Below are 63828 nucleotides of genomic sequence, written 5' to 3'. Positions count from 1 at the left end.
ATACATGTTTTTTAAAACTGAAAATTATTCTAATTACATAGAATTTGTAAGATTTATAACATTTATTTATTCTAACACTTAAGCCATTTAATTGCTAAAGTTTGAAATATTATAATTTAGAGTGTAGTTGCTGGTAGAGTACAAGCCTGACGTGATGTTTAATATCTAATAAAAATAAAAAAGTTAAACAACATATAAGTGAAAATAAAACTCATAAACTTGAGTCTTAAGGTTTTGAATTAAGATATGATGTTAAGTAACACTTATATGATTGTTCATGGTTCATTAGTGTAAATTTCTATGATATTTATCACCTTAGTCACACAAGAGTGATCTTTCTCTTCATTTATAATCAATTAAGAAAGAATTATTTCATGCCAACCGTGTCTTCATGATAATAGTTATAAACAAGAAACCAAAAATACGATTACATATTATAAAAAAAAAATTATACCCCCTGAATCTTAAACATTTACAAAAGCAAATAAATAAGAGAAAGTTATGCTACAGCCTTCCCTTCACGGTATTCAAATTTAGACTCGTGGTAATTAACAGATCATTTCCCCAAGTTTTCCCTGTGCAGCTTCAGAAGAACTCTTTACTCTGCAGTTTAATTGCTTGACAGTTTGTCCCCCAGCTTCAGAGGCTATTGATTATTTAATGCATTTGGTTTGTGCTTATATCATACGTTGTAATTCTAATCCTAACTAACCCAGCCTAAGATATTTCCCAACTGTTAAAATTGGAGATTGATCACATTAGTAATCTATTGCATTATTTGAAAAGAGATCAAGATTCAAGACCTTGTGCATCAAAACTAAATAAAGAAACAAAAACTATGACAGGAACACCTTGATTCAGAAAGAAGTGCAGGATATTCTGAACAACACACAAAGAAGTAAACGATGCTGCAAGGAAGAGAAAAAATTGAGGAATATAAACAACTAGAAATATTCATTGGGAATAACATAACATAAATATCCAATGAGTGTAGCTCAATTAGCAACCCACACTGAGTTTGCAGGGAAGGACCTGCACTTCCTGTAAAATACATTCTTGGAAAGGAGTGAGGAACTTTAAGTGTGACTAAGTCTTGGATCAATAATTAGTTCCATAGTTAGTTCAAAGAACCAAAGTTTGTAAAAATACTTTAAGGTTCCACCGGAGAGCCAAATGTCTTAATTACGGTGGTTGAAAAAAAGCATATATACAATGATAAAGTCACAAAGACATGACAGCCAACAATTGGCCTTAACAAAGAAGCCGCAGGATATTCTAAACAAAACTCAAATAAGTAAAAGATACTACAAAGATATGAGAAATTTCAGAAATATAAACATCTAGAAATATTCATGTGAAATTGTGACTCCTTCTGAAGAGCGTATGGAGCGTGGGTACATGCCAGTCAAACAATTGGGGCACATGTTGATGAGAGTACGTTCTGCACCCTTCAATGATTCTTCAAATGATATCTTGAAACTTAAACACAGTTCATACAAGTAGTATTACTATACCTGAATAGTTTGTTCAGCTTCAGCGCAAGCATCGAAATCATACATGTGTCATCGATTCAAACTCGGCGCAATTCAAATTTATCAGTAATCATTACCTGTCAAGATGTTTGGTGGTATTCTAGAGGTGAAAACTCAAAGAAAATAGAATAAGAGGAAGATTATTTGGGACTGAATAATTCTCTGATTTTATTTCAACTTTGGTTTGGCTTGGCTTAATAATGCAACTAGTGACTCCACATATTTATAGAGGACAATGGAACTTCCAAGAGAGCATTAATTTACTAGTGCATGAACTCTCATTACCTAGGTACATATTTTCTAAATACATGTAATTCTCTAGGTACATGAACATAATTTCCAAGACTAACATTAATACTACTGCACATTATTCAACACAAGAACATCTCAACATATTTGCTCAAATTCAGTCCTTGAGAGGGTTGTATGAATACGAATAGTGTGTGATAGATTGGCCAAATGACAAAATACACATCCGATGTAAAAAAGTACACAACCGATGTGAAAGAGTATGATAACAATTTAGTTGATACCAACACAGGCCCAATTACCTTAAAGGAGTTTGTCTGAAGGTTGTTGCAGCAGATGGCTTGATTCAACATAGCAACTTCTAAAATCTGTTCCTTTGCTTGTTATCATTTTGCACGTTTTATTTTCATTACCTGAGTAGTGGCAATATTCTAAAGTTTGTTATAACAAGCTTTAGATATTTTGTAAGAGCAATCTATAAATAAGGAACAGAGTGAATAATAAAGGTATCAGAAAACTTATCTTGCATTTTCTTAGCTTCCTTAGTTTCCTTAGCAGTAGCAGTAGAATGGAATACTGTTTCGTATCAGAGGATGACAATCAAAACAGAGTGACGCCTCATGCATCCTATGTGGCAAAAATAACCCATGTTAGGTAAATTGTTTCACAAATCACCATTTATAATTTTACACGTAAACATGTATTACATGGACAATCTAATGATATTTAAGTGGTAATGTCTCTTAAGAAGTTTTCAAACACTTTACTTGCTACTTTCCACTGTGTTTGTCACACCAAGTACTATGAGAAGGCAATAGGACCAATTCTTGTTGATCCTATAACTAATAATTAACATCCTATAACTTCGTGCATTTCACGTTGAGATGCAGTTGCTAATTGGTATCAATCTGTTGGGGTTGGCAATTGTCACCGCTCTCACCTACAAATACCATCATTCCATTCTCATGCAAATATCTTCTATCTATTTATATTGTTACTCTACTAAATCTCTCTTAAATGCTCAAGTTTTTGTAGGTGCAACCACTTGTTTTGGCCATGTTCTGTTGTGTTTCACCACTACGAACTATTAATAAGATTGAATTTACCAAGTTTTCGATTGAACTTGTTTTTGTGTGTGTGTGAGAGACAGATTATTTTTTACCATAACATTTACAACAAACAGTAGTCAAAACTAAGTATTTCAAACTATTTAATCTTGGAAGAAATCCTGTTTTTTTGCTGTCCATTGTGGACCAACACGAACATGGTATTTTTATATGGTTTGTGTTTTTATTGGTGCATACGATTAATCTAATATTCCGCTATAATTTAGAATCTTGATCCACTGAATCAAATCAAATTTAATATAAATCAGAAATAGTTGTTTGAACAGAATAAAAAATGGAGATTAAGAACAAAATGGTGAGCTCGCTACTAAAGAAGAAAAGCTCCTTCATTTCATACAAAAACATGAAAAAAATATTAGACAACTCGTCCTTTTAAAGTTTAGTCTATACATTAACTTCGACAATGGTTAGTAGCTATGCACTACGAGTATAAAAATTATCCGTCAACCATGCTACATCATGTTGGGATTGATGGAGATAATTATATATATCATTGAGCCATCCTTGTATGTGTATATTTGTAAGTATATTTTCAACCGTTAATCCCATAGGTCATAGTGAACAACAAATTGATGTCTAAACGAATATTTGCCATATTTTTGCAGATATTCTACAGAAGTCCTAACACAATCTAATCTTTTGTTTTCCTTTTCTTTTTGTTACCAAATCACAGATCGCATCGCCAAAGAAAAAAAAAAGAAGGAAAAGAAAAAGGTCCTTCCAGCTTTGATGGTTGACTATTTCCCAAAACTAACATGAATGAATGGTTCCAAACTGGAATTTGATTAATGGGGTGCAATATTTCAGAGTGAAATACTATTAAAAATATTTTTGTCTAGAAATATTAAAATATATTGTTATCTTAAACAAATCGAATCCATATCTGTGACATTCATGGACAAATCTACCACGTTATGGTTTGTCGTTAATTAGCCAACTAAGCAAAGTGTGTAAAGACCAAGTCAAACTAAGGAGCAAATATTTTGCTAATCATAAGGTACCACGTTTCAAGATTATACAACGGACGGGAACTCTTGGTAGGCGTGGAATTAGTCATAGACCTGATTTATTTTAAAAAAAAATAATAAATAAAATTAATCGGTATCCCGCAGAGATTAGTTAGATAAGTTTTGTTCTTCTTCTCAATTTTGGCTTCAACATCTAAACTCTTGACGTTACATTGTGAGTGAAATTTACCATCTATAATTTACTTTCACCAATTGAGTACATATACCTAAACTTTTGACATAACAATATGACTAGGCCAATTAACTTTTTATTTTGCCTAACCTTTTGACATAACAATATGATTACGCCAATTAAATTTTTATTTTCATGCAAAATTCCTATTGTTTATATCATTATGATTTTTCTATCATATATATCAAGTTTATAGATTAAAGAGAGCAAATAATAAAAAGTTTCTCATGTAATAATTTTTTTGTAATTTTGATGTAATAATTAGTTTAATGACAACAGTTTTCTATTTTTCACTTGGTAACTTATGCATCAGGAGGTTTTTTTTTTTTTTTTTTTTTTTGCCTTTTAATCACCGGTATTATCATACCAAGGGATTAGAAAAGTGGTCGACTTGCAATGCCTAAAAAAGATGGAAACTTATTAGCCATGGGTTGTTATGTTTTTACTTTAACTTGTCTTTGCTAATGTGTTTATTATTATTGCTAAAAATACATGGGAAATTGTTTGTCTTCTTTTGCATTTGTTTCTTTCAGCATTTGGAATGCCAAATTTATCAAGCGTCCTTTTCCCAGGTTAAATTTAGGCATGAAATGAAAGTACACCTTACATGCGACAATTCAGCTCAAACCGGAGAACAAACTTTCACATGGTGCAAGGAATAAATTAAAGCACCTGTTATTATAAACTCAGTTTTAAATTTTAATTGTAGACGGACACAAGCATATCTCTATTTGTACGTTCACAATGGATGACTCATAGTGAGTGTGCTGTAAGATAATTAAGCCTGTGCTTATGCTTTTATATTTCTTGCAAATCAGGCAGGAAATCAAGGATTCGTTCTTTTGATTTTCAGAGTCAATTTTAAAAAAACTTTTTAACTAGCACTACTAAGAGAACAAGTTAAAAAACTTGTACACCTTATTTTAGAACTTTCTTGTTTAACTCTTTATTTTACTTTGATAAAGTTTTAAAATTTTTATTATGATCCTTTATTTTTTGAAATATATCATTTTGATCATTTTTTAAATTTTTTATTAAAAATATTAATGTTTTATTCATTTTTAAATTTTAAAAAAGAACCAAAATGATACATTTAAAAAACATAAAGAAACATAATAAAAATTTTAAAACTTAATGTAACAAAATGAAACAACTACAAAATATAATAAGTCAAAAATAATTTTAAATCTTTTAAAATAATTAACTTTATACAAAGGTAAAAAATACAGTACTGCACATATCGAACAACATCAACACATAATTTCATTGGAACTACCAAAAATTCCTTTACTCCTCATCGAAAAATCAAAACCTTTCATATAGCTATGTTGTTGGAAATAAAAGCAGGGGAGATTGAAATAAGAGTTGTCTTCGACGAAAAATAAAAACATGACCAAAACTTATCAATTAACCTAGATCTGAATGAGAAAGTCATAATGTGACTCTTTGTGAGGTCTGCGAGCAAAGACCTCCATTGTTGAGCATGGTTGGGTTGGGCAAGTAAAGTATTTCACATCCGTCATCTACAATCGAACTGGGTGAAGACGAACAGTACAAAGAGGGGCTAAATGGTGTGTTTCATTGGAAGATGATTCCAATTGACCTTATCAGTCAAATCTCATCCACAACTGGGCGTTGTCAGTCTTATTCTTCGCCTTCATCAATGCGTTGTTGTTGACGACGACGATGAGACAATTGTTTTTTTAGGTGAGACTGCAATTCCAACTGCATAGTGTGGTTGTAGCAGTGACGGAAATAAGGGCAAGGCAACGGTCTTTTTGAGGCGAGAAGTGGAGAGATGGAAGGAGAATGAACTCTTATCCATTGTGATTGAGAATAATGGGTGAATGTAATTATTATTGTTATTAAATGATGATGATGATGGTTTCAAATCCATATTTTCTTCATTTACTTAGTGATTTATATTTTTTTAAATAAAAACAGTGGTGATTTTTAGGTATTATTATTTTAATTTAACTATTTTAAAATTTAAAACATTGACAAACACGTCTCTAAAGAAATTAAAAAAATAACCAAAATGATACATTTCGAAAATATAAAGGATAAGAATAAAACTTTTAAAACATAATGTTACAAATGCGAAACATAATGGATCCAAAGTGATACTAAATTATTTTAAAATTTAAAAGTTAACCGAATAACATTTCTAATGAAAAATTAAAAAAGAGACCAAAATGATATATTTTAAAAACATAAATAATTAAAATAAAACTTTTAAAATCTAATACATCAAAACAAAATAATTGTGAAATATAATAGATAAAAAATGACATTAAGTCTAACTTAGCAAACTATTCATAAATTCAATAAAAGTTTTTTTTAGAAAAAAAATCAATAATTGAAAAAAGTCTCAACGTTAAAAATTTAGATTTATAATTGAAAATCTTAATAATTCAAAAGCTAATCCATTCTATACGAATACGAATATATCAAAAGAGAGGTGAATAAATGTGTTTCACTCACATGCTGTAAACTAAAATGGAAGGAACATGAGTATGTGTGAACTTTGAAAGGTGAGAAAAGGAAGGAAAAGTTAAAAAAGTGTTAGTTTTTTTAATTTTAAATTTATTGTATCACTTTGAATGTGTGAACATTGAAACATTATAATTACTGTTTTCATCCATTGTAAACTTCAAGAAACATGAAATAAGAAAAAAAATCTCCTTTTTCTATCATTAAATTCTTGATTCAAATAACACTGAACACATGAATTAATTAAAGCGAGATTAATTTTTATGTATTTTATATAACTGTATCACATAGTTTGATTGAAAGCTTTATTTTTATATTATTATTTTTTTGGTAAATTTGACAGTATTATTATTGTGCTCAAACAAGATTGATTATTTTCAGTGGAAAGTATATAAAAAAAAATTCTTGAATTCAAATACTATGAAAATTAAGAAAGTTTTGTAAATTAGACGCTAAATTTATTGATATTTATAATATTTTTGAAAATAAAATTTAAAATAATTTCAATTTAATTAATAATATAAAAGAATTATACCGAAAATATATATCAAAATTAATCTCATACAAATTAAATTCTACAAGATTGATGATTCAGATTTCAGAGAGAAAAATAACCTGGAACAAAAAATAGTAAAGAAAAGAGTGTGATTGTTATTGCTATCCCTGGGAGCATAGTTAGTTATAAAAAAGTGGTGGGCCCAAATAGATGTTATGACGCCTGAATTTGCTGGCTGGCTGGCTTCCAGAGCAGCAAAACAAAACAAAACAAAAACATCTCGGGAAAAAGAATACCCCAACGGCTACTCTGCGTTGGATCCACTTATGTGACCGTTGGTGGGCCCCACCAACCCCTTTTCCTTTTCTCACATTTCAAATTTTATATATTACCCTCACTACTCATTACTCTTACAAACTCAAACTCACACCTGTTTTTAGTAGTTTCTTCCCTATTTTTGGTTCATAACTCAGGTTTGTTTCTGTGTAATGTGTTCTTCTTAATAATTGCTCTCTTTTCATTCATAGTAAATCCTTTTTTAAGGTTCTGGTTTGTCTCAACTCAAGTTTTCATTTTATTTTATTTTTCAGTTTGTAACTATGACTGCTGAGGTTATGGCTCAAGAGGAGACACAAGCAGCTGAGGTTGTTGTTGTTGCTGTTGCTGAGCCCCAGAAAGAGAAGGATGCTGAAGAAAATGTGGAACCAAGAGAGCCATCATCAGTGGATGAAACCAAACCCAAAACGGTGGAGAAAAGCTCTTCTTACAAGGAAGAAAGCAACTACCTTTCTGATCTCAAGGAGTTTGAAAGAAAGGCCTTGAGTGAACTCAAGTCAAAGCTTGAAGAAGCTATCTTGGGGAACACCCTTTTTGATCCAAAGAAGGAAGCTTTACCAGAGAATGAAGAGAAGAAGAATGAAGGTGAAGAGAAAGAGGAAGAGGAGGAGAAAAAGGTTGAAGTAGAGGAGAATGATGTGTCTATTTGGGGAGTGACCCTTTTGCCAAGCAAAGGTGCAGAAGGTGTTGATGTGGTTCTGTTGAAGTTTTTGAGGGCTAGGGAGTTTAAAGTCAATGATGCATTTGAGATGCTGAAGAAGACCCTTAAGTGGAGGAAGGAATCAAAGATTGATTCTGTGGTGGATGAGGATTTTGGCTCTGACTTGGCCTCTGCAGCTTACATGAATGGTGTTGATCATGAGGGGCACCCTGTGTGCTACAACATCTTTGGTGCATTTGAAAGTGAGGAGTCTTATCAGAAGACTTTTGGGACTGAGGAGAAGCGCAGTGAGTTCTTGAGATGGAGGTGCCAGTTGATGGAGAAGGGTATTCAGAGGCTTAATTTGAAGCCAGGTGGTGTGTCTTCATTGCTTCAAATCAATGACCTTAAGAACTCCCCTGGTCCTTCAAAGCTTAGGGTTGCCACAAAACAAACTCTTGCAATGTTTCAGGACAATTATCCAGAAATGGTGGCAAAAAATGTAAGTTCTTTGCCTTTCTTTTCCTTTTTGAATTGTTTATATAATGTGATATTATTTTGATGTTCTAATTTTGATATTTGTGTTTCATTGTAGATTTTCATCAATGTTCCTTTCTGGTATTATGCTCTCAATGCACTTTTATCCCCCTTCTTAACCCAAAGAACAAAAAGCAAATTTGTGGTTGCTCGTCCTAACAAGGTCACTGAAACATTGACCAAGTATGCTCTCCCATCCTATCCATTAAATTAAAAAATTTGTTCATTGGAAATTTTCAATAGCATTCAATTAATTATCTTAATTTCTTTGCATTAAAAAGGTACATTCCAATTGAGGAGATCCCAGTTCACTATGGTGGTTTCAAGAGGGAAAATGATTCTGAGTTCTCTTCCCAAGATGTTGCTGTTTCAGAACTCATTCTCAAGGCTGGATCAACTGCAACCATTGAGATTCCTGCATTGGAGGTACCAACTAATTCCTTAGATGTCTTTTGGTGTTGTTCTCTGACCAAAATTGGAGTTTTACATTGAAAGTAGTTTATACTAACATTTAATGCAAACCTTTATTATGTGGATTATCAAAATTAAAACTTTAATTTTGATTTGAAAGCAATAACAAAAATAGGAGTGTTGGACTAAAAAGGTTGTACTTGTTTGCATCATCATTATAGGTTGGATACTCTTTGTGCTGGGATTTGACTGTTCTGGGTTGGGAGTTGAGTTACAAGGAGGAATTTGTTCCAACTGATGAGGGTTCTTACACAGTTATTGTTCAAAAAGGGAAGAAAATGGGTTCCCAAGAAGGGCCTGTTAGGAACACTTTCAGGAACAATGAACCAGGGAAGGTTGTCCTCACAATAGAGAACACTTCAAACAAGAAGAAGAAGGTATTGTACCGTTACAAGAGCATCAAGAGCTCCTTCTGAGAACACAATTCAGAAGTTCTATTTTTGTTAAATTGTGTTTTTAGTTGTGTGAAGACTGAAAAACAAGAGCTATTCTTTCATTGTTAGTGATTGGTTTATATACCATTTTTTTTTGCCTGAAATGAAATTGATTGAAAGTTCATTCATTTTATCTGTGCCAATAATGTATCTAATCTCCTTATTCTTCTGATGTAAATGATTTTCTGCTGGGTTTCCTTGAAGGATTGTTAGAGTGTGTGTCTGTCTGCTTCAATTTAGCTTGTGCACTATTTATTTAATTTACACAATTTTCCGTAAGTTCCAAGTCATTTCACCCTTGCCAGCTTTGATTTTGCTACACACGGTCACCTTTTATATATATATATATATATATATATATATATATATATATATATATATACTAATTTTTCATATCTAAAAAATAAATGGTTAATTTCTTTAATATTTATTTTTTTCAATCAATACTTAAAAATATTTTATGTTTCATTTTATTATCTATGGTTAATTTTTTTTTATTAAGTGATGACATGAAATGTCACATCATCATTGTCTTATTATGATCTACGGTTAAATTAATTTTTTTAAGAGTTGATTAAATTAATTTTTTTAATAAGAAAATGTTATTATTAAATATAATTATTTTATTATATTATTTAATTTACTTAAGACATTTTTAGGTGAATATTTTTTAAAAAAATTGAATTTTGTCTAATAATATATTTATTTTAGTAAAAACAAATTAAAACTTTTAATATTATTATTTTAGTAATTATAATTTGTTTGTTTATGTCATTAAATTTATTTAAAAATGATAATATTTTTTGTTTAATAATTTATTTATAGAAAAACTATATTACATTGTCAATAAAATACTTAAACAATTACATTTGACTAAGGAAAAATTTAAAATGGAGATATGTTACGATAATTGTTTCTGTTATGGTTATGTTGCTAGCAAATTTTACATTTTTTTACTTTCCCATACATAATGAATAGCAACGACACATAGTTCATGTGATCAACATTGACATATTCACATATCGTTGTCATGACGTGAGAACATGATAAATGTTTAGATTGATATTCACTAGAATCATTTTTATTTTTTTAATTAACGAACATAAAAAAACATCTACGACACACAAGTTTAACTAAAAAATTACATACAAGATAACTAAAAAATTATACTATAATTTTATCCAATTTTTTTATTTTCCTTTATCTATATATATCTCTTAAAAAAATTAATTTAATAAAAATTATTTTTAAAACCAATTAAAAATATATTTATATAATATAATATTTATCTTATTTTAATAATTTAAATTTAAAAAAAACATCAAGCACACTAGTGTACTTTAGGAAATAGTTTTCCAATAGGTATATTTTGAGAAAATTGAAGAAAGAGAATGTACACTTTGTTAAAAAAAACCTTTTTTGTTTTCTATTTATACAACACAATCAACTACAATATTTTTTTTTTCATATGATAATACCTACTACTCCCGTTTTTAGGAGTCAATGATACTATGATACTATGGTATTTTGACTTGAAAAATTACTTCCAGGTAGGCCTTCTTAGGTCACCTATTTGTATTGGACCCCAATTAGTTGTCTAGAAAATTGTTAAACCATTCTTTAAATCTTTCTTTTATATCATTAAATTCTATGATCAAAATGTCTCTCGTTCATTCATTAGCCATCAATCGTTGGCTAATACTTGTAAAATTTTAGTTCTTGACATATTGATCATTAATCATCATCTATCAATTAAGCGTTAGTTTAATTTTTAAATATCTTTTTGTAAATGTTTTTTCCCCTTAATCTTTGTAACTATTTTCTTTTTTATTCTTTGAAAATCTTAATTTTTTATTTTATTTTTTTCTTAGTCTATGAACATATAACACATTTTATTTTAGTTTTTGATGATGTAATCATTTAATGATATAGTATGATGATGATCTCATAATCCTTAATTATGTCAACACTTAATGAAATTTATTAAAAACAAAGATTATTAAGAAATTTTTTTTTTGCATGAATTAACTTAAAAATTAAAGGATTAAAATAAGAAATTTTTTATTTTATATAGGGACTAAAAGATTATTTAAGTTTATAAATTTTATTCTAGATTTATAATTACAAAATTAATGATAAAAGATTGTTTTTAATTAATGACTTTTTTAAAAAAATCAAAATTAATTTCAGAGATAGAAAAAAAAAGATTAAAAGGGATAGATAATTAAGAAAATTAAACATACTTATAAAGACAAAAAAATAGTTTCAGATGGTTAAATAAAAATATTTTAGTAGCTGTATAAATAGTATGTAAAATGCACACTAAAAAATATATAAAAAAGTAACTAATTGAGAAAGAAACGAAAATATTACCCTCTAAATTATCAATATCAATTTTTATATATATATATATATATATATATATATATATATATATATATATATATATATATTATAAAAAAGGTTATATACCAATATTATAAAAAGTTTTACACGTTGATTATACACTAACATTATAAAAAGTTTTTTTTTCTACATTTCTGAAATTGATTTGGAATTCCAAAGGTAATATGAAAAATGCTGGAAGTAATTTGGAAAATACATGAAGCAATTGCCTAGATCGACGTCGACAGAGGGCAACTGGGTCAATCTGCAGGCTGTGTTGGCTTAACTGAGTTAAAACACTACCTAAATATCTTAAATTAAAATATCAATTAAGCCAATTGAATGCCATTTTCTTTATTATCACGTTACACATGCAAAGTAAGTATCTACACCACCAAGTCCCAATATATGCTTTTTCAAGCTTAATTAGTGATCTTTAAGTATGAGACAATCTCATTTGATTTAAAAAAAGATTGTCTTATACCAAAAAAATATACTATCTATTGTTAACATGTTTGGATTGTCATTGTGAAAGCTCCTCATTATTTATGTGCCAAAAGTTGCTTGGGAGTACTTTGTCCTGCTATAAAATGATTGGAGAAATACATTGTGTTGATAATTAATTTCTTCTAAAAAAACATGAATGATTATATAGACTTTTTTTTCTTAATTATATTTTTTTATTCATAAAACTTAAAATTTAAATTTTAAATTTTATTTAAGGAATCTAATCCAATTTTACCAATATCAAAGAATTGCTGGCAAACCAATTATTGAGTGTGATGACAATGATAGGAGATACGATTTGTAAGGTTTGTTTTTAAATATTTATTATTTATTCAACATGAAATATTTTTAAGACATAGTTTAGCTCTTTTAAGAATTAGATTTGATTTAAAATCTGATTTCTAATACATAACCTCAAAGATATTTAGTGATGCTGATATGTCATTAAGTTCTACGTGGCAATTGTTGAGACATAGTTTCTGTTAGTCACATGACTCACATGAACAGTTTGTTAATGTGGTGAGTGTTTTAGGAATTAAAAATGTATTTTTTAATAATTTAAAAGACTAAAATAGTATTTTAAATTTTTGGGAGTAAAATTGGATTTATCCTAAATATCAGGGATTAAAAATTTAGATTTTAAATTTAGTTTTTGTTAGTCACATGACTCACATGAGCAGTTTGTTAATGTGGTGAGTATTTTAGGAATTAAAAATGTATTTTTTAATAATTTAAAAGATTAAAATAGTATTTTAAATTTTTGGGAGTAAACTTGGATTTATCCTAAATCTCAGGGATTACAAATTTAGATTTCTTTTAGTCATAAGAATTAAACTTAAATATTATGAAGTTTACAATAATTCATATATAATGTTTAATCAATTGAATTAAATCTGTTTAATAAAATGGCGTTTGTTGGATTGGAGACAAGTAACTGTTTTTTTGACGAATTTTTAATTTTAATTAATAAGTATTTTTTAAACTATGTTGCTGTTTTTTTAAAAGAAAATATTTATGAAATTTGGCATTAGGTAATCTTAAATTTACTTGATAAACACTTAATTTTTTTTTAAAATTGTTTTCATACTGAGAGGTATCTATTTATTTTTATTTGACACTTAATTAATTTTTCTTTTAACATATTTTTTCATTCACAAAGTTTAAATATGAGATTTGAGTCTAATATTATTTTAACCAATGACAGATTGATATTTAAGAATTGTTATGTATTTATTTATGAGAAAAAAGGTTTTATTAATGATATAAAATAAATTTGTTAACTTTAAGTAACTATCCTAAAAGTTATATCAATAATAGTTTGATATTAAATAATATTGCAAAACTATTTTACACGTTAAACTCTCGTACATGACCATTAAAATCTTTATTTAAAATACTTATGAATTTTATTTTATTTTAAATAGAAATATCATATAAAAAGATAAAATAAATGAAATATTATATTTTCACACAATAATTTTTAATTTTGAAATAAATAAAGTCAAATATGGAACACTTTACGTGATACTTTCTTAATGATTTTTTATTTATTTAAAAATTTATATTAATTACTAGATTATTCAATATACAGTGAAATACTAATTAACATTATAAATAATTTATTTTTAAATTTTTAATTATTTGAAATTAGGGAAAATAAATTAAGTTTGAATGATGTATCGCTAAGTATTTGAAATTTTACTTTCTTATTATGTATTTATTTATTATATTTATGATTTATAAGTTTTAGAATAATTTAAAATATCACATGTAAAATGTAAATAAAAACATTTTGTTTTCACTGTTTTTTTAATTTTGAAAATAATTAAAGTTGAAATAAAAAGTATTTTTATAGTTACAAGTGTTTAAATTCGTTATTCATTTATTATTTTTATTTTTAAATAAAAATTTCATATTAAATAGTAGAGAAATATTTTAGTTTTATAGTTTTTAAAATTTAAAAATTAATTAAAGTTAACATAAAATAATATTTTTATCATTAAATGTAAAAAACTCGCCAACTTTAGACATTTTCTTCTTTATTATTGTATTACTCTTTTATTTAATAACTTTTATTAATCGTCAACATTTTTTTTATAAATAGAATTTTTGTTGTTGTACCATTATTAAGTCAAGTCAAGTCATTTTAATAGATAATGAGTTTTTAATGCTCATTTATAAAATATATTTCTCTTTAATATTAAGTAATGGGGGAAGTATAATGGAAATTATTTTTTTTTGAATATTTGTTTATTTGAATTCAAGAATTTATTTCTTTTTTATTATGCATTTATTTTTAAATATTTTGAATTTTTTTTGAAATAATGGTATAATATGAAAAATAAATTAAGTGGAATAATTTATTTTCATTTTTTTTAAGTTTAAAAATAATTAAACTCAAAATAAAACAATTTTTATAACTAAAATGTTTGAATACATACATTTATTTATTATATTTATTATTTTTTTAAAATAATAACATCAAATGTAGAAAATAAAAAAATATTTTCAAAATCATTTAAAATGTTTTTTGAAGACATTTTCCTAATTCAAATGTTGTTGTCTAATGAGTCATCGGAAAGTATTTTTTTATTGCAATTAATGTGCTTTATTTTCAACAATTATTTAATATATTTTTCAAGTTGGAGGCCTTATTATAATTTACTATTTACAGTTACTGTTTAATGAGTTATCGAAAATTCTTCTTTATTGTAATTAATATATTGTATTTTCAACATTAATTTTTTCAATGCTAATAAATTTTAATTATTAAAAAGTCTTCTGAACAGATTTAGGGACACCTTCCTTTCAAATTTTGTAATTTTTTAATAGTATTTATGATTATTTGTGTAACATATTTAACGTATACACAATATAAATTCCTATTTATTAATTATATTTGTTTCTTTATTGATACAACACATTTCTGCATTGAGTAAAAGTAAAACGGGCATTGATTAAACTTATATATTTTACAGATAACCGAAATAATTAATGTAAAAGTAAATAGTGTCATTGAGTAAACTTATTCTGCTTGGATGTGATCCACAAGAAATCCATGTTCCAAAATTGTGAAATAATAGAATAATATATGCGAAAATTGTGACGTAGTCTTGGATGATCTTGCTTAAGGGATATTTTCAGAAATAAAATAAAGCACAATCATATTTTGCAAGGTCAAAGAATGGATTGAGTTACGTCATCTATTTCCTATCGGGAAATTTTTTGGTCAATTAAGGAGGAAACCTAAACCATCTTCTCATGCAGTTATCATTGATAATTTCTGCATCAAATGGAATCCTTATAAATTCCAACACAGATCAAACAAAATAGACTCACTAAAAATCCTCTTTTCTTTGTTGTTGTACTAATAGCATCATCATTAGGTTAAACCAAAATGGGAGTCCTTTCCCCTCATAGAATACAACTATCATTATTTCCCATTGTTGTTGTGTTGCTTTCTCTCACATTGTCAGCTTCAGCTGCAAATTCAGGTCACAACACTTTTCTTCATTGCCTTGTGAACCATTCTGAGCCCTTTCACCCCATAACTCCAGCAATTTTCACACCAAACAACACCTCATTCTCTTCAGTCTTGGAAGCCTACATCAGAAACCTTCGTTTCAACACCTCCACAACCCGAAAGCCATTCCTCATAATATCTGCACTGCATGTATCCCACATACAAGCATCCATTATTTGTGCACAAAACCACAACTTGCAAATGAAAATCCGAAGTGGTGGCCATGACTATGAGGGTGTGTCTTACGTTTCTGAAGTCCCATTCTTCATCCTTGACATGTTCAATCTAAGATCCATTAAGGTTGAGATAGACACTGAAACCGCTTGGGTTCAAGCTGGTGCAACACTTGGTGAAGTTTATTATAGAATTGCTGAGAAGAGTAAAACACATGCTTTTCCAGCAGGGGTTTGTCACACTGTTGGCGTAGGAGGACACATAAGTGGTGGTGGCTATGGCAACATGATGAGAAAATATGGTCTCTCAGTGGACAATGTTATTGATGCACAAATGGTTGATGCTCAAGGTAGGTTGCTTGATAGAAAATCAATGGGTGAAGATCTCTTTTGGGCCATTACAGGTGGTGGTGGAGCTAGCTTTGGTGTGATTCTTGCCTACAAAATAAAGCTAGTTCGAGTTCCTGAAACTGTCACTGTTTTCAAAGTTGGGAGAACCTTGGAGCAAAATGCCACTGACATAGTTTATAATTGGCAACATGTTGCACCAACTATCGACAGCGACCTTTTCATTAGGGTTATCTTGAACGTTGTGAATGGTACACAAAATGGAACCAAGACTGTAAGAGCTAGGTTCATAGCTCTATTCCTTGGTGACTCCAAAAGCCTTGTTTCTCTCTTGAGTGACAAGTTTCCTCAATTGGGTTTGAAGCAATCTGATTGCATCGAAACAAGCTGGCTTCGATCTGTGCTATTTTGGGACAACATAGACATTGCATCCTCACTTGACATTTTGCTTGAGAGACAACCACGATCACTCAGCTACATGAAAAGGAAATCTGACTATGTGAAGAAGCCGATTTCCAAAGAGGGTTTTGAAATGATTTGGAAGAAGATGATTGAGTTGGAGGATACACTATTTCTATTCAATCCTTATGGTGGAAGAATGGCTGAAATTCCTTCAACAGCATCTCCTTTCCCTCATCGAGCTGGGAACCTATGGAAGATCCAATACCAAGCGAATTGGAATAAGCCAGGGGTAGCAGATCACTACATAAACTTGACAAGAAATCTTCACAAGTTCATGACTCCTTTTGTCTCCAAGAACCCAAGAGAGGCTTTCTACAATTATAAGGACCTTGACTTGGGGATTAACCACAATGGTAAGAACAGCTACGCTGAAGGGAGAGTTTATGGATTGGAGTATTTCAAGGATAACTTCGACAGGCTGGTTCAAATAAAGACCAAGGTTGATCCTCATAATTTCTTTAGGAACGAACAAAGCATCCCTACGCTGCCATATAGGATGGGTTAAAATATTGAGTTCTTTTTGCATTCAAAGATTATTATTTTATGTAGTTTGTTGGTTACTTTGTAATAAATTGGATTATGGAAATAAATAACTAGTTAAAGCTTGTTAGATGTAAGTTCAACTAGATACTCACAAGATGGACGTGTAAATAAGTAAATTACTTAAATTATGGATGCACGATTTGTGTGTGCACTATTTGGTTTAGAGTAAACAACTCAAGTATTTTAAACACCTAATTAACATCATTTTGTTTCTATCTCTCTTTTCTTATCAAATTAAATATCTGTTATATCTATTTTTTTATATTATTTCTTTCTATGTAAAGTAGCATATTGAATTTTTAAGAAAGATTTTTCATGAAAGATAATATTTCAATATCTCGCTATTTTAAACATTCTATCAATATTTATTATTCTCTTCATCTCTCTTTTTGTTATATTATATTACCTATCATATATTTTTGTCTTTTTTTTTCTCTCATTAAGTGTAAGATAGCATTTGAGTATCCAATAATATTTATTCCGTTTCTTTTATCTTGGTTTCAACGCATCTTGCGCTTCAAGTCAAACTTTTATCATTATTAATGATTTTTTTTTATATAGTACAAACTCAAAAGTTATAGCTAAAAACAACCGGTTTTACTGACTAAATTCGGAGATAGATCCCAAATAAGTATCATCAACATATTTCCAATCTCCGTTACTTTTTCCATTAAATCACTTAGTCGTCCCGCTCCACAATTAAAAAAAAACAGAAGCAGAAAAAGGATCACACGATCTTTAGACCTTTTGTGTTTTGACATGACAACGATATTTCATTAGATGAGTTGCATGCCTTTAACCATGATAGAAACTAAAGCAGCCAACCCCTCCATTTTGACAAAAACCAAGCTTAGTCATCATACAATTTAAGAATTCTCAACTCACAAATTGTAAGATTTTTTAAAGTTGACCTTTAAAGTCAAACAATATTTAACACCTTCATTAATTACCAAAATAAAAATTTGCTTATTAGAAAGTAAGACAAATTGCCAGCAGGAAGAGATTATTGAGGCCAACACTTTATTAATGACTTAGCTAGTTAAGTTATCTGTTTTGTTTCTCCGACTGTAACAAGAGCCACCTTCTCATTTATGATTTATCTTTGACATTTCTCTGTGATCCTTATAAAATCCAATACAGATTAAGGCCAATAGACTCACTAAATATCCTCTTTGTTATACTAACAACACCATCATTAAGATAAGCAAAAATGGGAGTCCTTTCTCCTCATAAAATGCAACTATCATTAATTATTTCCCATTGTCTTGTTGCTTTCTATTCCTTGGTCAGCTTCAACTGCAAATTCAGCCCCCAACACTTTTGTTCACTGCCTTCCCTCTCACCGCATAATTCATCAATTTTTACACCAAACAAACACCTCATTCTCTTCAGTGTTGCAAGCCTACATCAGAAACCTTCGTTTCAACACCTCGACAACACGAAAGCCGTTCCTCATAGTGACCCCATTTCATGTTTACCACGTGCAAGCAGCCATTGTTTGTGCCAAAAAGCACAACTTGCTGACGAAAATTCGAAGTGGCGGCCACGACTACGAAGGGTTGTCTTATGTGGCGTCACAGCCATTCTTCATCCTTGACATGTTCAAACTCCGGTCCATTGAGATTGACATGGAAACCGAGACCGCGTGGGTAGAAGCCGGTGCAACGCTTGGTGAAGTTTATTACAGAATTGATGAGAAGTGTAAAACTCATGCTTTCCCAGCAGGGGTTTGTCCCACTGTTGGGGTAGGAGGACACATATGTGGTGGTGGCTATGGCAACATGATGAGAAAATATGGTCTCTCAGTGGATAATGTTATTGATGCACAAATGTTTGATGAGCAAGGTAGATTGCTTGATAGAAAATCAATGGGTGAAGATCTCTTTTGGGCTATTAATGGTGGTGGTGGAGCTAGCTTCGGTGTGGTAATTGCCTACAAAGTAAAGCTAGTTCGAGTTCCCGAAACAGTCACTGTTTTCCGGGTTCGGAAAACGCTGGAGCAAAATGCCACAGACATAGTTTATAATTGACAGCATGTTGCACCAACTATTAACAAGAACCTTTTCCTTAGACTTGTCTTGAACGTTGTGAACAGTACACAAAATGGAACAAAGACTATAAGAGCAACCTTCGTAGCTCTCTTCCTTGGTGACTCCAAAAGCCTTGTTTCTCTCTTGATTGACAAGTTTCCTCAATTGGGTTTGAAGCAATCTGATTGCATTGAAACAAGCTGGCTTGGTTCAGTGCTGTTTTGGACAAACATCAACATCACAGCACCGGTTGAGGTTTTGCTTAATAGACAACCACAATCAGTGAACTATTTGAAAAGGAAATCTGATTATGTAAAGAAACCAATTTCCAAAGAGGGTTTTGAAGGGATTTGGAGGATATACAATTTCAATTCAATTCTTATGGTGGAAGAATGGCTAAGATTCCATTAACAGAAACTCCTTTCCCTCATCGAGCCGCAAACCTATGGAAGATCCAATATCTAGCGAATTGGAATAAGCCAGGGAAAGAGGTAGCAGATCACTACATAAACTTGACTAGAACTTCACAAGTACATGACTCCTTTTGTCTCCAAGAACCCCAGAGGGGCTTTCTTCAATTATAGGGACCTTGATTTGGGAATTAAAAACTGCAATGGTAAAAACAGCTATGCTAAAGGGAGAGTTTATGGAGTGAAGTATTTCAAGGATAACTTCAACAGGTTGGTTCAAATAAAGACCAAGGTTGATCCTCATAATTTCTTTAGGAATGAACAAAGCATCCCGGCGCCAACATATCAGAAATTATTAGAATAATAATTGGTACTCTCTACTCTAAACACTTTATTAACACTTATATTAGTTCTTGCTCACTGCTAGAAATGTATGAAGTGTTAATGAAAGTTACCTGCAAGAATTAAAATTTAGAAAAGATATAGATTGAGAAATTAAGAACTTGAGGTGCTACATGCTTCCGGCTTCAGTTTCTTTTCGTTTAATTATTTTCTGTCTATGGTAATATTAAGAAAGTATAATAAAATAGTTATATTTAATTAGTGCATCTTTGGACACTTCCTAATTCATGAATTTCTGAATTTTTTACGTAAAATATTAAAAAGAAACATGCAGAAGCTATTTCAAGAAAGTAACTCTTGAAAGGAATTAGACGTGTTCTGCATTGATGAAACGCACTTTTGTTTTTGCTAATGATTTAAGGTAATCTAAATCATTACTGTGGTGTTGAAATGTATTCTTTAAGTATGATGCAAAGGAACGAAAAAGCTCTTGGCTAGAACCCAATAGGCATGGATGTTCTTGTACACAAACTTCTTTCAATCAGGTTGAGCCAGATCCAAAGATTGAAAGCCATAATTGTTTGTTAGTGCATTCAGCATTTTTCATTTGCTTCCTATTTTCTAATCTTTTATGTGTGGCTTGTAACTTGGTTGCATACCTTTAGTTTGGATGGTTTGGTTACCCAAATTCTATATATGGTTTTGATTATTCTATGATATGGCTGAAGTATTCCAAGGTTTAATTAACAAAACTAAGCTAGGTGATATTTCCTTTAGTTATGGTGGCAAACTATTGAAAAATTATCAGTATATCTTTTATAAGGATTAAAGGAGAACTTATCATTGTAGAATCCCTTACACTCTCTACTGATCAGAGTTAAGTATTTGTCAGTAATTTTTTCTTGCGTTTCATTGTGCATCTTGGTCCCTACGTAATCTGCTGTGTTCCTGATGACACTAATTTATGTAAAAGTAAAAATGGAGGATACCAAAGGGAAATCACTTAATGAAATTGAAGATGGCCCTTTTAAGATATGTGGATCGAACAATATAAGGAAAACCCAAATCATACCAACTTAATTAGTTTGAATTGACTTAGATTATCCACTTTTAAGTAAAAAAATAGAGTTTAATATCTATGTACAAATCATTATTTGAATTACTTTAAAATAATTATTTTAAAAGTAAATAAATTTATCTTGCTATTGGGTATCTTGCTATGCAAAATTAATGTTTAGAGTGACAAAAAAAAAAAATACATGAATCAATGTTAAATCAATGATTTTCATAAGTTGCAAAGATAACATAAATTGAATTGCTTGTCCATAATAGGGAGCACAAAATGGGAAACCACTATGTTGCCATGAAGCAAAGTGGTGTGAGGACTGTGAGGGTTGTGTTGTTGCAAAGTGCGAAGTTGTTAGGTTTTCAGACAAATCAATATTCTTTATTGATTTTGAGTAATTAACAAACAAAATGTAAGTTTTCGTAAGTAAAAACAATCATACCTACAATCTTAAAGATGAAAGACGATGGCACATCATCTTATTTTCTGACAATACCATTTTCCCTTAACTATTATTTATTATTTTAATCTCATCGTTGCTTCTTTAGTCTGAATGCTTATTAGGATGCTGGATATTAATGCACTAATGATTCTTGGAGTTTATTTGAGGAATTTCAAACAAGAGATAAAAAAAAGTGTACCAAATCCCTAATAAGGGTGCCAAATCAAGTGGAAAAAGAATGTTAGTGTCTGTAGAAGAAAACACACTGTAACACAGGAGATCCTATCCGAAAAAATAGAGATAGACTATATGCTTTATCATATCAATGTGATTAGTTTGTGAAAAACATTTAACCCCCAACCAAACGATCATTTACTCTCTCAGAAGAGTTTAGACTAAACAATATTAATACAAGAAGGCACAAGAGACAATTGACGTACGACTCTTCCAATGATAATCCACAAATACGCCAGAAGTTTATGTAGCACAATTAGAAATTTTATTGAACTATCTCCTTGTTTATGCTATCAAAAAACGCTTTCTTGTAACCTTAGTGTGTTAGAAAAATCTTGAGCTAAGTTTGTATATCTATCTGATGAAACGATTAGAATGATGACCATAACCTTAACCAAATATTTGTGATTGGTTGAAACCTGAAGAGGCTTTGAGTCAAAAAAATACTTGAGGAGATTGTTTGGAGAAATAATTGTAAAAACTACGTGAGTTTAGAAGGCAGAACTGACATTAAAAATAATACTTGTATCTTGAGAAGAGATAATGAAACTTAGTGATTTGTTAAAAATTATACATAATCTCACGAATAAAGACGAACAGTATAAAAATCTCCTTGTCTTCTTTTACAACTTTCGTTTGTTTGTTTACTAACCTTGTGTTTTAAAAGGGGTTGATTTGTCCTTTATAAAAGGCTTTGTTTTCAAACATACGAAGTTATGTAGTCAGTCTTTACACTAGCGTTAAAGCATCGTTTATTTGATGAGACGAAGCTTTACTTTCCAGAAAAAATTGCAAAAAAGTTTTTAAAACACAATTCAACTCTATTATTGTGTTCTCCTGTGTTTTACAGGAGGTACTATATGGGATGTTCCAGTTAAGGGGAAAATACTCATACATTGCACAGACTACTAATTAGTTTAAACAAAAGTTCCATATAACTTTTTTTTTTTCTTTTTACAAATAAGTGAAGGATAGAAAGGGAAAGAAAGCAACATTTAGAACAATGTTCTCAATATTTCTGATTCTGATGGATGAGGTGTATCTTAGTCCTTACCACACATCACAAGATTGCATTATCATTAGTTTTTGTACGGTGAACTGATGATGGGTATTGCATAATGACGATAACCTTTTTACTTTTTTTCTGGGGTCCAGATATGGAAACAAACAACCAAACTAGGACCACAGTTCGTTGTACGCTTTACGATAATGCTCCAGAAACCCAACTAAAGGACGAATCAATTCATCGATCTTATAAAGGAATATTCTCCTTTTTATACTCCCCCTCCCCTTTTTAAAATTTTCACATCATCTATTACATATTATTTACATAGGTATAAATAAAAAGTTTTATTATGTTATTCAGAAAATAGACAAGATGATTGAAAAATTAGCATATAATAAGTTTATTTATGTCAATAATTTTTTTTAAAAAAATTATTAGAGGGAATGAAATAAAATAGATTCTAATAAGTTTACTTTATTTTATTTTAAATCTTCCAAAAGCTTTTAAATCATTTTAGTTCTTATGCTTTCTTGCAGAAAATTTCATTGATAAAACTAACCTTGATGACGCCATCTTTTGGTGTGTTTGATTTATTTTATTACAAAACTAATATTGAAAGTATTTATTTTGGGAGAATTTATGTTGGAAAATTAATTTATTTTAAAATTATTATAAAATTTATCCTATTTAAATAATAAAATAAAATAATTTTAAAAATATTACATATTTTTAAAATTTTATGAATTTTAATTCTAAAATCCATTTTATTCTAAGTAAGAATTAAAAAAAAATACTTATTTTAACATTTACTTATTAGTTTCTGACCCAATTAATCAAGAGAGATTCATTATTTTCTGACCCAAAATAAAAAAAATTAATTTTGAAAGTGCAAGTTTTATATTATGGACATTTCTCACTATGCAAATCACGTTTCAGATTTACAGCCACAAACGTAGTTTTCGGTCTGATGAAACAAAAAAGTTGTTTATCAGAAGATTCATAAAATATACCGATTTCATATACGTTGTTTTAATTTTTCTGGAGATAAGTAGACCGAATTATTTTATAAGAAAGTTTCGTTGGTTCCAATTCTTATAGAAGCATGCTAGATAAGTGGAACTAGTTGGTAGGTAATATCAGCGCGTGAAAACCTTTTTAGCAAACGAGTGGTTGCAACATATTCCAGGTATCCAAATTTGGACCTCTCCATCACCTAAGATCTGTAACTTTACGGTAAGTTAAGGAATTACATTGATGTTTATAATAACATAGTTGGTTGGTTAGTACTTAGTTCTAATTCTAAGTTCTAACTTTCCATTTTCTTGTGTTCTGCCTCCATCGAGTACCAAGAAAACAGAACAAACTAAAAATGGGACTCTTTTCTTCTACAAAACTGCTTCCAATTGTTGTGCTGTTTTCTCTTCTTTTCACATCTTATGCCACAAATTCAGCTGAAAACAACTTTGTTCACTGCCTTGTGAACCATTCTGAGCCCTCTCACCCCATATCCGCAGCAATTTTCACACAAAACAGTTCCTCATTCTCTTCAGTGCTGCAAGCCTACATCAGAAACCTTCGTTTCAACACCTCCACAACCCGAAAACCATTCCTCATAGTGACCCCATTTCATGTTTCCCATGTGCAAGCATCCATTGTTTGTGCCAAAAAGCACAACTTGCTGATGAAAATCCGAAGTGGGGGACATGACTACGAAGGGGTGTCTTATGTGGCCTCACAGCCATTCTTCATCCTTGACATGTTCAATCTCCGATCCATCGAGATCGACATGGAATCCGAGACCGCGTGGGTCGAAGCCGGCGCAATGCTTGGTGAAGTTTATTATAGAATTGCTGAGAAGAGTAAGACTCATGGTTTTCCAGCAGGGGTTTGTCCCACTGTTGGTGTGGGAGGTCACATTAGTGGTGGTGGATATGGCAATCTCATGAGAAAATATGGCACTTCAGTGGACAATGTTGTTGATGCACAAATAGTGGATGCTCGGGGAAGGTTGCTGAATAGAAGAACCATGGGTGAAGATCTCTTTTGGGCTGTTAGAGGTGGTGGTGGAGGTAGCTTTGGTGTTGTTCTTGCCTACAAAATAAGGCTAGTTCGAGTTCCCGAAAAAGTCACTGTTTTCCAAGTTGGTGTAACCTTGGAGCAAAATGCCACTGACATAGTTTACAATTGGCAGCATGTTGCACCCACCATTGACAATGACCTTTTCATTAGGCTCATCTTGGAGGTGGTGAATGGTACACAAACTGCAACAAAGACTGTGAGGGCTACCTTCATAGCACTCTTCCTTGGTGATTCCAAAAGCCTTGTTTCTCTCATGAATGACAAGTTTCCTCAATTGGGTTTGAAGCAATCCGATTGCATCGAAACAACATGGCTTAAATCTGTGCTGTTTTGGGACAACATAGACATTGCAACCCCAGTTGAGATTTTGCTTGAAAGACAACCTCAGTCTTTTAAGTACTTGAAAAGAAAATCTGACTATGTGAAGAAGCCAATTTCCAAGGAGGGTTGGGAGGGGATTTGGAACAAGATGATTGAATTGGAGAAGGCAATAATGTATTTCAATCCTTATGGTGGAAGAATGGCTGAGATTCCATCAACAGAAACCGCTTTCCCTCACCGTGCCGGGAACCTATGGAAGATTCAGTACCAAGCAAATTGGTTTGAGGCAGGGGAAGAGGTAGCAGAATACCACATAAACTTGGTAAGAGAACTTCACAAATACATGACACCCTTTGTGTCTCAGAATCCAAGACAAGCTTTTATATGTTACAAGGACTTAGAATTGGGCATCAACCACCACGGTTTCTATGGCTACTTTGAAGGGAGTGCATATGGAGTCCAATATTTCGATGATAACTTCAAAAGGTTGGTTCAAATAAAGACCAAGGTTGATCCTAGCAATTTCTTCAGGACTGAACAAAGCATCCCGCTACATAGCCATGTGGAATTTGTTAGAATGGTTACTGAAAAATCGTTGGTTTCTGTTTTGTTTGGTTTTTTCGCATTAAATTGGATTCGGAGAACTTCAAGTAACATGAACTATTAGATTTCTCCTGTAATTATGTAGTTTCTGTATCTTTTTTTGTCTTATGACAATGTGGTCGTGTTAGTGAGTAACTTGGGATGGATTCGAATCTTATTCTTATTTAGTAATAAATTTGGTTTTGGAATGAAGACTTGATATTTAGAGCCAGTTGGCTTGTTTTAACTTTAGTAACTAAGCCTTTGTGTGCAATTTATGGGATTAAACAGATGTTTAAGCCTAAAGAGAATCAACAACCCATAATTTGAGTTATTAGTATCAGGCAGCACACTAGACTGAAAGGATAATACTTAATCACTCATATACTATTTTAGTTGTTTTCATACGTTGTTATTTTTAGAATTAGAATGATAAAATTAGAAGGCAGAAACTCTGTTATTTTGAAATTATTGGGTTTAAATAATTAAGGTTATATTGTACAAGTTATTTTAATAAGTTTTTAATTTTTTTTAGTAATTAAAAAATTTATTTGATTATTTGGTAAATAATTTTTTTAAATAATTTCTAAAACACTAGTTGTAATAGTATTTTTTTTTAAATTTTACCTTTTGGCTTCTATTTTTTTATAATTTTATTATTTTTTATTTTTAAAATATTCATTCAATTTTTTATTATCCTTTTAAAATATCATTTTATATTTTTCAAATATTTCAATGATTAATTTTATCAAATATTTTATAATTTAATAAATTAGCTTTAAAACTTCTACCTACCAATTTTTAACTTTGAATTTGACAATTAATTTTTTAACTTCCAATTTTCAATTAACCTTTCAATCAACTTTACTAAACAAATTGTAAGAGTAGGATTGGTGTGGCTATAGCACAAATCACACGCAAATTTGTTAAATATTAACAACCGACGCTCAACAGATATTAGGTAAGATATGTGTGATTAATTAACTTCAATACCTGTATTTGCAGTGAACACGTGGCTGTCGTTTATTTTTGTGTTAAAACTTTCAATATCAGACCCACACCAGGTCATCATGTATAACTAGTTTATAAATCCATGCTTTCCACGGGTTAAATTTATATCTTTATATTATTGTAATTTTTTAATAATTTTTAAGTTTACAAAATTATTTTTTAGTTTATACATATACATACCAACAAAGTTTATTTTTTGTTTATATATATTCCTTGTAAATTTACATTTAATTAATTTTGATATATGTAAATTTTGTTATTTACTTTTAGTCTTTATAAGTTTATATAATTCTAATTTTAATTTCTAAAATGAAAACTTGTAGTCACCGTGACTAAAAATAAAAAGTTTAAAAGTTTAAAATTTTAAAAGGATTAAAAATGAATAATTTAAAAAGTTTAGGTTTTGCCACGTTTATTTGCAAGTGAGTTGAATTATGACTAAAATACATAGTCCTTTATATTTTAGTTTGATCTTTTAAGATTTAGAAGTTTCATAATATTATTTTAATAATTTTAAATTAGTCATTGTCGTTAATACCAAATATGACGTAAGGAAAATTGCAATATGACAGAAAAAAAATCCACAATGATTTTAAAATGATTCAAAATAATCACAGTCATTTTTTTTTTAATGTTCAATATAATTGTCACTTAACTGTCATTTCAATGTCTCAGTCTATCTCTATTAACTAAAGGATCAGGTTGATTAGGTTTATAAAGGTTATGATTTAAAACGATTAAATTGAACAAAAATAAAAATATAAAAGACTAAATATGTAATTTTTGCTTGAAGTTTTTTAAGAAGGTCGGAACAAAAGAGATGAGCGACTAGCAGATACCATGGACCACCAAGAATCATGTATGGCAAAAACTAGAGATACGTGCCCTTTGGAACAATTGGCATCAAGCAACGAAAAGGTGAAACACAAAAATACAGGAAAAATTATTAAGGCTCTTGTATTATATAGTTCTTAATTAATTACTTAAATAACATGCAATTAAGTATTATTATTTTTATAAAAAAAAATTAAATATATATTTTATAAATATTAGTTAAAAATTTAAAATCTTCGTACTATCTAATAATTTTTCCTATATCATTATGATGATGTCATTGAAATTTGAAAGGTTTCCCGATCGACATAAACTATGAATCTAGAGTGACAAGAGGGGAGCAACGTTGCAAACCTGCAACGACTCATGTGCATGGTAAGAAACGGAAACATAGAAGAATGGGATAAGATGATAATTATAGTAACTAAGAAAATTAATCATAACAAAAAGATTATAATCAGAAGTAATAATAATTGCTATAAAGAAAAAAAGTAATAATAAGGGAAATTATTCTGTTTATTTATTTTTTTTGGTGAAAGGAGAAGTTCTTTTAATTGAATAGAAATTAATTTTACGTTCAGGATCTCATGCTAACATGCATGTTATTTACTTCAAGTAACATAATTAGTGTTTTTTCTTAGAAAAATAACACGCACCATTAATATCTAGTAAATAAACTTAATGAGATTCTATTTCTTATGTCATCACTATATTAAAACAAAAAAAATTAAATAAATAAATGACTAAAAACAAATTTCAAATAATAAATTAAAAATAACCTAATATATAAAAACATATTTAAACTAAATATATATCATTATTAAAAAAACTATACATGTATCATTACCAACATACACATTTATGCGATTAGATGGAACATCAAGAGTGTCATTCGGCGTTTACCGAATTCCAGAAATTAAAGAGATTGAATTTCCTTTACAATCTGTTTGGATGAAAAAATTTAATAAGGTAATTCAATTTTTTAAAGGATTTTAATTATTTTTCAGTTAAATAAGGTGTTTGGATGAAGAGTATGTTTGGATGAGAGAATTTAAAATTTTAAGAAATTTAAAATTTTAAGAATTTCAAATACTTCAATTGAAATTCTTTTATTTTCAAAATTTTGTATTTAGATAAAAAAAATTAAAATTATGAGGGTGAAAAAAAGAATGAGTACAAAGAGAAGAGAAGATATGATTGATGTGCTAGTTATACGTGTTTCTCTATGTCCACACCCGATCAATGTTCCACGAGCTCAGACGTTGTTTCTTGAAGAAGAGCATCATCGGCGTGAGGGACTCATCCCGAGTTTGAAAATGAGATTTCGAAAACTTTCGGGTAGAAAAAATGATAAAGGTTATTAAAAAAATACGCGAACATTTTAGAAGATTCTTCTATAAGAAGAGAATTTCAATTTCTCACCTTTGAGAAAGAAATTGAAATTTCATATTTTTAGTTGTTTAAAATTCTGTTTTGAAATTCCAAAAATTTAAATTCTTCTTAAAGAAACATTCAAACAATGAATTCTAGATTATAGAAATTTAAATTCTCTGATAAATTACTTTACTAAGTTAAAATTCTTTATCCAAACGCACTCGAAAAGAAATTGAAATTTTAGTATTTTGTTCAGGTATTTTAATTAACTTTAATATTAGAATTTCAAATTCTTTCAAAAATGAAAGAATTTCAAATTCTTTTGTGAACTTAGGATACGACATAAAAGAAGGTGATTGTGTTAGGATACGACAGGTTCTTCTCTCTCGCTCCTTCATTCTTGCAACAGTTTCTTACTCTTCTTTCTCTTGCAACAGTTTCTCCCTCCACACTATTTTGAGAATCTCCGCACTTGTTTAGCTACCGACAACGATTTCTGGTGACTGCGTCGAAATTGAAGAAGAAAAAGAAGGTGACTGTGGTTTCTGAACCTATTGGTTTCTATAAGAGCCGCCTCACATTGGAACTCGCAAAGCGCCTCAACGATGAAATCGTCCGTGCTGACTCCGTCCAGGTAATATGCACATTCAAACAAACATTTTATTCAGCTTCTTCTTGTGCTTTTGCATTGCATATGAGGTGACAGTAGTACTCGTAGGGTTTTAGGATTTTAATTTTAGGTTCCATTGTTCTGACATTAAACTAAAATTGTTGTTTAGCCAAATTGTGGATAATTAAGTTTGTTTAGCTGCTGATAAATTATTATTGCTGATAAATTATTGTTGTTGTTGCTGCTGATAAATTTTTATGCAACTTTTATTAATTAATGATGTGAGCAAAGGTAAATTCACACAATAATAATAATATTTATTGTAAAGTATATTAAAATAAAACAATGTTTCTGGTGAATTAATGATGTGCACATCACAGTGTTTTGAAAGTTGTCAAAATTCATAATTTCTCAACATTTTAAAAGAGCATCCCCGTTTAGATGATAATTCTTAAATTTTAAAAGAACATTTGATTATTTTATCAAAATAAGAAATTTTGAAAATGAAGAAATTCAATTTCTTTATCCAAACACAAAATTTTAAAAATAAAAGTTAAATTTTTTTATTTAAATACAGAATTTTAAAAATAAAAGAATTTAAATTAAAACATTTAAAATTCTCAAAATTTAAAATTCTTTTAAAATTTTAAATTATCTTACCCAAACACACTATTAGGAAATATATATGCATCAAGTGGTTGCTCTAGATTGTAGCACAGGTGACACCAGAACCCCTTTACCTAATAGAAACTGTGAGCTTATTTCATATGTTGTGACATCCTCCGGAAAAGAAAAGAAAAGGGGTCGTCCAATGGATGTCCCTTTTACACGTATCAAAATATGTACAAATATTCATAAAACATAGCAAATAAATAATTATAATTTTATAAAACTAAATTAAGAATATATTTGTAGTTAGATATTATTTAACAAAATAAAAGTTATAAATCATCATCTATTGTTACAAATAGAAAATGGTATATGTCAATTTTTCTCTCTCTCTCTCTTTTAAATTAATCAAGAGACAACACTTATATGTTTTTATATTAAACAATATGCTTCCTTGTCTCTATGTAACTACATTGGATTTTCACAAAGAATTTAAATGTTTGGATACTTTACCGATTTGTATCAGTAAAGTATCTAGAAATATATATCACATACTAAATTGAAATATCGGTGCTGTCATAGAATCATATTCAGTGTGAATGGACAATATAGTCAATAATTTTGATCAATTGGTTGTTGATCGACGTTGTTTGTTAATTACCTGGCAGTGAGGGAGAGGTTTTAAGTTCAATGTCTGGTTGCAGTGAGGGAGAGGTTTTAAGTTCAATGTCTGGTTGCAGTGAGGGAGAGGTTTTAAGTTCAATGTCTGGTTCATAGATTGAGGAGGAATGTTGAAAAAAATTTAAATCTCACATCAATTAAAAATAAAATAAAATTAGAATGTGAGAATTCTTTAGCTAATTTTTGGGGTTAAATTAAATTTAAATTCACATTTGTAAAATTAAAATAAATTTCAAATAATAAATTAAAAATAACCTAATATATAAAAACATATTTAAACCAAATATATATCATTATTAAAAAAACTATACATGTATCATTACCAACATACACATTTGTGCGATTAGATGGAACATCACGAGTGACATTCTTGCCCGATTCGGCGTTTACCGAATTTCAGAAATTAAAGAGATTAAATTTCCTTTACAATCTCTTTGGATGGAAAAATTTAATAAGGAAATTCAATTTTTTAAAGGATTTTAATTATTTTTCAATTAAATAAGGTGTTTGAATAAAAATTTGAAGAGTGTGTTTGAATGAGGGAATTTAAAATTTTAAGAATTTTAAATAATTCAATTGAAATTTTTTTATTTTTAAAATTTTGTGTTTGGATAAAAAAAAATTAAAATTGTGAGGGTGAAAAAAAAATGAGTGTAAAGAGAAGAGAAGATATGATTGGTGCACTAGTTATACGTGTTCCTCTATGTCCACCCTAGATCGATGTTTCACGAGCTCAGACGTTATTTCTTAAGAAGAGCATCATCCGCGTGAGGGACTCATCTCGAGTTCGAGAACGAGATTTTGAAAACTTTCAGGTAGAAGAGAGGATGAAAGTTATTAAGAAAATATGCGAACATTTTAGAAAACTCTTCTATAAGAAAAAAATTTCAATTTCTCACATTTTAGAAGGAAATTGAAATTTCACATTTTTAGTTGTTTAAAATTTTATTTTAAAATTCCAAAAATTTAAATTCTTCATAAAGAAACATCCAAACAATGAATTCTAGATAACAGAAATTTAAATTCTCTGATAAATTATTTTCCTCAGTTAACATTTTATATCCAAATGCACTCGAAAAGAAATTGAAATTTTAATATTTTGTTCAGGTATTTTAATTAACTTTAATATTAAAATTTCAAATTCTTTCAAAAATGAAAGAATTTCAAATTCTTTTGTGAACTTAGGATATGACAGAAAAGAAGGTGGTTGTGTTAGGATACAACAGGTTCTTCTCTCTCGCTCCTTCATTCTTGCAATAGTTTCTTACTCTTTTCTCTCTTGCAACAGTTTCACTCCCTCCGCACCATTCTGAGAACCTCCGCACTTGTTCAGTTACCGACGATGATTCCTGATGACTACGTCGGAAATGAAGAAGAAAAAGAAGGTGACTGTGGTTTCTAAACCTATTGGTTTCGGCAAGAGCCGCCTCGCATTGGAATTCGTAAAGCGCCTCAACAGCAAAATCGTCAGTGTCGACTCCGTCCAAGTAATATGCACATTCAAACAAACATTTTATTCAGCTTCTTCTTGTACTTTTGCATTACATATGAAGTGGTAGTGGTACTCGTAGGGTCTTAGAATTTTAATTCTAGGTTCCATTGTCTTGACATTAGACTAAAATTGTTGTTTAGTCAAATTGTGGATAATTAAGTTTGCTTAGCTGGTAAATTATTATTGCTGATAAATTATTGTTGTTGTTGCTGCTGATAAATTTTTATGCAACTTTTATTAATTAATGATGTGAGCAAAGGTAAATTCACACAATAATAATAATAATGTTTATTGAAAAGTATATTAAAATAAAACAATGTTTCTGGTGAATTAATGGTGTGCACATTACACTGTTTTGAAAGTTGTCAAAATTCATAATTTCTCAACATTTTAAAAGAGCATCCCCGTTTAGATGATAATTCTTAAATTTTAAATTTTAAAAGAGCATTTGATTGTTTTTATCAAAATAAGAAATTTTGAAAATGAAGAAATTCAATTTCTTTATTCAAACACAAAATTTTGAAAATGAAAAAATTTAATTTTTTATCCAAATACAAAATTTAAAAATAAAAGAGTTTAAATTAAAACATTTAAAATTCTCAAAATTTAAAATTGTTTTAAAATTTTAAATTATTTCATTCAGACACACTATTAGATAAATATATATGCATCAAGTGGTTGCTCTACATTGCAGCACAGGTGACACCAGAACCCCTTTACCTAATAGAAACTGTGAGCTTATTTCATATGTTGTGACATCCTCCGGAAAAGAAAAGAAAAGGGGTCGTCCAATGGGTGTCCCTTTTACACGTATCAAAATATGTACAAATATTCATAAAACATAACAAATAAATAATTATAATTTTATAAAACTAAATTAAGAATATATTTCTAGTTAGATATTATTTAACAAAATAAAAGTTATAAATCATCATCTATTGTTACAAATAGAAAATGGTATATGTCAATCTTTCTCTCTCTTTTAAATTAATCAAGAGACAACACTTACATGTTTTTATATTAAACAATATGCTTCCTTGTCTCTATGTAACTACATTGGATTTTCACAAAGAATTTAAATGTTTGGATACTTTACTGATTTGTATCAGTAAAGTATCTAGAAATATATATCACATACTAAATTGAAATATCGGTGCTGTCATAGAATCATATTGTATGTGTGAATGGACAATATAGTCAATGGTTGTTGATCGACGTTGTTTGTTAATTACCTGGCAGTGAGGGAGAGGTTTTAAGTTCAATGTCTGGTCCATACACTCGGGAAGAATGTTGGAAAAAATTTAATTCTGATATTGACTAAAAATAAAACAAAATTAGAATATATAAATAGAAATAATTCTCACATCTTTGATTAATTTTTGGGATTTAATTAGATCTAAATTCACATTTATAAAATTCTAAGATGATATAAGAGTATATTCAATATTAATCCAAAAGTCAATCCACTAAATTAAGATGGAAAATTTCAGAACAAGTCATTCCAAGAAGCTCCTCTTCCCAATATTACCCTTTTTTAATAGGAAATGATTTTAATAATTTTTATTTAATAACAGTGAAAGAAAATGTGACATTTTTATTCACGTAAATTTATTTAAATAAAATTGATTTAATAAAATTTCATATTTTTATATGTTTTTTTTAATTATATTTATGTTGGGATAGAGGATATTACGATCCCTAATACATCAAAATCCACTTGGATTCCCATTTCCTACCAAGTGCACAAATAAGACTCTCTGGTCTCTGCACATAAGCACGTCATTAGTGTCAAATGACAAAATCAGGTATATAATTCTTGAGAATCAAACATTAAACTAAACACACTCGACACCAAGCATGTCGCCGTGTGGAGTGATAGAATCGAAGTGCGGGTGCTAAACAAATACTCCAATAGGAAAAAAATAAAAGATTATAGTATAATGTTTGTCATCTTAGATTTTTTTAAACAAAAAAAACTAATCAATAGATGAAAAAAATATAATAATTTGATAAAATTAATTTTATTATTATTAATTTTTTTATAAATTTTGTTATCCATCATTAACATTATAAATTAATAAGTGATAAAAAATAATCAATGTTACATTAAAATATTAAAAAATAACTATTTTAATTTTTTTTTAAATCACAATAATTATTATGGATGATAATCTATAGACTCTTCACTAGTGAAGACTAATAATAGTTCCAACATGATTAAATATGAATATTTTAATCTAGAAAAACACCAATTAATATTTTGTTAATGGGTGTATACTCTATAGTTTTGAAATGGAGAGAGTAATTTTCAACAAAACACTGAATTACATTTTCAACAAACATTTACACGCGGGGTAAAAACTTCATGGTTGGTAGAAAGAAGTAAAGCTCATGTAAGACTTGAGACTTGAGACTTGAGAGTCAAGTCAAGTCAACTGGCCTTCCTTCCATGGATGATCATCCTTGGTTTCGTTGCCTCCAAGAAGAATATACATAAATAAACCCGCTATCGTTTTCTATTCACACCCACATCAACACATGGATACAACCACCACAATCGCTCCTCTACTCTTCTGTACCTGTGCTTGTCTCATCTTCTTCTCCGCTTCATTGTCAGAAGCAACAGTAGTTGGTTATGGCTACACCATCTCAACTGTCAACAATTATCCCATAAAGAATTCTTTGACTGCAAACCTTAACCTCATCAAATCCTCCTCTGTTTCCGGACCCGACATTCCACACCTCTCCCTCACTGCCAGGTAATAATAACACCAACATCCAATTAATTAACTTTGTTGAATGTTGTCCATTCACACATATATACAGAATTCATCCCATTAAGTTGTCTCTTATAATAAATTTTGACACACACTAACATCTACTAACATATATCTATGTTGTTGGTTGAGCGAGGATGCGTGAATTATTGCAAACTGTCTTATGTTGTCTTTGATTTTCACAAATTATAAAAATAAATGATTGGTTGTTCTGAATTGCAGTTTTGAGAACAAGGATAGGTTGAGAGTAAGAATCACTGACTCCAATCACCAAAGATGGGAAATTCCACAAGAAGTGATTCCAAGAGACTCATCTTCCCAACATTACCCTCTTGGCTTCCTCAATACCAAACAAGGTTCCCATCAGCCAAAAGACTCTCTGAGCCTCACACATTCAGACTCAGACCTTGTTTTCAGTCTCCACAACACCACTCCATTTGGCTTCACAGTCTCTCGCAAATCTTCCAATGATGTCCTCTTCCACGCCGCACCAGACCCTTCCAACCCGGAAACTTTTCTTGTCTTCAAAGACCAGTACCTGCAGCTCTCTTCCTCCCTTCCATCGCAAAGAGCCTCTCTTTACGGCTTCGGGGAACACACCAAGAGCTCCTTCAAGCTGCGACCGAACCAGACCCTTACACTTTGGAATGCAGACATTGCAAGTGCCAACCTAGACTTGAACCTTTATGGCTCTCACCCTTTTTATTTGGACGTCAGATCACACTCCTCTGATGGAAAAGTGAAGGCTGGCACCACACACGGGGTGTTGCTGCTCAACAGCAATGGAATGGACATTGTGTATGGTGGTGATCGAATTACTTATAAAGTCATTGGTGGGGTTTTTGATCTCTACTTTTTCGCTGGATCCTCTCCTGAATTGGTGTTGGAGCAGTACACTCAACTCATTGGAAGGCCTGCTCCCATGCCTTATTGGTCCTTTGGTAAGTAAGTCACACACACCGTTGTACAACTCTTTAGCTTGCTTCTATAGTCTTATAGTTTCCATATTGTACCACGTGATTGGTGTTACAGTTTTTGGGATAGCTGGTAAATGGCACAAGTGCACGACACCAAAGCAGTTAGCTATGCCATTGATAGAGTTGTGTTCTGTTGCTACACAAGTTTTTGGGTGAATATTGGTTTTCATATTATAGTTTATAGATACATACACGCACTGCAGATTCTTCAAGGCAGAGGATCAGTAAGCTACAAAAGGGACATGGCATTCATCAAAAAGGAATTTAATTATTATGCGTTTTCTCAAATACCTGAGGCTAGTAAATATAGCAAGATTTCCTTTTAGTATCTGAGAAGTAGAAAAAGCTAAATGGCTTTGTTTTCTTTTCCATGTAGAAAGCTTTTAGCCCTCATTAGGATGAATTTGATAAGTTATCACAACTTTTGTTTTGATAGTTACAAATCTTGCTACTCTGTTGGTGTACCTTGTGTACCTCATGAATTTTCGTATGGATTACGTCATAGGGAAAAAAATCTAACTTAAGAATTGTAATTTTCTGTCTATTCATGGTAATTCATTATATCTACTTCCTTGTTGTTGCACATGATTGTGAAGGTTTTCATCAGTGTCGATGGGGCTACAAGAATGTTAGTGATCTCGAGGATGTGGTTGCCAACTATGCAAAAGCAGGTATACCCCTTGAAGTTATGTGGACAGATATTGATTACATGGATGCATTTAAAGATTTCACATTAGACCCCATTAACTTTCCGCTGGATAAGATGAGAAGTTTTGTTGATACTCTTCACAAGAATGGTCAGAAATACGTGCTTATATTGGATCCAGGTACCTAATTTTGACACCATAAAAATTCTTTCAAACAAATCAAAATCATATTCTGCTCTAAATGTTTGAGGACAATATCTATGCATCTTTTATTAATTTGAGATTTTGGAAACAGGTATCAGTGTAAATGAGACATATGCAACCTATGATAGAGGTTTGAAGGCTGATGTCTATATAAAGAGGAATGGAAACAATTATCTTGGTCAAGTTTGGCCCGGACCAGTTTATTATCCTGATTTTCTAAACCCTCGCAGCCAAGCATTTTGGGGTGGGGAAATCAAATTATTTAGGGACCTTCTCCCTATTGATGGTATTTGGCTTGACATGAATGAGTTATCTAATTTCATTACTTCTCCTCCCATTCCATCTTCAAATCTTGATAATCCTCCTTATAAAGTTAACAATGTTGGAGATCAACGACCCATTAATGACAAAACTGTTCCAGCAACATCTTTACACTTTGGTAATATCACTGAGTATAATGTCCACAATTTGTATGGACTACTAGAATCCAAAGTAACTAACAAAGCATTAAAGGATATAACTGGTAAAAGGCCATTCATCCTAAGTAGATCAACCTTTGTGAGTTCTGGTAAGTATGCTGCCCACTGGACTGGAGACAATGCTGCTACATGGAATGATTTGGCATACTCAATCCCTGCGATATTAAATTCTGGAATCTTTGGAATTCCAATGGTTGGAGCAGATATATGTGGTTTCGAAGGAAATACAACTGAAGAACTTTGCGGGCGTTGGATCCAGGTAAAATCGATCCTCAAATGCAGTAGTATGGGATAACATTTTCATTGCTGGGAGTCATATGTGAATATTCAATGTTTTATTGAAAATTATATGCAGGATCGAACTATGAAACGCAATATTATACATATCTAACTCCTTTTATTTTTCTCAATGTAGTTGGGGGCTTTTTACCCCTTTGCAAGAGATCATTCAGTAATAAACTCCATCCGGCAAGAGCTTTACGTTTGGGATTCAGTGGCTTCATCAGCTAGGAAAGTGCTTGGCCTACGCTATCGTCTTCTCCCTTATTTCTACACACTAATGTATGAAGCACATACAAAAGGGACTCCCATTGCAAGACCCCTTTTCTTTTCTTTCCCCGAGGATGTCACCACATATGAAATAAACTCACAGTTTCTATTAGGTAGAGGAGTTCTGGTGTCACCTGTGCTACAATCCGGGGCAACCACTGTTGATGCATACTTTCCTAAAGGAACTTGGTTTGATCTCTTCAATGTCTCAAATTCAGTGAATGCAGAATCAGGCAAGTATGTCACTCTTGATGCTCCATATGATCACATAAATGTGCATGTTGGGGAAGGTAATATTTTGGCCTTGCAAGGAGAAGCAATGACAACTGATGCTGCGCGGAAAACTGCATTTCAACTTGTGGTGGTTATCAGTAGCAGCAGAAGTAGTTATGGACAATTGTACTTGGATGATGGGGAGGCACTTGATATGGCAGGGGCGAAAGATCAGTGGACACTGGTAAGCTTTTATGGCGCGTTACACAACAATAGCGTTTCTGTAACATCTAAGGTCACTAATGGAAGGTTTGCTCTGGACCAAAGGTGGATCTTAGACAAGGTGACTTTCTTGAGGATACCTAAGCTAGCAGGGAATGAGTTGAGTATTGTGAATGGAACAAGTTCAATGAAGAAGGCAATTGTGAAGTCTCAATTTGATAGCTCCTCTCAGTTTGTCAATGTACAAGTTTCAAAATTGTCGCTTCTTATTGGAGAGGAATTCCAGCTGGAGATAGAAATCAAGTAGAAGGGTACCTTAAGATAGCAAATTCCCACTAAGAATTTGGGCTCTCTTCATGGTTGCATTGTTGAGGCCCTTCTTTTCCCACTGCTAAGGTTACTATTAAGGATGTTCCCAAGTGAGGGCATCAATATTTATAAAATGTCATGTTTGTATCTTTAATAAATGTTACAGAATAGTATCAACATTGATATGAAGCTCAAACATGAACATATCTGCCTATCAATAATAGTGCCGATTAATATTATTATCTACCTAGTACTGTTGGTTGCTCATAATTTATGCTATCAAATTAGCAGTTACCTTCATTTTCGGTTCCTTGAGGTCCTACCTTTGTAAGTTACAACATAACTCTTCACACTCTATCCTTAGTAGCATGCAGGCTAGCAATGCAGTATTCACAAAACCTTATGGGTTCATAATATCATATTCACTAGAGCATCCTAGGATGACTGTATTTTTTCCAAGTAAAAATTATATAAGAATATCTTACGCCAGGAATATCAGTTGAGAGTGCAACTGTGCAAGTCAGTGAGTGAGCCAACCTGCATTGCTAATTAAATTTGATAGTTCATAAATGATTTGACGTGTAAAATGTGTAAAGAGTAGAACATTAAGACATACCAAATTATGAGGGTATTAAATTCATTTGTATTTCAACTTATATGAGACCTACTAATGGAGGAAACCTCAAACTGGTTCTGACACCAAATCTTAGGTCTCAACCCAATAGGTTAATTGGTTCTTTGACTTTATTTGTTTCACTATATTTTCAGTGTGGGATTTCTTCACTACGCTCAGATTTCACTCATAACTCATGATCCACCTATAACTTCAGTTGCAAATCACAATTCACTTTAAATAATAATAATAATACTCTGCACACAGATACACCAAGCACCTCACTGGTGTCAAGGAACAGAATCAGAGTATGGGTGCTAATAATAATAAATAAGGTGAGATGCTAAAAGGAAATACATGAATAATAATGCGCTGTTATTATTAAAGAGAACATCTGAAACAATTTTTCTTCATTTTAAATTTTAGATTGGACTTATTTTGAAAATCATTTCTGAAAAAAAAATTGTTTTATATAATAAAAAGAAACATGCTTCTAAAAACAGAAAATGAGTAAGCAAACAAGTCCTAATTTGGTCCATGTTCTCTCTTTTGTGATTAACTCTTAATCCCAAGTTTCTTATATAATCTTTTGGCATCATTTTTAGTCAAAAATTAAAAGCATATTAAAAATAAATATCCTTCTTTTTTGTTATAAAAAATCCTGCAGAATAGAAATTTACATTAAAATAGTATATATTATTGAGATCCGTTCTCTTTCTAAGCGATGCCTGCGCCACTTCCACTGTTGTTCCTTCAATTTTCGAGCAGGTTTGTGATTTTATTCACTCTGCACTCTACCATCCCTTACACGGCTACTTCTCCCAAAGATCGCGCTCCGTTGGATTTCTTCCTAATGCTATTAAGTTCAATCAACTTCAAGGTGCCGTTCTATGCATTCATTCATCTATCTTTTATGTCAGAGACTTATGTTTTTAGTCTCTTTGATACACTTTTGATTTTGGTCACCCAATTAAAATTAGGTTAAATAGTTAAATTTGCGTGAATCGCAAACAAATTGGTCCCGAAATATGATCTTTTTACATCCTAAAGTTTGTGGAATGTTGTATCTAATGGTAAAGTAAATTTGAGAGAATATAAAAAGAATATTTTCCTTTTCAACATATTTTCCTTATTCTCACTCATTCACATGATTGGAGGATGCTCTATTTGTAGCATGAAAAATCTTGCTTAAATTTAATATTATGTTTGAAGAATTATTTAGTAAATTATGCTGAAGCATTCATGATTTGCTAAATATAATGGCTACAAAAGCTGTTGAGCATTGGCAATTTGAACGTACCAGAAATTTTAAATTTAAACATTTTATTCGATAAACCTGTCAGGCATGGTTCTTTTAACATTTGTTTAATAATATGGACTTTATGACCTATGAACTTTCCTTTTTTGGGTGCTTTTGATAGAAAAAAATGAAAGAAGAAGAAATGTGTTAAAAAGAAATTATATAACAGCAAGCCAAAGAGGCGTAGGAGAACAACTAAGCTGGTTAATCCATTTATTTATCTATTCTTAACATAGCCGCACAAAAATTCCCTTCAAACAATCTAGGAACTGCTTCTATTCGCTCTACTCTAAAGAAATCAATTTTCATTAGTTAAATTTGCATGTTAGAGTAATTTATTGTTGGGGTATTAATCTCACAGTCTTTTTGTGAAGAACAAAGGAGTGAAGAAGTTTAGTGCCTTGTTTCGAGGACAAGGCGCCTCCTTGAAAACTGAATTTTGGGTAAATTTTCTTCTCCTTTTCATTACTTGCAACCTTCTTAATATACTAGTTTGGATAACAGAATCCCTAACAAACTCTCATGACAGAATTGCAACAATTATTATCCTAACAATTATTATTTCTAGCATGTGTAATTGGTTGCAACTGACTTGTGTTGCGTCATTTCTTCAAGTTTCGTAATCCTGCAGATATGCAGGGCGTGTTGCATCTCTTTCGGCCCTCCTTGTGTGGGCTTTGGCTGAATTGCTAACAACACCCCTTGGTAGTATAATAGAAAGAGCCTGATATTCAAAAGTTCAGCTTAATAATAGTTAAGCATCTTGATTAATTATTTTGTTAGGATAATTATTTCCGGATCATTTTGTTGCATTTACTTGCCACAAGAAATTACTTTAGCTCAATCAATCATCATTTGCAGTTACTTCACAAAAGTACAAAACTAATTATGCATGCTGTCTTATATAAGTGATGATCTTGTCATGGAAAATTTTCTTCCTGAACTTCTAAAAATACATGGTTGTACTAAAGCATGTCTTTATCTTTTGCATGGTGATGTTGATATCTCTTTTCCTACAGACTTTTGGCTCTTGGAAAAAATTGATCCTTATTGTTCTGGGTGGCTAAAACTTCATGGTGACCATTCATCGAAAAAAAGGAAAGAAAAGGAGAACAACTACGGTGTGTCCTATCGTTTCTATTTATCTGATGAGACACTATCAAATGTGCTTTGCTTCAAATTCTTGGCAACTTAATGGTTTATATTTGATGTAGCTAGAAACATCATCTTTCATGGAGGAGTTTGGTTTGCCCACAAAAACAAGAACCAAGGACGGATACAACCCACTCTTGGATGACTTCAAGAATACCAAATTTTATCTTAGCGTCCCTACACACAATATTAAGTAGATAGTCATGCTCAATACAAGTACTTGTGCTCCCAAGGACGGACATGGGTGTTTTATTAATATTATACATGTTACGTGTATACCATTATTTCATGGTCTATGATCATAAATGAATTTCAAAAATATAACAAGGTCATATATTGTCGATGGGAAATTTTGCCTTGGACATGTAGCCCTCCTCTCTGAAACCCCAGAAATGGTTTGATTTAATTGTAAGATAGGCATTTTACGTAGGTTTTAGAATAATACGAGTTGTAAAGATCTTAATTTTTGTTGTGTCGTATTTGTTAGTACCTTGTACTATACACCGCAAGTTATCTCTATCAAATAATAAGCTTCGGAGTGTTGAGATAAATTATCCAAGGAGAGTGATTGGGATGTGATAATAAGCTTTCAAAGAGTCTTGACTTCATTTATTTTTTTTGTTTTAAGCAAATGAATACTCTTTGGAAAATTCTGAGTCTATTTTCATACGAAACAAGATAAAAGATGAAAACTCATCGGAGGATTATTTTAAGCTACCTCCTTGAATAGCTTACAAGGAACAAGGTTCTATCATACCATAATTATGCTTTTGAACGTTAAATTCGTCCATATGTTTTTATTTTTATTTTTAATTTTACACACAACAAAACAAGTTAAGAGAATTCAACAATTATTTGATAAGAATAGGCATAATCTCCAAGGTTGATGTTTTGCTGTCTGAAGTTTGCCCTGCAGTCGAAGTTGTAGAATACGCAGCCCAAAATTGGCTATCTTCATTTCCAGCAAGCTCAAGTTCTTCTTGTTGCTCTTGTGCATTACACTGGTTTTCCAGTTTTTGGATACTTTCCAATTCTAATGTGACTTCTTTCATAGTTGGTCGCTTTCTCCCATTCAACTGTAAGCATCTTCTTGCAAGATTGGCAACTACAATTATGTGTTCTTTCTCCACTTCCTGCATGACTCTTGCATCAACAATATCAAAAAAACGATTTTCCTCCATACAAAGAAGAAAATATGAAGCTAAACTTTGAAGTCCTTGTTCGTTCACTGAGGATATTGGTTTTTGTCCTGTTAAAAGTTCAACAAGAACCACTCCAAAGCTGTAGACATCACTCTTCTCTGTCAATTGACTTGTATGAAAATATTCAGGATCTAAGTATCCAAAAGTTCCTTGAACTGCAGTAGTGAGGTGAGTGGCTTCAATGGAAACCATTCTTGATGCCCCAAAGTCTGCTACTTTTGCCTTATACTTCTCATCCAATAATATATTTGTTGACTTCACATCTCTATGATAAATGGGTTGAGAAGCAGCTGAGTGCAAGTAAAATAGAGCTCCAGCCACTTCAGTGGCAATTCTCAAACGCATATCCCATGTCATTGGTAACTCATCATTTTGTCCATGTAAATATTCATAAAGGTTACCATTGGGAATGAATTCATAAACAAGCAAAGGGATTTCAGTCTCCAAACAACATCCCAACAACTTAACCACATTTCTGTGGTTAATTTGTGAAAGAATGACAAATTCGTTGATGAATTCTTCAACATTTCCGTTGACCTTAAATTTTTTCACTGCAACAATTTTTCCATCTACTAACATACCTTTGTAAACTGTACCTTGACCTCCTTTTCCAAGTATTCTGTTTATATTAAAGTGATCAGTGGCCTTCCCTAATTCCTTTAAGCTAAAGAGTTTAGTTTTGTCAACATTAACTTCACCAGTAGATAGTCTTTGTTCTAACAACAATCCTCCATTTTGTTTGAAGAACTTTTCTTTGCGTTTCTTTGCTATCTTTTTCCTTACAACTTTACGCAACCGCCACAAACCAAAGAGTAGAATGATGGTCCCGATGCTTGAAAAAACTCCTACGCATTTAAATCTTGTAGTAAGGGTTAAGTTGACACACAAATATATATTATATGAGATATCATATAACAGCAGGATATCTGATTGAGAGTGAAAAAATTAAATTTAAGTCATATAATTATATATCTGAGATTTTAATATATATATATATATATATATATATATATATATATATATATATATATATATATATATATATATATTTCGTTTTTTTTAATGAATATTCAATTCAGTCGATCATAAAGTTTCTCACATTCTTACAACATTATTAGTAAATAATTTCATTCTTGTGCATTAACGCGTGGCTCAAGTAATTAAGCACCGGTTACAACACCCATGTGGATACTTCAAATATTGGTCTCAGCTATTCCATTAATCAACCTAGTTTGCAACTCTAAATCCAACTCTTAGATAATTGATACGAGTGCCACTGTACACTCATATTTGCCATTTTATGTTTTTATTTTATGAAGGATCGATGCTAGGAATATATACTCTCTAATGTATATATTTGATCTTTATAGTTACACAAATTTAGACTTTTAATCTCTTTACTTAAAAACATCATTTGTTATGCAAGTCATTTTTATTCACTTAATTTTAGTCTTTATAGGAACTCAAATAGATTAAAATGTTGTGTAAGGATTAAAAAAGATTAAAAATAATATGTGTAGGACTAAAAAAATAATATTTTTAAGTATATTAATTCAAAAAAGTTTTTATAACAACAGGAATAAGATGCATAATTAAATCTAAAATGAATAATTGTTTCTAATCATAAAAAAGAAATATCATTTCATGCGTACCTATCATGGCCACCTTTCCATAACTTTTCGTCGGATCTATTATTATCTTGCGTCCTAGACGGTCAACCAAATCAAGTTAAAACATACTTATAACAGTTATATATGTAGTAGAAAATTCATTAAAAAAAACTAAAAGTAAGAACTGATAACAGTTAAAAAAAAATCAAGATTGATTCGATAGCTAGGTGTGATTCAATTAACAACATGCATTAAACTATCAGGTAGGATTTACCATTCTAATTATTATGATTAGTGTTATAAAATAAATTATAATTATAATTAAAAATAAAAGTATAAACTTTCTAACTATAATTCAATAAGAATTTTGGTAACTTCCTTAGTTTTTATAACTACTTTAAGGATCCTTTTTAAACTAGTTTGTTTTAATTATGTTTAAGCTATTTTTTATTTCCAATTCATTCTATTTAAGATGAATATAAGCAAATTCTAATTAATTTTATCATATATATATATATATATATAAAGAGAGAGAGAGAGAGTATCATTCATTTAATATGATTGACGACTTCTTCAAGTAAAAAAAGAATTCAAGACTTTTTGTATGTTTGAAATTAATTTCTTTTTTTGAAATAGTTTGATATTAAGTTTAAATAAAAGGTAATTTATTAATTGAGATTAACATGACTTAATAAAATTAATTAATTTTTTAATAAGTATGAAATTATTATTTTTACTCACCATCGAGACTTAATTTACAGCCTTCTTGTATGTAGGGGTTTCCCTCGAAGCCATCGCTGCAAGAACATCTCCAACCCGATTGTGGATATAGTGAAGATGTAACATTAGTGTAACTGCAGTTGTAGCTGCCATGGCCATATGCATCTGTACGGAATTCAGGGAAGGAATTGTTGGGCGTGTGAATCGGAATCTCCCATTCAAGCACCGCAGGAACATCTTTTTGTTTCTTTAGGTCTCCAAGAGTGGGAACCCAGTAACTGGAATTGTACTCATCGTACTCGTACTTGAAGTTACTATATTCTGCTCTAATCAGCAAGTAATTTGAACATTCTGCTTTGATATTACTTTTCACTTCCACGGTTTCAGTTGAGATGTTGTATGCTGAAAGATACGGCGGCAGTGAAGTCTCGCAGCAGTAGGAGCCACGACAACTCGAAATGTCGATGTCATTGCCTTTTTCGAGGTGCTCGTAACACACCGACATACAGGCTGTAAGTATCGTGTCGTTTGACAACATTATGGCGGCGTTTTGGCAACCTACGCCAACAAATGAGTTGTAATTCTGGGAATACACGAAAGGACTGCCTTCAAGATTTATGCCTGTAACAGTCTTGCCACAGCCAGGATGGAAAATCGGATTCTTGATCCCAACCGTACCGTATTGAATATCAATATACATTACCTAAAATTTAATGTTTAGTTAACAAAAAAAGAGGATAGAAGGAAAAGGTTGTAGGTATGATTGTACCTTTGTTAACAGAAATTAATAATTAATATTTATCGTTAAGTAAAAATCAACGTTACCTCCAAATTTATATACTTTAGGTGGGGTACGGGTTTCTGATGACCTTGAGAAGTATTGTTATTGTGTCTGCATTCTATTTCAAACTGGTTGCTTGCATAGCATTTGGGATCGTGCATTCCGAAAGGGAAAGGAATGGAAACATTTCCACATTTGCTATCACAACCTGGTGGTGATGCTATAGTCTTATTCTCGTACTGCGCAGATGTTATAGTCCCATTCTCATACTGTGCAGATGTTAATGGATACATGCACCATATCATCAAAATTATTATGATATAAACAAATTTCAGAACCATTTCTCTGGCTAGTTTTGAAGAGGGTACTGTGTTTAATTGGTTTCCGGGTTTGAGAACGGATATTTATGCTCCCGTTTTAGTAATTTCTAGCCATTTTTTTTTCTATTAAAACTCAAAAACTAGTACTGGTAGCTACGAAGACTTAAGTCAACCTGTCCCACGCGCACGTTTGAATAAGTCACCGTTGCTAGTAGTAGTTCGATAGTCTATTATCTATTAAACATATTTGAAAAGAATAGGCTAACAAAAATACGTTTCTGCCCTCATTATTTGTTTGACACGTGTCCCCCTTAGTTGACAAAGTTGGAATTTACTATTAATCGACGTACAAGACTGAAACGTGTAGCCAAATTTTTGACTCGGAAAGGATAAACGAAAGAAGTTGGGCCAATGAAATTTGTTTGGCAGTTTCCTACCTTAAGAGAGATGGGTGTGGACGTATGGTTTGGCCTTACAAGGAGTGATTGACTCAGCTATAATAAGGTGTCACCAATAGCATTCACAACTCACATGCCTACTACGTTTTTTAATTTCTTTTAAATGCAGGGATTAGTTTTTTTAGGGCTTGAATATATTTTTTTAAAATTTGATAATTATTTTTTAAATTTTTTTCAAAAATTAGTCACTCAAATTTTTGAAAAGTTATTTTTAGTATATAAAAGAATATATAAAAAAGTAGGCTACCAAAAACACCAATTTAAATATATAAAAGAATATAATTGGCTGAAACATTCTAATACCATGAGACCTTCTAATATTACCGGGTGAATTTCTTATTCAAAATTATAGACGAAATATAATAATAGATATAACAGTTTTATTATAGAATAAATTTTTTTATATAAAAGTTAATTCAAAAGTTTGATTTAAGTAAAAGTTTTTGTGTTATTAATTAATCATAAATATTTTTTCAGTATAACTTATTATAGAAATAATTAATTTCTCATATATAATAATTTTTAATTAAATAACAATATAGTTTATATTAATATTTTTATTAAAATATAATTGTAGAGGAAAAAATTATCAAATTTTATAAGTCATTTTCGTTCATCTTAAAAGAGTATGTAAATATAAAAAAAAATTATAGCTTGTTGGGTTTGCTGGGACATCATAATACCAGATGACCTTCTAATACCACTAGATAATATTCTTCTTATCCAAACCCATAGACCAAATATAATAATAGATACATCAGTTTTAGTAGTATAGAATAATTCAAAAGTTTGATGCCAGAAAAAGTTTTTCTATCATTACTTAATCATTAATATTTTTCAATTTAACTTATAAAATTATTATTATAAAAATTAATAAATTTATCATAAATGATAATTTTGTGAATGACCTTCTAATATCACATGTTTTATGTTCTTATCTTATCCAAACACAGAGACCAAATATAATAATAGATACATCAATTTTAGTAATATAAACAATTTTATATAAAAGTTAATTCAAAAGTTTGGTTTCTGTAAAAGTTTTTATATCATTACTTAATCATTAATTTTTTTCAGTTTAACTTATAAAATTATTATTATAAAAATTAATAAATTTATCATAAATGATAATTTTATGATTAAATAACAATATAATTTATAAACATTATTCATTTATTAAATTATAATTGTAGATGATTAAATTATCAAAGTTTATAAGTCATTTTTTATACTTCTTTAAATCAATAAATTGTTGGTATAATTATATGACTCTAAGATCCTATATTGTTTATAGGAGACACTTGAATGAAAAATAGAACAACAAGATAAATATATGGGGGACATGACATACTTACGTATGTGTAACAACAATCACCTGTTATGCGAAGGAAAGTAGAAATTGAGAGGATCCAACTCTTTTTATTTATCAAAATTTAGTTTAAAAAAGAAAAAAATACCTCCTTTCCTTACCATTTTCATATATTTTGGCATATTTTACTTTTAAATCTAATTACAATTTTAATATTAAAACAAAAAAATAATTTAACGAAGTAGAACGACCCGTATGTATACACGCATAACTGACTAGTTAGATTCAAAAATTAATGACTGATGGAGACGGGACGAAAAAAACAGAGACAATTACAATAGCACAATAAAACTATTGCACGAAATCTCCTGATGGTGCTGTACGTGAAGAAAAGATATTTTCTATATGCTGAATATTAGTCCTGGTATTTTTGGGTGTTCAATTTTACTTTTGCTTTCTGTTAGTGTTCATTATTCAAAGGATGAAGAATAGGGGATAGTGCAGAAAACAACTTTGAATTATCGTCTGTGATTGAAAAGTTTGTCTATGATGCAATTATTTGGATCTTGCAACATCCTTAGCCTCACTTTAGCTAATAACTTGTTCTGTTTTGTGTGTGTAGTGGATCTGGGTCAAAGTCAACATTTTAAATAGAAATGAACAATTGTACGCGTGCAACCAACCCTCAATAATTCAGTGAAAACACTCGACATTCGTATAAGTAATTTCTTAGCATTAGTGCCAATAGTAGTACGAAGACATGTCGGCATGTCCCCTCAAGTCATAAATGTTCAAATTTGAATAAGGACAACGTGAGTTGTATCCTTATAGTGCTATCATGTGATATTTATATTTGTGCGCATGTTAACTGTACATATGCCTGTTGAATAATATAAACTTATCTAGTCCATTAATTAAGTATTAGACTCATTAAATTTGTGTTACTATTTTAAAAGAAAATTTTAGAGAAGTGTAAATAAATAAAAGTAATATTTAATTTGAAAAAGTATATAGAATTAAGTAATTAGAAGAAATGTATAGAATTTTTTCTTGAAGTGTGTGAAATAATTTTTTATATATTTAAAACTCTTCCTTAAAGCATATAAAAGAAGGAGAGATTGTCATTGATAAAGAATTCAATGAAGCCAAAAGAAATCAAAACAAAAATATTTATTGAGTAATAAAAATTAATTTTCTTTCAAATATTTTTTCCTCTTCCATTTCTCTTATATACTTCTTATAACCTTAGGTTTGCTGAATGTTGTATCTAGTCATCAAAGTAAATTTGAGAGACTAAAAAAAGAATATTTTCCTTTTCAACATGTTTTCTTATTCTCAATCATTCACTTCATCTGGTGCCGAACATGATTAGAGGATGCTCTGTTTGTAGCTTGAAAAAATCTTGCTTAAATTTAATATTATGTTTGAAGAATTATTCAGTAAATTATGCCGAAGCATTCATGATTTGCCAAATGTAATGGCTACAAAAGCTGTTGAGCATTGGCAATTTGAACGTACCAGAAATTTTAAATTTAAACATTTTATTCGATAAACCTGTCAGGCATGGTTCTTTTGACATTTATTTGTTTAATAATATGGACTTTATGACCTATGAACTTTCCTTTTTTGGGTGCTTTTGATAAATAAATAAAAAGAAGTAATGTGTTAAAAAGATGCTAGAGGCAAAAGTACATCCAAGGGAGGATAAGAAATTATATAACAGCAAACCAAAGTGGCGTAGGAGAACAACTAAGCTGGTTGATCCATTTATTTATCTATTCTTAACATAGTCGAACGAAAATTCCCTTAAAACAATCTAGGAACTGCTTTTATTCGCTTTACTCTAAAGAAAACAATTTTCATTAGTTAAATTTGCATGTTAGAGTAATTTATTGGGGTACTAATCTCACAGCCTTTTTGTAAAGCAAATCCTAAAAATACAAGTGATCGATCAGGAACGATCCAAGTTACTAATTAACATATATTTCCTTTGAATTAACTTAAAAAGCTGTTGAACACCCTTGGTATATAATAGAAAGAGCCTGATATTCAAAAGTTCAGCTTAATTAATAATAGTTAAGCATCTTGATTAATTATTTTGATAGGATAATTATTTCCGGATCATTTTGTTGCATTTACTTGCCACAAGAAACTACTTTAGCTCAATCAATCATCATTTGCAGTTACTTCACAAAAGTACAAAACTAATTATGCATGCTGTCTTATATAAGTGATGATCTTGCCATGGAAAAATTTTCTTCCTGAACATCTAAAAATACATGGTTGTACTAAAGCATGTGTTTATCTTTTGCAGGGTGACGTTGATATCTTTTTTCCTACAGATCGACTTTTGGATCTTGGAAAAAATTTATCATTATTGTTCTGGGTAGCTAAAACTTCATGGTGACCATTCATCGAAAAAAGGAAAGAAAAGGATAACAATTACGGTGTGTTCTATCGTTTCTATTTATCTGATGAGACACTATCAAATGTGCTTTGCTTCAAATTCTTGGCAACTTAATGGTTTATATTTGATGTAGCTAGAAACATCATCTTTCATGGAGGAGTTTGGTTTGCCCACAAAAACAAGAACCAAGGATGGATACAACCCACTCTTGGATGACTTCAAGAATACCAAATTTTATCTTAGCGTCCCTACACACAATATTAAGTAGATAGTCATGCTCAATACAAGTACTTGTGCTCCCAAGGACGGACATGGGTGTTTTATTAATATTATACATGTTACGTGTATACCATTATTTCATGGTCTATGATCATAAATGAATTTCAAAAATATAAAATGGTCATATATTGTCGATGGGAAATTTTGCCTTGGACATGTAGCCTCCTCTCTGAAACCCCAGAAATGGTTTGATTTAATTGTAAGATAGGCATTTTACGTAGGTTTTAGAATAATAAGAGTTGTAAAGATCTTAATTTTTGTTGTGTCGTATTTGTTAGTACTTTGTAGTATACACTGCAAGTTATCTCTATCAAATAATAAGCTTCGGAGTGTTGAGATAAATATGCCAAGGAGAGTGAGTGGGATGTGGTAATAAGATTTCAAAGAGTCTTGACTTCATTTTTTTATGTTTTAAGCAAATGAATACTCTTTGGAAAATTCTGAGTCTATTTTCATACGAAACAAGATAAAAGATGAAAACTCATCGGAGGATTATTTAAGTCATGATAAAAAGATTGGCTATTTTTCATAGTTTTAAGCTACCTCCTTGAATAGCTTACAAGGAACAAGGTTCTATCATACCATAATTATGCTTTTGAACGTTACATTCTTCCATGTGTCTAACCAAAATGGTTTTTTTTTTTTTTATTATTAATTTTTCACACAACAAAAGTTAAGAGAATTCAACAATTATTTGATAAGAATAGGCATAATCTCCAAGGTTGATGTTTTGCTGTCTGAAGTTTGCCCTGCAGTCGAAGTTGTAGAATACGCAGCCCAAAATTGGCTATCTTCATTTCCAGCAAGCTCAAGTTCTTCTTGGTGCTCTTGTGCATTACACTGTTTTCCCAGTTTTTGGATTCTTTCCAATTCTAATGAGACTTCTTTCATAGTTGGTCGCTTTCTACCATTCAACTGTAAGCATCTTCTTACAAGATTGGCAACTACAATGATGTGTTCTTTCTCCCCTTCCTGCATGACTCTTGCATCAACAATATCAAACAAACGATTTTCCTCCATACAAAGAAGAAAATACGAAGCTAAACTTTGAAGTCCTTGTTCTTTCACTGAGGATATTGGTTTTTGTCCTGTTAAAAGTTCAACAAGAACCACTCCAAAGCTGTAGACATCACTCTTCTCTGTGAATTGACTCGTCTGAAAATATTCAGGATCTAAGTATCCAAAGTTCCTTGAACTGCTGTAGTGAGGTGAGTGGCTTCAATGGATACCATTCTTGATGCACCAAAGTCTGCTACTTTTGCCTTATACTTCTCATCCAATAATATATTTGTTGACTTCACATCTCTATGATAAATGGGTTGAGAAGCAGCTGAGTGCAAGTAAAATAGAGCTCCAGCAACTTCAGTGGCAATTCTCAAACGCATTTCCCAAGCATTTGGTAACTCATCATTTTGTCCAAGTAAATATTCATAAAGGTTACCATTGGGAATGAATTCATAAACAAGCAATGGGATTTCAGTCTCCAAACAACATCCTAACAACTTAACCACATTTCTGTGGTTAATTTGTGAAAGAATGACAAATTCGTTGATGAATTCTTCAACATTTCCGTTGACCTTAAATTTTTTCACTGCAACAATTTTTCCATCTACTAACATACCTTTGTAAACTGTACCTTGACCTCCTTTTCCAAGTATTCTATTTATATTAAAGTGATCAGTGGCCTTTCCTAATTCCTTTAAGCTAAAGAGTTTAGTTTTGTCAACATTATCTTCACCAGTAGATAGTCTTTGTTCTAACAACAATCCTCCATTTTGTTTGAAGAACTTTTCTTTGCGTTTCTTTGCTATCTTTTTCCTTACAACTTTACGCAACCACCACAAACCAAAGAGTAGAATGATGGTCCCGAGGCTTGAAAAAACTCCTACGCATTTAAATTTTGTAGCTAGGGTTAAATTGATAAGCAAATATATATTTTAGGACATGATAGAGGAAAATATGTTATATGAAAGAGAAAAATTAAATATATATCATATAATTATATATAATGGGTTGAGATTTAATATATTTGTATTATTTTTTTTATGAATCTTCAATTCAATCGATCATAAAGTTTTTCACATTCTTGCAACAATATTAAGCTCCGGTTACAAGTTACAACACCCATGTGGGTACTTCAAATATTGGTGTGAGCTATTCCATTAATCAATCTAATTTCCAAATCTAAATCCTGCACTTAGTTAATTGATATGAGTGCCCCTGTACACTCATATTTTTCATTTTATGTTTTTTTATTCATAATATCAAGTTCTAATGAAATTAAATCAGAAAAAAAATTATTATTTAATTGAGATTATGAAAATTAAATGTGTATTAATTAATTTTTTTAGTTAGTGTGAATCAATTTTTTTTTCTTATATTTGAGATTCGAGAAACTTCCAAATTTTTAACAAATCGATGGTTCAGGTTTCATTTCCTTGAAACCAATTTGTTCTTTGTAAACAAATAAAAACAATTTGTTCTTCACGAAGTCCTTCTTATAAGTTTAAAAGTCTCCCATTCAATTCAAATAACAATTTTTCTGTTCAGTCATTTCATGTATTTCAATATTATGATGCGGGGAGGCTGTTTTTTCCATCCAGCTACGTACTAATGATCGAAATCTCTAATTTCTAACTACAGTCATAACTACAAGAAATGGCATGGATCCACTTAATGAATAACAAGTCTAAAGCTTCAAAACTATTAAAACCATTTGCATTGAAAATGGAAGGGATTCACTTAGTGAGAATGGAGCCTCGATAAGTGAGAGGGGCCTAAAAGCTAGGGCATGTCCTTGGAAGGGATCTCCTGATCCATTACAAGAAAAATGCCTTATACATACAAACACCTCTATCTACAGACATGAATTAGTGTAGATAAAATCTAAAAATATTTTATTACCTACCATTATTCAATGTAGGTTAAATTCAAAGACTTATACTTACATTTTTTAGTATAAGTAAATCTTGGTAAATAAAAAATAAAAAATACCTACAACTATGTGATGTAGGTAAAACCTTATAAAAACTTATACCTACAGCCACTACTACAAAATTATCCTGAAATAATGAATCTAATCTAATGCTAATTAAAAGTTGTGCACCATGGTCTATGCTGACATCTATTTTAAAATAAATTAACAATATTATAATTTTAAAATATTTTATTAAAACTATAACCTGACTGAAGCTCAGCTCCAATTTAGGGTTTAGAAGCAAAACAATTATTAGATTATTATTTCGTTTTCGTGGTATCCCCTTCTTTTTCCCAGCAATTTGTTCGATTTCTTGGAGATTTTTGTTCTCCGATTTAGGGTTTTTAGACCTTGACGATCTTCGCGGCCTTCACGACAGGGTTTTCTCTCGCTATGGCCTTTCTCCCAACAACCTTGTAGTCGTAGGAGCAATCATGGCAGTCGGAGTAGCGGTGCTCGGTGCAGAAGAGCGCAAAAGAGGTCGCCACAGCAGCACCGAAATCCAGTGAGCCCCACGCGCCGCCGACAAAATTAGGTTCGATTCCCTAACCCTCCACAAATCCCTTTCTTCTCTTTGCAGTTTCTCCATGGAGAGCTCTGTAGGGGATTTCAGAGCCCCCAAGTCATGGGAGGTCGCTGATTCAAATGAGTCCATGAATCGCTTGAACCTCATGCTCTCTTTCAACAACGATTCTAAGCAACCTCACCAATGTGTCGTGGATGATGACGATGCTATGCCGCCTCCTATTCTGCCTCCTTTGTCCAGTGGCGATGAGGTTTTCGATGATGTCATCAATCAGGTTGATCAATTCCTTCATGAAGCTATTCAGAAATTACACCCCAGCAGATGAGATTGATGTTGCAAAAGAGAATATAATTTAGATCTGAAGTGAAATTATCATGTTAACTCACTAATTAAACTACTATTGTTTGTATTTGGTGTAATCTTCAGGAGTTTTGCGTGTAAGATGATCCAAACTTTGGTTTAGTTGATGAGAACTCTGGAGAAAATTCCAGAAGAGGTAAAGAAATTCAAATGCTCTGAATGATAATTTCATAATATTCTCTCTTTACAAACTAGTGGACTGGGGAAAGAAGTTTTTGAAAATGAAGGAAGTTAGTGGTATTAGAATAATACCGAATGGAGAAATAGCATTGAGGAAAATGTCGATGATAATCAGCTCAATAATACAGCAAATGAGTGAAAAATTGGTTGGGAGGACCTTCTGATCATGAAAGTGCTCCAGTTGGTAGAATTCATGGATTTTATTTTCTTGAAGATGACAACGTGTACAGTGTTGAACTCAGGGAACTTCTTAATAGGTATGTAAATACAAGTGAAGAGTTACTGCAATTATCTTTCTAATATGAAAGTTATAATCTAGAGTAAATCTTTTTGTTCATCTTGCAGGAGAAGTGTCTCTAACCTCCTTCGTAGCAGCTTTCGTGAGAGTCTTGATCAGTTGATACAGTCATATGTTGAAAGGCAAGGTCATGCTAGCATTAACTGGGAATTGCAAGAAACAACTCTTTCTTCTGCCTCAGTAGAGCAGGACCTTGAGCAGCATAGTAGGGATCAAATTGTAGGTCAGGAGGAGGTTACTGTTAGTCCACTTAACCTGCCCTCTTTACCTATACCACCTCCTCTGCCTATTTGGGACCACCACCACCATCGTGACAACTGGTCACAGAGTAACTCCTCGTGATGCCAACTATACTGGACTTGGTTCTCGATTTTGTATCTTGAGACCAGAATTAATTACTGCCTATTGCCAAGTAAATACACTATGATTTTAAGAGTATTTGGGTTTTGTTTGTATTTTCAATTTTCAACAGCTGGCTCTTTGTGGGAATAAGCCCAAGCAGCAGAGGCATTGAAATCTAAGGAGAAGAATTTTCAAGAGGCAGACAATTTGGCCACTGAATCCTGAAATGGGTAGTACTTTTCAATGCTGAAAAAATGTTTCTTTGCCATAGGAAAGCTTATCCAAATGGGCAGTATCTTTAGTTGATGTTTTATGCATTTACCTACAATTGAAGATGATAGGTACATATTAAAGACTTTTACCTACAATTAGGAGATGTAAGTAGAAGTTAATGATTTTTACCTACACACTATACATAGTAGGTAAAATCTATAGTGACAGACAATTAGCCGTCATTATAAGTCCCTCAAAGTTGACGGAAGAATTGTCCGTAGGACAAAGTCTATCATACATTTACCTACGGATTTTTTATTTATAATGACAGTTTTTGACTGTAGGTATAAGTTATTTTTCTTGTAGTGTGAGCAAGGGTGGGCCTTGCTTAACAAAAATTAGATAGTGAGCATGGGTGAACCCCTAGATTGGATTCGTCGAGGCTTTTTCTTGTTGAGCAAAAGTAGGAACAAAGTAAAAAATTGATGAGCGAGAGTGAGAATAGAGGATAAAATTCGTTGATTGAGACTCAATTTCATTAATTGACCAAAATTAAAGGGAGAATTGTTTTAGAAATATTGTATTGAATCACTAAGCAAGATTTAGTTTCGTTAAACAAGCATAGTTAATGTAGCTGAATGAGACCTACTAGCATAGAGCCATATGTTTGACTATGCGTCTTGAGGATGTCAGTATCATCATTGATATGTGCTTATGTAGATTAAACCTCTTGTTGATAGCATGATGACATGAAATGCTTAATATTACTTAACTTGTGACATGAAGCTATGAGATCTGAAATGTGACTGATTATTATTGTACCAAAGAGACATGTATAATTATGTCTCTTGAAGATGTATATGTCAGTGATATCTGCTTAAGTAGATTACATCTAACATATGATTGTTATGAAATGAAATGCTTAATATTCCTGTTGGACTTAAATATAAGTAAATTTAACTACCAGATACATGGATTAAGAAATTTAATTAATAACATTTAATTTAAAAAATATTCTTAAAATATCCTTCATAATAGTGCTTGTATAATAAGAATAAATTATTCACAAAAAATAAAATTTTATTAAATGAAAAACATAATAAAAATATTAATTATTATTAAATAAGATAAAAGTTAGTTAGTATTTATTTATATTTAGGTTCAAAATTATTTTTTTGTTGCTTATATTTTAGTTCGGAAGAAGTATTATTTAACATGTGACATCATGCTATGAGATATGTAATTTATTTTTTAAAAATCCAATTAAATGAATTAGATTTGAAAATCCATATCCATTTAATTGAATAAAAATAGAATTGGAATTTTTTAAACTTGTTTAAAATCAATTTTAAAATTGGTTTATATAGTTCGAAACCAATTTTATTTTAAATTTAGTTTTAAACCATAAAATAGTTTACAAATGACCTTAGTTGGGCTTGTTTCTAGTCGACTTTGATTATGACTATTTTTTGTTGACCATGGCCAAAGGTTATTTTCCTCTAACATTGATTGGAAATTTTTTTGGTCAACCTCGATCAAGACTATTTAGTTGACATTGGTTGGACAATTTTTGGTTTATCTCAATTAGGGTACTTTTGATCGACCTTAACAAATGAAGTTTTTGGGTGATCTTGATTGTGGATGTTCTTAGTTGTTCCCAACTGAGACAATTTATTGTCAACCTCAACTAGGATTATTTTTTACCTACCTCTAGTTTGGCCATTTTTGGTTGACCTTGAAGAAGGTTATCTTTTATCAATCCCAACTAGGTTATTTTTGGTAGACCTTGACAACCTCGACTGAGGTTACTTAGGGATGACCTTAACCATGAATATTTTTACAGAGATGCTATATCATTTGAAGAACGCATGCAGTGGACATGAGTTTTGGATTTAAAAATTCAAATTAAACAAACATCCAATCTATATTAAAATTAATTGGATTGGATTTAAAATCTAAAATACTGTATTGGGATATAAAACCAATCCATTAAAATGGATTTAAAATGGTTTGAATTAGGTTTGTTATGGATTGGTTTTATATAATTTTTTTTATAAACCTATCGGTAAGAGATGAGAATGAGTTCTTGTGATATCTTGTTCGAAAAGGACCTAGCCCATGAAGGATAAGAATGAGACTCACTCATTTTGTAAAGAGAAGTCCAAATAAACACTTGCCTACATGGTATGTATGAGACATGCATAATCATAATTGAGTTATTGTGTGGAAAAGATAGTAGATATGAATTAGACAATGAAGATTCACAATGGGTTTAACTTGACCTTGGGGGTGGTCATAGCTAGTGTGAAAACCCCAATGATTGATCATGATGACTCCATGGTGTTGGGTTGTACTTCAAAAGCTAGGTAACCTTGACTAGTCACAAGATGAAACAGGTAGCGTGAGGGTTCTAGGCATTGATACTAATAATGATATACTTCTTTTGGGTAGCATTTGATCTTAGGATAGCTATTTTCTTGAGTTTAGAAATTTGTATCACATGTGCATGAGGTAGAAATGAAGGAGCATACCATACACATGTGTTTTGTTACAGTGTAGTATGTTGACTTGTATTGTACCTATGTGAAGCTTGAGTGCCCGATTCCATCATGATTGTTGTTATGTTATATTAATTATGATCAGGACTATCTATGTGACTTGTAATGTGAATTGATAAGATATCAGGTCTAAAGGGTATGGGAAGGTTATATCTAGAATAATGTTATGTGAGTCCCAGCTGTGGGGAAGTATAGATGAAAGGCTGTTTCCACTCAATGTGATAGGAGAGGAAGATTCTAGTGATAGGAATAAAATTATGTTACTTAAGATAAATGTTAGTAATATCCTTAAGTATTAGTCACTGTAAACTTGACCTTGTAAAGTCTAAGTAAGGAATTAATGTTGAGTTAGTTGAATAAAGTTGTGGAAGGAAAATATTAATAATGAGAACAAAACCATAATGTAATGATGAGAGTAAACTAGCGTAATAGTTGTGAGAATAAGAAATTAGTAGGAATTATTAATAGTTGAAAGATGTAGATTCAACTATAAGTTTGAAAGATTCATTATAGACCCAATGAGGACAAGGCCATCAGAAATAAGTGATCATGAAAAGAGTGTATGGATAGAAGAGTTATGACTTATTCATTTAAATTTCTCTTTTTTCAAGAAATAAGTGTAAGTTCTCGTAGATGAAGGCTTGGAGTCACATGCAAGGAGAACATAACTAGCTTTAATTTATATTTTTGTATTTTCCATTTATGTTCTGTACGATGCCTTTGGGTGACAGATAATTAACATTAAATATGTTGATCGTATTTTGAGTTTTGTTGTTATATATACTTGCTTATATTATGAGTCGCTTTCGCATGATGTTGTTTTTGTTTAGAAATCTAAGTGTACGTAGTTCCAGTAATATATACCATCTACGATGTTACAACTTTAGTTTTTAATGTCTCCATTTGGGTGCTGGTCACAAACTTAAAATTTTCCTTATTTTGCTCCCCGTTAAATTGATAAGGAGGATATAAAATGTTCTTATTAGACCACTTTGGAGGTATATATATAATATGCAATGGCGTATCCAATTAAGATAATCTCTAACTTAGTGGGAGAAAATTATTTGAAAAATAATAATTTGTTTTGAGGCGAAAAAAAGATTATTAGTAATTATTATCAGTAATATAAAAATAAAGACATACATACTGAAATTAAGTGTAATGAGCTAAAGAAAAATGAATTGTCTAACTGAGTCAAGCCTAAGAGTACGTACCTAATGAGTTAAAAAAGAAATGAAAAATAATAAAAATTATCAATTAAAGCAAAAATTTGTTAACTAAAAAATTAAAAACAGCGGGTTCAAATTAAACAAAAAATGGAAAAAAAAATAACATCAATGAATATATTGGTATGCCACTAACTTTTTGAGCACGAGTAGTTCTTTTAGAATTCTACGGAAAGGAAAATTATGCAAAACGGATAAGCATGTTGAAGAATTGTTGTGTTATTTTGGAATTATTATATTATTGACTTGCAATTTTGAATATTCTTTACTGAACAAGAGTATTTTTAAAACTTATTTTTTTTTCTTTTTTAAGTTATGAGACTTTTCTGCAATGAGCGTTTAATTTTTTTATTTGTAATTTTTATTCATTAAATAAAATTTTTTAAACAGAGTTTATATTTTATTTTTAAATTGTTATACTAAATAAATTAAAAATTACCTATTTAGATAAACTCAAATTTAAAATTAATTAGTATAATCTTAATGAATTCTAATTTGAGTTTAACATTTCAATTTATATCAATAAAAATGATCTGTCTCGATTTTTATAATTTATTTTGATAATTTCTTTCTTAATTTTTAAAATACTATTTATCTCATTTTTATCTATTTCGAATAATAATATATTCATTATTAATATTGAAAATATTTACCGTTCTCTTTAGTTTATTTTTATTTATAATATTATGAAACTTTGAGGACTAATAATAAAATTTCACAAAAATATAAAATTATAAAAATATATTTTCCCTAAATAAAATATATAAAAACATAATTATTTATTTGGTTTTATAATTACACAACTTTATACTTTTAATCTCTTCATTTAAAAACATCATTTGTTATGTATGTTATTTTTTATTCTGTTTTAGTCCTTGCTATAAGGATTTAAAGAGATTAAAATGGCGTGTAAGGATTTAAAATGATTAAAAATAATATGTGTACGGGCTAAAAAATAATATTTTTAAGTATATTAATTTAATTTTTTTTATAACAATATATAGGAAATAGATGCGTAATTAAAACAAATGAATAATTGTTTCTAATCATAAGAGAAATATCATTTCATGCGTATACCTATTATGGCCCACTTCCCATGACTTTTGATGTCTGGCGGCGGCGGGCCTGAAGGGTCAACCAAATCAAGTTAAAACATACTTATAACAGTACATAGACTAGAAAATTGATTGAAAAAAATAATAAAAGTAACAACTGATAACAGTTACAAAAAATCAAGATTGATTCCGTAGCCAGGTGTGATTCAATTAACAACATGCATTAAACCGTTAGGGAGGATGCACCCTAAACACCAAAGACCTTGGGTGTTAATGTGTTATAAAATAAATTATAATTATAATAAAAAATAAAAGTATAAACTTTTTAACTGTAATTCGATATAAATTTTGGTAACTTCCTCAGTTTTTATAACTACTTTAAGAATATTTTAAAACTGATTTGTTTTAATTAAGTTTAAGATAATTTTTTATATTTCCAATCATTTCTATTTAAGATGAATATAAGCAAATTCTTATTAATTTTATCTTATTATATATGATGAGAGTATCATTAATTTAATATGATATATTGAAGACTTTTCAAGTACAAAAAAGGATTAAAGAAATTTTGTATGTTCGATATTAATTTCATTTTTTTTTTTGAAATGGTTTGATATTAAGTTTAAATAAAAGATAATTTAGAGAGAAAAAATTAATTGAGATTAACATAATTTAATAAAATTAATTAATTTTTTAATAAATATGAAATTATTATTTTTACTAACCTTCGAGACTTGGGAGAGTATTGTTGTTGCAGGAGTGTTTTAATTGAGAAGAATCAATATAAATTACAGGATATCAAGAAAGAGCAGATAATAATATAATATAATAAACGAGTAAGATGTCATTATATGTATATAAGTGAAAATGATTTATCGTGTTGGATTCAAATATAAGTAAAATAATATGTTAAGGGGTCACACCTTTGCAGCTTCCCCGGATGTAGGGACTGCCCTTGAAGTCGTCGTCGTCGTCATACCTGCACCGACAAAGTTTACCAGAATAGTAGTCTGGATGTTGTTTAAGAGAAGTGTTGTAGCAGATAGCAACAGCAGGGTCAATAAGGAAGGAAATGTTAGAGTAAAAAGTGTCAAATGGAATCTCCCATTCAAGCACTGCAGGAACTTCATTTAAATGCTTTACGTCCTTAATCGTCAGATTCCAGTAACCCAACCTAACTGCTATAATCAGCCCGTAAGCACACTCTTGCCCATCAAAACTCACGTTATATTCTGAAAGATGCCGCGGAAGTGACGTCTGGCAGCATTTTCTGTCATAAGTATAACATGTTATGATATGAGTTAAATGATAATGAGAATAAAATAAAATAAAAATTACCTGCCACGACAATTAGCAACTTTGATGAGGTCATCGCCATTGCACATGGAAGCACAAGCTCTAACTTCCTCTCCGTTTGACCAGAAGGAAGCAGTGTTTCCGCAACCTACGGCCAGGAATGTGTTGTAACGCGCGGAATACACAAAAGGACTTCCTCCTTTCAGATTTATTCCTCCTGTCTTGTCCCTTTCACAGTTCTTCCCACTCTGATAAATAGGGTTCATGATGATCAAAGCCTCATTCCAGAGATCAATGAATTTTACCTCCAAATCTATGTATTTGAGGTAAGGTTTCTGTTCACCTGATGAATTAGTAGTAGTATTATTGTTTCTGCAATCTATTTCAAACCACGAGCTTGCATAGCAATTTTCCCTGCCCATTCCGAAAGGGAAAGGAATGAAAACATTTCCACATTTCCTATCACAACCTGGTCGTGCTATAGTCATATTCTCGTACTGCGAGGATGTTATAGTCTCATCGAGATACTGTGCAGATGTTAATGGATACATGCACCATATCATCAAAATTACTATGATATAAGCAAATTTCAGAACCATTTCTCTGGCTAGCTAATTTTGAAGAGGGTACTGTGTTTAATTGGTTTCCGGGTTTGAGAACGGATATTTATGCTCCCGTCTTAGTAATTTCTAGCCATTTTTTTCTATTAAAACTCAAAAACTAGTACTGGTAGCTACGAAGACTTAAGTCACCTTGTCCCACGCGCACGTTTGAATAACTCACCGTTGCTAGCAGTAGTTCGATAGTTAGATACAAAAATTAATGACTGATGTAGACGGAACGACAAAAAACAAAGGCAATTACAATGCTACAATAAAACTATATACTGAAAGAGATCTCCTCATCATGGTCCTGTGCTTGAACAAAAGATATTTTCTATATGCTGAATATTATTACCGGTGCTTTCTGTTAGTGTTCATGTTGATAGTTGGTTAGATGATAGTTAATAATTTTAGAGAATTGTTTTAGAAAGAAAGTTATGCCATTGATTTCTTGGATAATCAATTACAACCTACCAATTGCCTATTTATAGGCTCAAGTCACCAACCTTTCAATGGTGGTAAATATTTTTACATTACTTTAAGTCTTTCTGAAGTTTTCATGATAGATTAGTATCATGATAGTTATAGATTCTTATATCTTATACATACACTTATAGTTCTAGATTGTTCTATCTTATTCATACACATTATAGTTTTAGATTGTTCTACCATATTCATACACACTATAGTTCTAGGATATTCTACCATTTTCATAAATATTATATTTAAGAATATTCTAGAAATTTGTAGCAATTTCAACACTTCTCCTTGATGCAAATTTCTGTGACTCTGAGCATAGCTCGTAATTCTTCAAATCTTGGTCTCGGCAATGCCTTCGTGAATATGTCTGCAATTTGATCTTCTGTTCTGCAGTAGTCGAGTTTGATCTCTTTAGTTGCTTCAGCTTATCTAATAAAATGATACTTGATTGTTATGTGTTTTGTTCTGCTGTGATGAACTGGATTCTTCGCCATTGCAATTGTTGATTTGTTGTCGCAGTTGATTTTAGTAGGCTCATCTTGTTTTTCTCCCATGTCTTCAAGTATCCTACGAAGCCATATAGTTTGACTCGTTGCTTTAGTAGCTGC

General features: G+C 30.8%; 5 protein-coding genes, 1 long non-coding RNA gene and 2 pseudogenes across 7 annotated transcripts; 6 read left to right on the top strand and 2 right to left on the bottom strand.

The window, feature by feature from the left end:
• The first annotated feature begins 7503 nt into the window (after positions 1-7503).
• On the top strand, positions 7504-9800 carry LOC100809450 (patellin-4). The gene is made up of 5 exons (XM_003535084.4): positions 7504-7570; positions 7688-8575; positions 8669-8793; positions 8892-9036; positions 9243-9800. Exons 2-5 carry the CDS (start codon positions 7697-7699, stop codon positions 9495-9497), a joined length of 1404 nt encoding a protein of 467 aa, XP_003535132.1. The 5' UTR covers positions 7504-7570; positions 7688-7696; the 3' UTR covers positions 9498-9800.
• A 5901-nt stretch (positions 9801-15701) lies between these two features.
• Positions 15702-17418, top strand: LOC102662170 (berberine bridge enzyme-like 8). The gene has a single exon (XM_006587922.4). It carries the CDS (start codon positions 15805-15807, stop codon positions 17416-17418), a length of 1614 nt encoding a protein of 537 aa, XP_006587985.2. The 5' UTR covers positions 15702-15804.
• A 165-nt stretch (positions 17419-17583) lies between these two features.
• LOC121172796 (berberine bridge enzyme-like 8) lies at positions 17584-20260 on the top strand (annotated as a pseudogene).
• Positions 20261-23919: 3659 nt separating this feature from the next.
• On the top strand, positions 23920-26220 carry LOC100803041 (berberine bridge enzyme-like 8). The gene has a single exon (XM_003534743.5). It carries the CDS (start codon positions 24356-24358, stop codon positions 26051-26053), a length of 1698 nt encoding a protein of 565 aa, XP_003534791.1. The 5' UTR covers positions 23920-24355; the 3' UTR covers positions 26054-26220.
• An 8687-nt stretch (positions 26221-34907) lies between these two features.
• LOC100802518 (alpha-glucosidase) lies at positions 34908-39202 on the top strand. The gene is made up of 5 exons (XM_003534742.5): positions 34908-35338; positions 35579-36297; positions 36930-37160; positions 37276-37922; positions 38079-39202. The coding sequence occupies exons 1-5, from the start codon at positions 35118-35120 to the stop codon at positions 38952-38954; spliced, it is 2694 nt and encodes an 897-aa protein (XP_003534790.1). The 5' UTR covers positions 34908-35117; the 3' UTR covers positions 38955-39202.
• Positions 39203-40303: 1101 nt separating this feature from the next.
• On the top strand, positions 40304-42597 carry LOC121172811 (uncharacterized). 2 transcript variants are annotated; one of them, XR_005886484.1, is made up of 4 exons: positions 40304-40449; positions 41244-41312; positions 41889-41990; positions 42084-42597. It is a non-coding gene; the product is annotated as an uncharacterized lncRNA (long non-coding RNA). The 2 variants fall into 2 exon arrangements; XR_005886483.1 differs by having other exon boundaries at positions 41231-41312.
• A 105-nt stretch (positions 42598-42702) lies between these two features.
• LOC100801993 (wall-associated receptor kinase-like 8) lies at positions 42703-46785 on the bottom strand. The gene is made up of 4 exons (XM_006586796.2): positions 46379-46785; positions 45575-46256; positions 44876-44929; positions 42703-44068 (listed from the first exon to the last, which is right to left on the bottom strand). Exons 1-4 carry the CDS (start codon positions 46673-46675, stop codon positions 42873-42875), a joined length of 2229 nt encoding a protein of 742 aa, XP_006586859.1. The 5' UTR covers positions 46676-46785; the 3' UTR covers positions 42703-42872.
• Positions 46786-51550: 4765 nt separating this feature from the next.
• On the bottom strand, positions 51551-62821 carry LOC100800922 (putative wall-associated receptor kinase-like 16; annotated as a pseudogene).
• Positions 62822-63828: the final 1007 nt, after the last annotated feature.

The sequence above is a fragment of the Glycine max genome, chromosome 9 (assembly GCF_000004515.6).
Source record: "Glycine max cultivar Williams 82 chromosome 9, Glycine_max_v4.0, whole genome shotgun sequence".
NCBI classification, from domain to species: Eukaryota; Viridiplantae; Streptophyta; class Magnoliopsida; order Fabales; family Fabaceae; genus Glycine; species Glycine max.
The sequence above is the reverse complement of the archived record's forward strand: the minus strand, read 5'-3'. Positions and strand labels throughout refer to the sequence as shown.

Excerpts from the sequence above, each read along its gene's own strand:
- LOC100801993 (XM_006586796.2), bottom strand. The coding sequence starts at position 46,675 with ATGGTTCTGAAATTTGTTTATATCATAATAATTTTGATGATATGGTGC. Across the intron at positions 44,930-45,574 it reads CTGTAAATTAAGTCTCGATG|GACGCAAGATAATAATAGAT; the intron begins GTGAGTAAAAAT and ends TTGACCGTCTAG. Across the intron at positions 44,069-44,875 it reads TGGAAAGGTGGCCATGATAG|GAGTTTTTTCAAGCATCGGG; the intron begins GTACGCATGAAA and ends TTAAATGCGTAG.
- LOC102662170 (XM_006587922.4), top strand. The coding sequence starts at position 15,805 with ATGGGAGTCCTTTCCCCTCATAGAATACAACTATCATTATTTCCCATT.
- LOC100803041 (XM_003534743.5), top strand. The coding sequence starts at position 24,356 with ATGGGACTCTTTTCTTCTACAAAACTGCTTCCAATTGTTGTGCTGTTT.
- LOC100802518 (XM_003534742.5), top strand. The coding sequence starts at position 35,118 with ATGGATACAACCACCACAATCGCTCCTCTACTCTTCTGTACCTGTGCT. Across the intron at positions 35,339-35,578 it reads CACCTCTCCCTCACTGCCAG|TTTTGAGAACAAGGATAGGT; the intron begins GTAATAATAACA and ends TCTGAATTGCAG. Across the intron at positions 37,161-37,275 it reads CGTGCTTATATTGGATCCAG|GTATCAGTGTAAATGAGACA; the intron begins GTACCTAATTTT and ends TTTTGGAAACAG.
- LOC100809450 (XM_003535084.4), top strand. The coding sequence starts at position 7,697 with ATGACTGCTGAGGTTATGGCTCAAGAGGAGACACAAGCAGCTGAGGTT. Across the intron at positions 8,794-8,891 it reads GTCACTGAAACATTGACCAA|GTACATTCCAATTGAGGAGA; the intron begins GTATGCTCTCCC and ends TGCATTAAAAAG. Across the intron at positions 9,037-9,242 it reads TTGAGATTCCTGCATTGGAG|GTTGGATACTCTTTGTGCTG; the intron begins GTACCAACTAAT and ends TCATCATTATAG.